This window comes from Alosa alosa, chromosome 20, assembly GCF_017589495.1.
Source record: "Alosa alosa isolate M-15738 ecotype Scorff River chromosome 20, AALO_Geno_1.1, whole genome shotgun sequence".
NCBI classification, from domain to species: domain Eukaryota; kingdom Metazoa; phylum Chordata; class Actinopteri; order Clupeiformes; family Clupeidae; genus Alosa; species Alosa alosa.
The window spans coordinates 8,131,132-8,203,220 of record NC_063208.1 but is presented as its reverse complement, the minus strand read 5'-3'; the positions used below and the strand labels follow the sequence as shown (position 1 = coordinate 8,203,220).

General features: G+C 44.2%; 4 protein-coding genes across 4 annotated transcripts in view; 2 read left to right on the top strand and 2 right to left on the bottom strand.

The window, feature by feature from the left end:
• Nucleotides 1-8,267, top strand: part of chrna11 (cholinergic receptor, nicotinic, alpha 11) — a 43,407-nt gene extending 35,140 nt beyond the window's left edge. Inside the window, exons 9-11 of the mRNA XM_048229508.1 lie at nucleotides 1,681-1,790; nucleotides 6,159-6,581; nucleotides 6,657-8,267. Coding sequence (XP_048085465.1) covers nucleotides 1,681-1,790; nucleotides 6,159-6,581; nucleotides 6,657-7,082 — 959 coding nt within the window. The 3' untranslated portion in view covers nucleotides 7,083-8,267. The remainder of the gene's footprint in view (nucleotides 1-1,680; nucleotides 1,791-6,158; nucleotides 6,582-6,656) is intronic.
• A 15,497-nt stretch (nucleotides 8,268-23,764) lies between these two features.
• On the bottom strand, nucleotides 23,765-58,846 carry snx27a (sorting nexin 27a). The gene is made up of 13 exons (XM_048229624.1): nucleotides 58,424-58,846; nucleotides 47,841-48,072; nucleotides 43,012-43,204; nucleotides 42,059-42,123; nucleotides 41,421-41,525; nucleotides 41,157-41,235; nucleotides 35,185-35,348; nucleotides 31,767-31,856; nucleotides 28,992-29,141; nucleotides 27,429-27,557; nucleotides 27,240-27,299; nucleotides 26,882-26,930; nucleotides 23,765-24,193 (listed from the first exon to the last, which is right to left on the bottom strand). Exons 1-13 carry the CDS (start codon nucleotides 58,741-58,743, stop codon nucleotides 24,126-24,128), a joined length of 1,704 nt encoding a protein of 567 aa, XP_048085581.1. The 5' UTR covers nucleotides 58,744-58,846; the 3' UTR covers nucleotides 23,765-24,125.
• Nucleotides 58,847-64,608: 5,762 nt separating this feature from the next.
• Nucleotides 64,609-66,878, bottom strand: s100a10a (S100 calcium binding protein A10a). The gene is made up of 3 exons (XM_048229550.1): nucleotides 66,772-66,878; nucleotides 65,259-65,421; nucleotides 64,609-64,895 (listed from the first exon to the last, which is right to left on the bottom strand). The coding sequence occupies exons 2-3, from the start codon at nucleotides 65,397-65,399 to the stop codon at nucleotides 64,731-64,733; spliced, it is 306 nt and encodes a 101-aa protein (XP_048085507.1). The 5' UTR covers nucleotides 65,400-65,421; nucleotides 66,772-66,878; the 3' UTR covers nucleotides 64,609-64,730.
• Nucleotides 66,879-69,210: 2,332 nt separating this feature from the next.
• The window catches only part of trim46b (tripartite motif containing 46b), a 25,578-nt gene continuing 22,699 nt past the window's right edge, over nucleotides 69,211-72,089 (top strand). The window contains exons 1-2 of the mRNA XM_048230163.1: nucleotides 69,211-69,341; nucleotides 69,659-69,719. Of these exons, the coding sequence (XP_048086120.1) occupies nucleotides 69,211-69,341; nucleotides 69,659-69,719 (192 nt within the window). The remainder of the gene's footprint in view (nucleotides 69,342-69,658; nucleotides 69,720-72,089) is intronic.

Below are 72,089 nucleotides of genomic sequence, written 5' to 3'. Positions count from 1 at the left end.
TGTGTGTGTGTGTGTGTGTGTGTGTGTGTGTGTGTGTGTGTGTGTGTGTGCGTGCACGCGCATGTGAGAGAGAGGGGGTTGATTGTATTGTGTGAGTGTATTTTTGAATAGCTGGGACCCCAGAACAGGCAGGTTGTGTGTGTGTGTTTGTGTGTGTGTTTGTGTGTGTTTGTGTGTGTGTGAGTTTGTGTGTGTGTGTGTTTGTGTGTGTATATGTGTGTGAGAGAGAGAGGTCATTAGCCCTCGGAATAAATTGTCCCCCATTTTGCGTCGGCTCCACATTTTTGGTCAGGCTCTGGCGACCAGAACCATCTGCTCTGCTCGAGTTTAAATGTAATTGGGCTGAATAAATCCTGAATGCTGCTAGCTGGAGACAAGACATGGTGGGAAGGAGAGAGTGAAATATATATATATATAATTTTTTTTTCACTCTATCACACACTTTCTCTCTCTCTTTCACTCTTTCTCCTTCCCACCATGTCTTGTCTCCATATATATATATAGAGAGAGAGAGAGAGAGAGAGACAGACAGCCTATTTGAGACAAAGAGATTGAAACAGGGCGAGAGAATGAGGCATTTGTCAGATTTGTGTGTGTGTGTGTGTGTGTGTGTGTGTGTGTGTGTGTGTGTGTGTGGAAAAGAGAGCAGGGGGTGGGGTAGGCATGGACAGGGAGAGAATAAAGCTCTTTAAGTGCGTCGTGTCATCGTAAATGTGTACAGGTGTAGATGAGATGGGAAGAAACAGGACAGAGGCAAAGAGAGCCAAGGCATGAATTTGATAATCAACAATTCAGGCACCGTCTTGGCCACCTCGGCTGTCTCGGGTCCTTGGGCAGAAGGATGTGGAGTCACGGCACGGGGCAGGCCGGGGCCATCTGGTGTTGAGTTTTAATGAATCACCTTTTGCCCTGTTGGTTTTTATCTGAACATCTGCACCGCCCAACAGCGCAGCGCAGAACCACCCACACCCACACCACCACCCACACCCACACCACCACACACCACCACCCACACCCACACCCACACCACCACCCACACCCACACCCACACCACCACCCACACCCACACCACCACCCACACCCACACCACCCACATCACCACCCACACCCTACACCACCACCCACACCCACACCCACACCACCACCAACATCACCACCACCACCCACATCACCACCCACACCCTACACCACCACCCACACCCTACACTTGGGCAGAATTCTTTTCGCTTGACTGGATGCACAGAAGCATCTCTCTCTCTCTCTCCCCCTCTCTCTCTTTCTCTATCTCTCCCTGTGTGTCTCTCTCTCTCTCCCTGTCACTCTCCCTTTCTCTCCTCCTCTTTCTCTCTATCTGTTTCCAGAGCTGTCAATGTGATTTCAGTCAATCAGCCTTACTGCCTCTAACTGGCAATATAGGTTTACTGAGTGGAGGATGAAGTGATAAAGACTCACATCCATCTCTCTCTCTTTTTCCCTCCTTTTATCCCTTCACCCCCCTCTCTAACTCTTTCCCCACCCTTTCTCCCCTTTCTCCCCCCTCTCTCTCTCTCTCTTCCCCCTCTCTCTCTTTCTCTCCCTCTCTCTTTCTCTCTCTCTGTTTTCCCCCCTCTCTCCCCCCCCCTCTTTTTTCTCTCTCTCTCCCTCTCTCTCTCTCTCTCTCTCTCTCTCTCTCTCCCTCAGGGCAGTACTTTGCCAGTATAATGATCATTGTGGGGATGTCAGTCATCGCTACCACGGTGGTTCTGCAGTATCACCATCATGACCCGACTGGAGGCACCATGCCCAAGTGGGTAAGGCCCCTCTCTCCTTCACTCGCTACACGTCTCTCTATCACTCCCAGTTTGGTGACATTTCTCATTTGTGTTACAGTGAAATATGAGATTATTTAAGTTTTGATATACTATTGGTATTGCTGCATCGCAGTCACTGCTGGTTTAGGACAACTGGTGAAAACAAGTGCAAGGACAACTGAAGCTAAGTAAAAAATGCCAGCGGATATTCGGCCATTTAGTTGGGTCATTTTTCTACGACCCAGCTGGTAGTTTCTAGGGGCTCTTGGGGCTGTCGCTTTTGCCATTCTATCCAGCTCATCAAAATAGTTCTGTGACATTTTCAGTGAGCAAATACAAGCACTTGGTTTTGTTCTCACAGCACAGTGCAGCCCATAGTCTGCTCTTTATGTCACAAGGAAAGGACGAGGCCTTGATGTCGATACTTGAACAACTATGGCCTCTTTAGTATTGCAGTCATGTGAAGTCCCATTGTATCACGTATTTTCCTCTCAAACTGAGCACCTCTACCAGATGTCTCCCATCTTTTGAAGGTCAGGCCCTCAACTATCCCTCCCTTACAGGAAGGAATATCAAATCTGATTCTGTCTTAGGTTGGTTAGAGACCTGGATTATTGTTTCTTCCTTACACCTTACTTAAAGCTTACACCGCACTTACACATTGGTGTTGTTTGCCTTACTCATTACACATTAACTGTGTCTCAGTCATAACTCCCACATGTTACTGCTTGGTCAGGACCACCTATTGTCATGTGTCAATGTACTTTAGCATCAGTTTTCTGTGGCACATGAACATTACAGCCTACACCGATAAATTAATTTTGGGAAAACAGCATACAGCCTGTTATAAGAAAAGCAAGAAAGCTGGGCTTTCTTTAAGGTGTCTTTACAACCTGTTCACAGATAGGCAATAAAACTGTGATTAATAATGAATATAAATTCTCTCCACCTCAGTGCCCTCTTAAGACGTGTTTACTCACCTCTGCCTGGGGTTGAGTTGTGTGTACACTGGAGCCTGGGGGGATGTACATCGAATGCAATCTCAGCTGATTAGGCCAGCCAATTTGCTGTGTAATCAGCACTTACACTCTGAAAGTTTGAGGGCAGCGTGCCTTCCGGAGTGAGGACATGATTTACCAGCAGCCTAGTCACACGGGAAACGAAAAGGAGGGATATAAACACATGCATGAGTTGCTTGCTAACTGTGCTAAGTGTGACGAGCGTTTGGGGAGAATTGAGGAGGCCCTGGAGCTTGTCTGGCTGAAAAAGCACTGATGATGTTCTGAACTTCTGCGATCTTTCATATTTTTTAAAGGAACGTTTAAGCTTAGCACACACAGTGAGAGTAGTTGTCTCACATTTCAGCTCAAAGTTTCTTTTTTCCTCTATTTATCTATTTATTGTGAGCGCTCTCTCTCTCTCTCTCTCTCACAAACGCACACACACACACACGCGCACACACACATACACACACACACAGAGGCATACCAGAGAAACACGGTTGTCACCCACCTGCTGTGTCCTAAAAGGTCTCATTTAATTGCAATGTTTCATCACCACAGCATGTCAGTATACCTATGAGGGCTTGTGTGAAGGATTAGACATAGGCTTTTACCTGAGTCAGGTCCATATTCCCAGCTGCTGAGCCGTTCCAGCGAGACCCAGCTCAGCCTCAGAACCCTTCCCCTGCTCACTTTAACAGACCAGCGAGACCCAGCTTAACCTCAGAACCCTTCCCCTGCTCACTTTAACAGACCAGCGAGACCCAGCTCAGAGGGTTAGGATGATTCTAAGGGCCCAGCACTGACAGGGGCCCCAGAAAGCCCCCTCAATAATACTATATATTATATATCAAATATACTATATTATCAGGGCCCCCAGAGAGCCCCCTCAATAATACTATATATTATATATCAAATATACTATATTATCAGGGGGCCCAGAGAGCCCCCTCAATAATACTATATATTATATATCAAATATACTATATTATCAGGGCCCCCAGAGAGCCCCTCAATAATACTATATATTATATATCAGGGCCCCCAGAGAGCCCCCTCAATAATACTATATATTATATATCAAATATACTATATTATCAGGGGGCCCAGAGTTATTGTCTGTCATAGGGCCCAAATGATCTAGCATTACCCCTGCTACCAACACTTGCTGTGTCGTATCATATTTGGAACAACTACTGTCTGTGTGCCAAATTAGATCATATGGTGAAAAAGTGCTTCGTCAGAGACACAGTAATGAGATGATGTAACATTTGTTTGGGAGAAAATGCACTCTTTCTGGTGATTTCTGGTTTCATTCATTATTTTATTGTGTTTAAGGATGTTGCAACAGGACATAATCCACCACCCATCCTCTGGCAAAAGTCCAATAAATCACTGTTACATATTTTCTTGAAGACTCAGAGAAGACTAAGTTTGTAAGGTTTTAGGTTTAAACTAGACTAAGGTTACTGTTGATCATAAAAGGCTGTTTTGTATGTTTCCAACAGACCACACATGACAGACATCATATTTAACCCTGGTGGTGTGGTCCTTTGATAGGCCCCCAGCTGTGTCTTTCCTGCTGCCGCTGTCCATGGTGCTGAAGTGCCTGTAGAGTGGAGAGCCTGCATACTGGCTCATCTCATCATTACACTGGCCACTGACACTTGGCGAGCAGCAGGGAGAACTGTTATTCATTACTGCCCTGTTAAATAACCTTGAAATGAACCCTTTCCTCTCTGGGGTGGCATACAACTGTTAAGAACCAAATACAACAACCTACTATACATTATATTTATATATATATATATATATTTTATATTTATAAATTTTTAATATTGTATAGCCTGCCCATAAACCTGTGCAATATACTGTACGTATATATTACATATATTTATCTCTGTAGACATGTCATTTGGAAAACCTGTATTTATCCAACTGTACACTGTACATTATTAATCTCTATTGTATACACAGCCATATTCTACCTGCAATGTCAACTGCATTTCATTGGCTATAACAGCTAGCCTGGTTAAAACCAAACTCATTCACTTTGTGAATAGAGTCTGGGAACTTACTATTTCCAACACTAGCATGGTGACAGGCGAAGATATAGCATTTACAGCCTAACCAATCACATCAGGGATTCGTAATGTTACTCCTACTTTGCCTTAACTTTACAAATGGACAATAAACAGCATCGGCAGTCAGGAAACAACGTATGTAGGCGTACCTTTGCTGTAAATACATTTACACATTGTTAATTCAGTTTATCACGGCCACTTTCAATTTCAAAACTAGCGTCATCCCCTCTCGTCGCTGAATGGCTTGACCTTTTTGGGGTCCAATGGAAACGTTAGTTAATTATGGCTAGTAGTATAATAAAGTATAACCAGTGATTTTACTAATTAGCTTGTGTACCTGGCTGAAGAGTTGTGCCAATTAGGAAAAGCTGGTTAAGTGAATGGAGGCAACAGACTTGATAGCAGACTTGATTACTATCTGAAGCCAGGTTTTCTCATCTCTGTCACCAAGAGAAGACTAGGTTTGCAAAAACTGATCTGAGCCCATCTTCCAAATTCGCCCTTAAGTAATGTTTCACACCATCATGTTGTTGTATTGTTGGTTTATGGCACATCAAACTGTCATTACGCCACAAGGTGCAAACTAGGAAGCACATTTCCCATATCTCTCTCAGCAGACGTTATTACAGTACAACAACATTGTAACCAATTAGCTGCTAAGAGTGGTGTCTGACCTCAGAGCAGCAGGGGGTGTGATAACACAGTAGTTCAGTGATGACGCCTCCTCCCCCATGGTTGGGGGCTTAATTTCATAATGCCTTTCTGGCATGCCAGCCTAATCAGTGAAATAGTCTCAAACATATTAAACATGTGCTGGTGTGTGCCGTGTAAACTAAATAAACAGTAATGGATGATCAATGACAGTGGCAGCCAAATGAGAATGTATGTAACTCACATTAGTCATGAGGTAAAATGAGCCAGTTAATTATGGGAAGGACAAAGTGCTGAAATGAAATGTGGCGTGTATGCTAATAATCTAACTACATTTACAATGGCTCACACCTTTCACATTAAACTTTATATAGCCGTCTGTCTCACCGTGTCTTGGTTTCTCTCTGTCTTTCATCCTGTCATCATTCTTTCATTTGTCTCTAATCGTCTCTATTGCTGTCTCTTGTTCAAGCTGGGCCTGTAAAGCGCCCTGAGACATATTCATGTTGTGGCGCTTAAGAAATAATATGTAATTGATATGTCTTTCTTCCTTTCTTTCTTTCTTTCTTCTTTCTTTCTTTCTTCCTTTCTTTTTTATTTCCTCTCTCTCCCCCTCTCCCTCTCTCTCTCAGGTGCAGCTGGTGCTGCTGCAGTGGGTGGCGTGGTTCCTGCGTATGAAGCGTCCGGGCGAGGGCGACGACATCGAGCGCCCGCCGTGTGCCCCCCACCTCCGCCGCTGCTCCTCGGGCTCCCAGAGCGGCAGCCTGCCCAACGCGGCGGCGCCCAGCCTCTCGGCCACCGCCGCCGACCTACACCACCACCAGCACAACCACAACCACACGCTCCACCACCACCACCACCACTCCCCGCACCCGCTCCTGCCGCTGCACCCCCAGAACCTCCTAGTGGGGGCGCCGTCGCACATGCATGCCCAGAACAGCACCAACAACAACGCCGGCCTGCTCTACATCGGCTTCCCCAGCCTGGACGACCCAGCCTCCTCCCCCCCGCTCACTGAGCCCCTCGCCAGGGGCGGGGTCCCCACCGGGCCGCGGGTCGGAGGTGGTGGGGGGAGCGCTGGGACCACCGTGGGTGGCGGCGGCGGTGGCGGAGGAGGGGGGGTCCCCCAGAGCGCCGCCCCGGGGGGCAACAACAACAACACGGCGGCCAGCCCACCTCCGCATCTCCCCTCGCAGTTCTGTGGCCCCCCGGCGGCCGCGCCGAGCCTGGAGACCCCCGGCTGCGCTAGCAGTGCGTCCAGCAGCGGGGTGGGCGGAGGCGGGGGGGCAGGGGGAGGGGGCTGCTCGTGCTCGGGGGCCAGCGGCGCCGGCGGCGACCCCCAGCTGCAGGCCATCCTGGACGAGGTGCGCTACATGGCCGACCACTTCCGCACGCAGGACGAGAACGAGAGCGTGGCAGACCAGTGGAAGTTCGCCGGCGCGGTCATCGACCGCCTCTGCCTGGTGGCCTTCAGCGTCTTCAACATCATCTGCACCATCTCCATCCTCATGTCCGCGCCCAACTTCGTGGAGGCCGTTTCCAAGGACTTCATCTGAAGACAGACGACGGACAAACAGGAAGAGGCAAGTGGGGAACGAGACGCAGGGGGAGGGGGAGGAAGAGGAGGAAGAGGAGGAGTAGAACAAGAGGAAGGACAAAGGGGCAAATACAAAGGAGTACGGGGGCTACAGGCTGTAATGGTACACGACAGACACGGAGGCTAGCATAGTGCAAAAGCCATCTTCTGAAACCACAGGAGGAGAAGGGCTTGAGGAGGTCCTGCTGTAGGTCAGTCCATGCGGAGCTCTGCTATGATGAACTCTAACGCTCTGATGTCCGCCAACAGACGAGGAGAGAGGAGCAGAGCAGAGCGTGGAGCACTTGTGAGTGGTTCTCACTGTCTGTGCTCTGTGACATTAGCCATTCGGTTTTTACAGTAACACAACACACACACACACACACACACACACACACACCACACACACACACACATATAATGACTACAGACACTCTTCTACTGACCAGCCTTTGTTTGCACTCAGACGGATGGATGTGTTCAATGACTCAAGAATTATCATTCTATTAAGCCTTGCGAAATGGAGTGGGAAACCCCAGGGCCATTATTACCATCATCATCATCATCATCATCACCATCATCACCATCATCATCTTAAGATCACTATCATCATCATCTTCATTGTCATCATCATTAAAGTTAGAAACCACAAATCATGCGGCTGCTTTTGCTAAAGCAGAGAGGGAGCAGTGTTTAGCTTGGGCTGAAGAAAGCAGAAGTCAGAGAGAGACGCACAAACAAGAGTAGGACAGAGAGAGAGAGAGAAAGATAGAGGGAAGAAAGAGAGGAATAGAAAAACAGAGAGAGAGAGAGAGAGAGCAGAACAGAAAGACAGACAGAGAGACAGAGAGAGAAAGAGAGAGGGTACAATGGCTGGATGAATGGGAGCATTGGGGCTAACAGAGATGTCCATACGACATGTACGACAGTGGGTGGTATCGATTGGGGACACACACACACACACACGCACGCACGCACGCACGCACGCACGCGCACACACACACACACACACACAGAGCAGACAGAGGAAAGAGGGCAAATGAGGCTGAGCATGTCTCCCACCTGGACAACGATAAGGATGGATGGAGAGATAACAGAAGAAAGAGAGGGGAGAGATGAATGAGAACGGAGAGATGAATGAGATGGGAACAGAGATGGAGAAGAGATAGAGGGAGGCCAGGGCTGTGGGGGCACGGAGAGAGGCTTTTGGAGGAGCAGGGGCTGGACAGAGACAGATAAATACGTGAAAGCAGGAGGCAAAAGTCAGCAACATTTACTGGCGTGGGGGAGATTGGGCCACGCTGGGAGATGGATAAGAAAGCAGGACCCATCCAAATACAGAGTGATGGTGGCATCCATCACAGAACATCAGAGAGAGGGAGAGAGAGAGAGGGAGAGAGAGGGCAGAGAGAGAGAGAGGGAGAGAGAGAGAGAGAGGGAGTGAGAGAGGGCAGAGAGAGAGAGAGAGAGAGAGAGAGGCAGAGAGAGAGAGAGAGAGAGAGGAGGCGGGGGCTAGAGGAACAGCAGACATAGCGCACCAAAACATCCTTTTGATGATGTCACACATTCTCCCCCCATCCGTAGCACAGAATGGCTGAAGGAGGCCAGCTCATGTCCATTATGATGTCACTTCCCTTTCCCTAGACATGCTCAAAGCTGTGTGAACACAATTACAATGAGTTCTGGAGCCATTTGGTAATTGCCTGTGATGGCTTTAAAATCCGTGGTGGTCTCAGTGTTGGACAACACCCCACTCTCCCCTCCCTCGCTCCCTCACTCTCTCCCTCCCTCTCTGGCTCTCTCTATCCTGTCTTTCCTGTCTCCTGTCTCTCTCTGTGCGGTGAAAGCAGGACAAGTATGGGACTCCCGTCCATGACTAATTAGAGAAGGAAGGGGCCGAATCCACAAACACTGACTGACCACTGCCTCTTCTCCACCCCCACCCCACCCCAGACGCTGCACAGAAGAGTGGGCCAATTAGTTCGTCTTACAACCAAACGACGAAAAGCGGATCTCAGTAAATCGATCTCCTTGATTCCTGTCGCCTGTCATCCGCCTCTTACCCTACCACCCCGCCTTCGACCGGCGGTCAATATACTGATCCTTTTCATCTGTTCTGGCTGCACGGGCCAGTCCACTGATTGGTATGGAGCTCCACTTGAATGGGAACAATAACACACACACACACACACACACACTGATGAACCCACTCCACTCCCGCGTGACCTATTGAATGCCAATTGCCCCCCCCCCTCAAAACACTTCCTTTTTGGTCATGGGATGATTTTTGATGGGCTTGGTCGATGGAGCCTGATTGGCTGTCATCTGTCTGTAGACGTGTCTTCTTGTCCCATCTCTGGGGAGGGCGTGGCCCCGCATCAGAGTTCACGTGCTGGATGTGCTCTCCTCACACTGTGTCTAATTACCCACGAGCATCACCAAATGAACTGGGAGGGCTGCGCTGGGATATGCATTAATGCAACATCAATATTGCTCTGTCTTTCAGTAAGGCATGTGTGTGTGAGTGTGTGTGTGTGTGTGTGTGTGTGATGAACAGTCCTCAGTGTGTCAGTGTATATATGTGTGTGTGAGTGTGTGTGTGTGTGTGTGTGTGTGTGATGAACAGTCCTCAGTGTGTCTGTGTATATATGTGTGTGTGTGTGTGTGTTTGTGTGATGAACAGTCCTCAGTGTGTCAGTGTATATATGTGTGTGTGTGTGTGTGATGAACAGTCCTCAGTGTGTCAGTGTATATATGTGTGTGTGTGTGTGTGTGTATGTGTGTGATGAACAGTCCTCAGTGTGTCAGTGTATATATGTGTGTGTGTGTGTGTGTGTGTGTGTGTGATGAACAGTCCTCAGTGTGTCAGTGTATATATGTGTGTGTGTGTCTCACAGGAAATATGGCACCGTGTGTGTACATGTCAAACTGCTCATGTGAACCGTGTTCTGAGGCCAATGTTGCTATGTTACGGCCCCCTCTCTTTGATCTCTCTCTCTCTCTCTCTCTCTCTCTCTCTCTCTGTTCTGCTGGTAGAACTCTACTCTCTCTCTCTCTTTATCCTTTTCTCTTGTTTTTCTCTCGTTTCTGTTTCCCTCCCAGGAGCTGTTCCATATTGTTGGAACTTGGATGTCAATATTTGTGTGCGAGAATGTTTCTTTATCATCTGCTGTTGGACAGAGCCGCGCTGCTAACAGACACAGCGGAGACGCTAAGCAAAACACAACGCAGACCTGAGACTGATTTGAGTGACAACAGGGCCAAATGACTCCTGTCTCCCTAGTTTCCCTTTTGCACACACACACACACACACACACACACACACACACACACACACACACACACACACACACACACACACACAGACAGACACACACACACACACACACACACACACACACACACACACACACACACACACACACACACACACACAGACAGACATACTGAAAGACACACGCGTTCAACAGTTGATGTCATCTGAGTCTTAAATAAAATATTCTTTTATACTGTTTCAACGCTCTCTTCATTCGCAAGTCATTAATCAGCTGCTCTTTGTGAGAAAAAAAGACAGAGGCAGAGAGTGAAAAAAAGAGAGAGAGAACGACAGATCCGGAGAGAGCGAGCGATAAAGGCTGATTGAGAGAGAGAGAGAGAGAGAGAGGGAGAGAGAGAGAGGGAGAGAGAGAGAGAGAGAGAGAGAGAGAGAGAGAGCGAGCGATAAAGGCTGATTGAGAGAGAGAGAGAGAGAGAGAAGAGAGAGAGAGAGAGAGAGGGAGGGAGAGAGCGATAAAAGGCTGATTGAGAGAGAGAGAGAGAGAGAGAGAGAGAGAGAGAGAGCGCGGGGTAAAAAGAAAATAGGAAGTGAGAAGGGAATAGGGAGAGACTGATGGGGAAACTGCTGACGTGCCTTTAATTGATCCCACATTTAGGGAAAGAGGAGTGCATGATGAGGACAGAGGGATGAGAGAGAGAGAGGAGGAGGGAGAGACAGGGAGGAGGAGAAAGGGAAAAGGGATGAGAGAGGAGGAGAGAGGGAAAGGGATGAGAGAGAGGAGGAGGGAGAGAGAGAGAGAAATGGAGGAGAGAGAGGAGGAGGGAGAGAGAGAGGGAAAGGGATGAGAGAAAGGAGGAGGGAGAGAGAGAGTTAATGGTGGAGAGAGGGGGCAGTGTCTCTGACTGGGGCGATTTATGGCTGCAGCCAGCCAGCAGTGTGCGTACAGTAAAGCGCAGCGGCTCCAGCTAGCCTCCATCATCAACGAGCTCACACACACACACACACACCACTAACACACATACAGCAGCTCCAGCTAGCCTCCATCATCAACGAGCTCACACACACACACACACACACACCACTAACACACATACAGCAGCTCCAGCTAGCCTCCATCATCAACGAGCTCACACACACACACACACACACACCACTAACACACATACAGCAGCTCCAGCTAGCCTCCATCATCAACGAGCTCACACACACACACACACACCACTAACACACATACAGCAGCTCCAGCTAGCCTCCATCATCAACGAGCTCACAGCACACAGTCATACTGCACAGCCGCACAATCACCACACACACACACACACACACACACACACACACACACACACAACAGCTCCACCTAGCACTGCACTGCCACACATTCACCAACCACACACACACACCACTAATACACATAACCCCACTGATACCTCCTGCTGGCCAACACACAAACACACACAAAAAAAAAACACTTTTTGTGTTCATTACCCACAGTTACCAAACACATCACCGAGCACAGTCCCCCAGCACAAACAAAAAATGTATCACATGTATTCCCGCCAGACTATTACCAACCCAATTACCCCATAGCACTCACTGGCAAATACACATAGCCACACTACTAAAATGGACCAACAGATACCAGGCGGACACTTAACACAGTAGCATACAATGACCAAATGTTAAGCATAATCCATGCAACCACCAGGAAGGCGACGTTATAGAATGCTATAGAATGCAAGTTATAGAATGCTTTAGAATACTAGTTATAGAATGCTATAGAATGCTATAGAATGCACGTTATAGAATGCTATAGAATACTAGTTATAGAATTCTATAGAATGCTAGTTGGCATTTGGCACAACACTTTGCATTGTGCACTTAAGATGCTAGTGATGGTGCCTTCTACAAAGTTCAGAAATAGAGGAACTGGACATGACAAATGCAAAAACAAATGCAAAACAAAATTAACTAGCTTAGAATATATTATGCCATCAAATATAGCTGAGCAATCAATAAACAGAAGGAATGTGTGGAGAGTAGGCCTTACCAAAATGACAGGTATAAATATAAGTATAACATATACTCTTTTGATCCCCTGAGGGAAATTTGGTCTCTGCATTTATCCCAATCCGTGAATTAGTGAAACACACACAGCACACAGTGAACACACAGTGAGGTGAAGCACAAACTAATCCCGACGCAGTGAGCTGCCTGCTACAGCGGTGCTCGGGAGCAGTGAGGGGTTAGGTGCCTAGGATGTGGGCATATAGGAGAGCAGTGCTCAACCACTTCCCCCGCCCACATTTTTCCTACTGGTCGGGGATCGAACCGGCAACCCTTCGGTTACAAGCCCAAAGCCCTAACCAGTAGGCCACGGCTGCGCCAGGTGACAGATAATCAGCCTAAGCATGGCTGGCCAACACCTAAACACATACACGGATGCACGCACACACACATACAAACAAACACACACACTGTAGTTGAGTTGTGTGCACATATAAACACATAAACACACACACACACACACACACACACACACACACACAGTAGTTGAGCTGTGTGCACACATAAATACACACACACTATAGCTGCATCACACATACACACATAACTGCACAGTTGTGCACGCACACACACACAATCATAACCACCATCTGTCAGTGTGTGTGTGTTCAGCTGTGGATTTAGCTTGCTGAGCCATGTCAATCAGACCCTCTGGCATCCAGGTCTTTGCTGTAGGTTCACTGTGCCAATCAGTCACTGTGTCAATGGAGTACCTGTGTGCGTGTGTGTGTGTGTGTGTGTGTGTGTGTGTGTGCCAACCGTCCACTCGTCCGATGGTGTAATTCTCTCTCTCTCTCTCTCCCTCCCCCTCTCCTCTCTCTCTCTCTCTCTCTCTCTTGCCTGCATTTTAAATGTGCAGCGTTGGCACTCTCCTCTCAGATTTACTGTGTTCACTCAGATGGAAGAAAGAAGAGAGTGAAGATGAGCTACAAGAGCAAGGGAGAGAGAGAGATAAAGGGAGGGAGAGGGAGAGAGAGAGAGAGAGGAAGAGAGATGGAGAGAGAGAGAAAAGAAGAGGAAAGGGAGGGGGAGGGTACAGTTGGTCAGTGTGCATGAATGTGCTATGGTCACCACAGCTTAGGAGTCTACATGGGATGGGGTGTCTATAATTACAGGTGTGTGCATGCGTCTCTAAAATAAACAGGTGTTTGTTATTGTGTGTGTGCACGCACTTCCATACACACACACACACACACATATGTGGACAGAGGAGGACTCAAACAAGCACTTCCATACACACACACACACACACACACACACACTTTTAACCTGCGTTGCTCCAGATTCATGGCGTGCAGCCGGCAGCAGATCGATGCCTTTTAATTACCAGCCTAAGATTTGCCCGGTCGATGGATCTGACATGAACTAGAGAGGGCTGCTAGAATGAGAGAAAGGGATGGAGGAAGAGAGAGAGAGAGAGAGAGAGAGAGAGAGAGAGAGAGAGAGAGAGAGAGAGAGAGAGAGAGAGAAAAAGGCAGGAGATAAACAGAGATTCTGAGTGAAATATGTCACTTGACTGAAAGCGAAAGACAGGGAAGGAGTGAGGGGGCATTTCAGGGAAAGAATAGAGAGAGAGAATAGACAGAATACAGTCAGTGGTGGAGGACAGCTGAGTGGGAGGACACGGAAAAGAGAAAAGGATAAAGAGGGGGAGAGAGAGAGAAAGAGAGGGAGAGCGAGAAAGAGAGAGAGTGCTCCAGACTGATTGATGTCCAAGTCATTAGGGCTGATTAGGTTCACAGAAGCCACTCTACTCTCACCACACAACCCTTTCTGATTGGCCGTTTTGCCGCTAAGGGAGGGTCGGAGGTCAAACAGGAAATGCGCCCCCCCCTGCCCTACACCGAGTTCCATTCCTGCTGCTCTCTGACCTCTGTCCAGTTCATTCGGCGGCTTCCTGTCCTGTCTGTAGCACTCTATGAGGCTCTCCACATGGCCCTGGTGGGTTCACAGTGACAGAGTGGGCAGCATGACATTAATAGGCCATGACTACATGAGACTCATAACAAAGTGGAAAATGACAGGAGAATGAGACCTATTTAATGCTGTGGAAGGGTCATGCTAAGCCAAGCTACTCTAAGCTTGCTTTAAAAAACCTTACTAATAGCTGTTATTATCAGGCTTTTATGACACCTGCTCTTGATGTGACACAATTCATTCTTGGCACATTCCGCTGTTAAAGTATTTACCGGTAATCCCCAACTGTTTCATGGCAGGAAATAATTGCAATCCTTAACTAGACTGCATTTACTGCGGAAACTGCGAAAGTGTGCTTGCCCTGGTCCGGTCAGCAACGTGAGCAGACAGTGGCATACGCTATGCTGAACCTGGCTTGATCCAAGCATTCTAACAGTGCCTTTCAGTGTTGGAGCAGTGGCAATACCTCAAAAGCTCTAGGAGAGGGCTATTCAACTATTGGCTTGGCTTGCGGGGTGAATGCGGTTCGTTGGATTTTACCTGTGGCCTGCCTTCGAATTTAGCTTCTATGACTAAGATCAAATCAATAAAATAAAACAACAGCAGTGATTGGCTGCAAAAATAAATAATGTCACGCGTCTTGCACCTCTCAAACTGGGCTATCAGGTAACCTAGAGCAGTGTTTCTCAAAGTGTGGTCCGGGGACCACTGGTGGTCCGCAAGCTAGCCCAAGTGGTCCGTGAGCAGACGTGGTAAAATATAATATAGATGAGTTGTTTGCAATATTGAACCAAGTTGTATGTAAATCCAAACATTTCTGCAACACTGCCTATGCAAGGCATGCCAGTTTAAATCATATAAATTCTCTGACACAATAAGCAAGGTGCAAAGACAATCAGTGAGTAGGCCTGTTGTGTAATTTACTGTTGAAGTAGGTCTACTTTTTTTTTTTTAGCTAGGTGGTCCGTGAGGCTATTTTTATTGATTAAGTGGTCCTTGGTCTGAAAAAGTTTGAGAAACACTGACCTAGAGAATAATTGAAATTATGAAATATGACCAAGGCATTAAAATGCTGCTTGTTTGTAAGGATACTTTTTTACTGATTTATTTTAAAAATATGAGCTATGAGTGTGAATGTTATATATTCCATCCCCTAATTCTGTTTTACTGGTTTATTTGACAAATAATCTATATGGATTTGCTCTATAAAGACCTTATGTCTGTTTGGGATTGTTTTGAGAGCCTATTGATGTATATCAGAATAAAGGAATGTCCACAACATTAGTGATGTTTTTTTTGTGTGTGTGAATGTATTTTACTTAACTCATTAAATGTAGCTGGATACTCATGAACGCATGTCTCTAATAGCCACAATAGGAGTAATTTTAGCAACACCGTATTTTGTGTGGCCCATAACGACCCAGTGGATCATGAAAACGTTCCAAAATTCACATTCCTTGCTTGTTGTTGGTACATTAATCCCATTCAGATTACCACTTACCTGTGATGTAAGAGTTCAGTATAGGTTTAAGGTCTGGGGCAGGGATTTGACATTCTGTGACTTCTTAATTGAGGGCTTGCTTAGCAGCACTGTCCGCTTTCTCATTTCCCCTCAGACCAACATGGCCTGGGACCCAGCAAAAAACTACACTCAAGTTCTGGTTCTTTAGACGTTCTAGTTGATCAAGCTCAGCTTTGGTTGTACTTTTATGCACTCCATAGTTTTTCTATTTATTTACAAATGTACATAGGCCTACTGTAATTACTACATAGTTATTCTACTGATCTTCATACTATTCATCCTGCACATAGACTTATTCTTACTACTCTTATAATGTTGTTTCTGCACTACAATGACACTGTTTCCACACTGCACATAGCTGTATGTTATGTACATATCTGTTATATATTTGTCATATTGAATATCCATATTTATTCTGTTTTATTATATTCCGTTAATACACTGCATATATCTATATTATTATTTCTACTATACATCTACATACATTACTCTACTTATTGTATGAGGTAACTGCTAATACACTGCACATATTTATATTTAATTCATATTACTCTAAACCACCTTCTGTAAATCAACTGTATACTACTGTCTACAATGCACTATATTTCTTGACCTGTCCCTGTATATTTCATCACCTTTCTATACTTCACATCACATTGCATGCATACTGTACATGAATCGCAGCTAAGATCTTTGGTTGCTATGAAGGCCAGTCATTCTAAATGGATGGTTGCTATGGCCAAAGGTCAGTTCTATCTCTGCCGTTGTCAAGCGGGCATATCCTAACCTTATCTTATTTGAAACATCTCTATTTTACTTAGCCTACTTCCATACAGTGAGTCATGGCCGTCAATGTAAAAATAACTGTACTACGTCAGCAATAAATAGCTAATGTTCTCCTTACCATTTCAGTTTTTAAGTCCATAAACACCCATGGCAGAGCAAGGATTTGATGATTGGGCAAGGCTGGCCAGAGACATTGTGTATACTTGGAAGGCATTGTGATAACTGCAAAGGTGAAAGGTGATAATTACCAAATACCTGTGGGTGGTTTGCCAAATGCTGAAAACTTTTGGAATGTTTTCTTTTTTTTTGGAGTCCCGAGTTCATATACAAAATTTGGCATCGATATGTGACAGTGTTCCTGAGATATGGACAACTTCCTGTTTTGGAGCTTCGCCGCCGATTTCGTTTGGCTGTGACGGGCAAACACTTCCGGAAATCAAAAATCCTTCTAGTAACTTTTGTGAGGCTTGGTCCAAGGATAATGTACGTCAAGTTTCGTGGCGTTCGGACCAAATTTGTGACCTGTGAAAATGTAGTTTTGCTTTCTGTTCAATCCAATATGGCGGACGACACGCCCACTTGACGTCATCTTCGCGTGCAACTTACACCGGTACTGACCGGACGTTTTAAAGTTGAAATGGTGTCTTTGTCTCAAAGGGCCTAGGCGCAGGAGCTGGCCAAAAATTAGGGAGACGGGAATAATAATAAAACTTAAGAAGAACAATAAGTGTGCTGCTTTGCAAGCACACTTAATTATCAAGCAAAAATTATGTTTGCATTATCTGACAGGGTATCTGGAATAATGATGAATGAAATAATTTGTGTTTATATTATACTATTTTGATGACTCATTAATGGTTGAAACTGGAGAGAGTTGTATTAGATAGATTTAAAGCAACATGAACAGGAATGGGGTCGGGAAATGACTGCAGGTCAGATTCTGACCAGAATCCTCAGATATGGACCAAGATATGTTACTGACGCTCCATGTACTTGGACCCAGATATGCTACTGATCCTGCAGCCACTCATGCACTTCTAAAGAAGAGCCAGTCATTGGCATTGAACATTGGAATAAAGATTACATTTCTGTTGGCCTTTTAGACTTTAAAGAAAAAACTATATTTGGCAAATATGACAACTTAAATATACAAAATCTATGACTGAAATATATTTACATCGTCCAAGTATATGGATATGGATAAAATATGGATTTATTAACCAAATTAACCAAATAATAACCAAACAAAGGGTATGAGATGGGACCAAGTCAGTCGTCAGTAATGCATGGATGTTGTATGTTTGCAATGTGTCTGAGTGCAGTGTTACATGTCTGAGCTCGAAGTCTCTTGGTGTTTTAAGCCCCCAACATCATCTTCCAGGCAATGCTGCATGAAAGGCACTAGGGTTAGGCAAGGGTTAAGGTTAGGATTAAGGTTAAGATTAGGTGCCTTGAAGTCGCAGGTGGGGCCTTAAAACACAATCTAGCGGAAAATCCAAAGTAAGAATGGCCTTCCCAAGGGGAGAGGAAACAGCCCTTTTATCTGGACACCTGCACACAGGTTCTGCTCATCAGCTCGTTAGCTTCCCAACACACCTGAAAACAAGTTTGTTAGCTTCCTGACACACCTGAAAACAAGCTCGTTAGGATGCGTTGGCTTCCTGACACACCTGAAATCAAGCTTGTTAGCTTCCTGACACCTGAAAACAAGCTCGTTAGCATCCTGACACACCTGAAAACAAGCTCGTTAGCATCCTGACACACCTGAAAACAAGTAGACAAACTGGCAAACGAGTCAAGGGCCTAGTGGCCCGTCACATCATTTCATCTAGATGAACGGACACTTTTATTACAATTAATGCAAAATGATGAACGATTATTCTCAAATAATTGCAATAAGATACGACAGTATTGCCTACAGACCTGCCAGCACACCAGAGTAAGCGCTGGTCGGACCAGGCGACCAACAGAGCCTTTATTAACAGTCCTCCAGAGAGTAGGGCTAGAGACTGCTGCTCGGGCATGGCTTTAAAAGATGCTGATGCGACAAAGGTGGAAGTGCCGGGGACAGAAGAGATGATGAGATGATGACCCTGTTTTTTACTGCGCTCCCCCCAGAGGAAGAGTTTTACTGATGAGGAGCTGATGGATAGGCCGCTGGGGAGGTGTGTGTGGTGGTGGTGGAGCGGGAGTGTATGTGTGGATGGTGTCTGGTGGAGGGGTGATCCTGGCAGCTGACTGACCTGGCAGAGCAGGCTGCAGCTTAGGGAACCTCTGAATACTGGCTGCCATCATCGATACATCTGATGACGTCTTATTTATTATTCATTTTAATGAATTTTCATCATTTTTTGGACATTGTGAATGTATGGCAATGTCAATCAAACTGAAATTGTGTAATTTTGATTAGATTTATTTTTATTCAATCAAAACCCAAAAGCAGTTTGACTGATTATCTAAGGCTGTAACACACAAGAAAAGAGCTAGAGAACATAATACAACATATATAGAAAATTTGTCTTGTTTGAAAATAACACCACACTAGACACAAATAATCACAAACAGCCACAGTCAAGTCCCCAAACATCCGACTCTCTTTGGCTCTCGCTGGACTCCAGCAGCGGCAGGCTACAGTGGAGTGACTAACTTGCTACTTCAGCCAGGGTCAGTTTCCCCACATGACTCTTTTCAAAAGACCTGAATGTTCTGTTTCCCCACAGGACGCTTTTCAAAAGACCTGAATGCTCTGTTTTCCCACAGGACGCTTTTCAGAAGGCCTGAATGTTCAATCTGCTGTGGCTGTCCTGCAGCGGCCCTTCTGTCTAGGAAGTAAATGAGTGGTGATAATTACCCATGTAGAACAGCAGGGGGGGCTTTTCCCAGCCAGTCCCCAGCCAACAGCCAGCCTCTCCTCACTGCTAACCAAACAGCACTGATGATCCCACGGGGCGCAGTCACACTACACTACAAAACGCTACGCTAATGGCCAGTCAGACTAATGGGCATCCTCTGAGATTTCACACAATTCTATCTAGTATTCTAAGGGTAAAAATATCCACATAATAATCTGAGACTATACAATGACAAAAATAATCAATCATCATCATAATCATCATCCAAAGTGCCATTTCATTGTGCAGTTTTACCTCGAACTGTGATGAATCCTGGTTGACACTATTGTCTGTGGGGATTCTCTTTTCATTATACATTTGTCTTAACTACAAAAATCTCACATTACAGATTATTATTATGTCTAAGCATGCAGAGAAAGAGGAAGAAAGAATATGGATTCTAGAAAAGCAATGACCAGGAACAAATAAATAAATAAATAAATAATAATAATAATAAAAACAGACTCGGATAACTTTGAATCAATATATCATTTTATTTAAAATATGTTACAATGTAATACTCTACATGACTTGTTTTATTGGTTAGTTCAACCATCACACGTTTTAGATATAAAACTATCCGTTTGCTCCTCATTATCATTTTTGTTAATTCATGTCAGAAGCTGGATGAAAAAAATTGCACCAATGGCAGGCCTTCATTTGACATGTGCTGTTAGCTCGTGGCTCCACCCTCCCCCCCCACACACACACACACACAAAACGAACAGAAGAGAACAGAACCAACATGTCAGACCCCCAAACCCACACTCAACACAGAACAAACTAGGCCTAACGTTACACTACTATAGAATTTTCCTGTTACTTCTTCCGTCATTTATGCCAAAATAATAAAAACAAAAAAGAGAAACAAACAAACAAAACAAAACAAAAATAAAATAAATTAAAGTTTTTTTTTCAGTCAGTTTTGCCTACAGAGTGTTTAGTTGAAAACGACACTTGGGCAATAATTTACACGTTTAATGCAGAACACAGAGAAATGCGTGTTTTTTTTTTTTTTTTTTTTTTTTAGGCTTCAATTCCCTCACGGTTAGAACAAAAAGGACCTTGCTCGCCCTAAGGAATGCCACAAATTTCCCTAAAACACCCTGGCTAACACTCATCAACAGTGATTCAGAAAGAGCTGTAAACCTCAGCATGGGGACTTTCTTAACACAACACAGCAAGAGGTTCGGTCGGTCACCCACGTCTTGCCCTTGGATTGCCAAGAAGCGTTTTGACATTTTGACATTTCTTAGGCGAGAATCTGAATCAGAGTGGACTGGGGAGGAGACTGCTCTCGCTGTCGAGCAAAAACACTCGTCTCAAGCTCCCGGCTTCGAAATACATTCTGGTACATTCGTCCCCACACACTCTTACACAGCAGACAGGCAGCCCACGGAAGAGACAAACAGACAGAGAGAGAGAGGGGGGATAGAGAGAAATAAAGAAGAGAGAGGGGGGGCAGTGAGACACTCAGAATGGGATAGAGAGACAAGTAGGGGGCGAGAGAGGGCGAGAGTGAAAGGCACTCAGAGGGAGAGAAACTGACAGAATGACGGAGTGAGAGAAAGAGAGAGGGGGAGGGAGAGAGAGAGAAAGAAACAGGGGGAGGGAGAGAAAGAGAGGGAGAGAGAGAAAGAGTGACTGCACAGGGGACATGGAGCGCTCAGAGGGAGACTGCAGGAGCTCTGCTCCCATTTAGAGTTAGGACCGAAAAACATCAAAGCAACCACCAGCTTCAGCCAAACACAGGATTGGACAGACCTGCCAGAGTGTGTGTGTGTAACTAAGAGGATGGACATACTATGTGTGTGTGTGTGTGTGTGTGTGTCTTAAATGTGTCTAAGCGAATGGGCATGATTTGAGAGTGTGTGTGCGCGCGCTTTTGAATGAATTGGCAAGGTGGTGTGTGTGTGTATGCGAAAGAGAAGGAGAGAGAGAGAGAGAGAGAGAGATTTTGACTAAAAACTGATGGGCAAAGCTAAATCTTTGTGTGTGTGTGTTTGTGTGGTTGTTTGTTTACCAAAGGCATGAGCATCTTAAAGTAGCAGCCACTTAAAAGTCTCCAGAGCGCCAACAGACTGGGACAGCATTTAACGGCAACTTTGACTAAGACAAACACCCAGCTGTCAACGTGATGTCGTCACAGCAACGACAGGATCCATCAAACCAGACATTAAGCTGATGAAAAACGGCACATGGCAAGCCCACGGAAACAGGACTCGCCTGTTCTCACACACACAGGAAAGTGAGCGGGAGAGAGTGAGAAAGAGAGAGAGAGAGAGAGAAAAGAAACAGGGGGGAGGGAGAAAGAGGGGAGAGAGAGAAAGAGTGACTGCACAGGGGACATGGAGCTCAGGGGAGACTGCAGGAGCTCTGCTCCCATTTAGAGTTAGGACCGAAAAAAATCAAAGCAACCACCAGCTTCAAGCCAAACACAGGATTGGACAGACCTGCCAGAGTGTGTGTGTGTAACTAAGAGGATGGACATACTATGTGTGTGTGTGTGTGTGTGTGTGTCTTAAATGTGTCCTAAGAATGGGCATGATTTGAGAGTGTGTGTCTTGTAGCGCTTTTGATGAATTGGCAAGGTGGTGTGTGTGTGTATCGAAAGAGAAGGAGAGAGAGAGAGAGAGAGAGATTTTGACTAAAAACTGATGGGCAAAGCTAAATCTTTGTGTGTGTGTGTTTGTGTGGTTGTTTGTTTACCAAAGGCATGAGCATCTTAAAGTAGCAGCCACTTAAAAGTCTCCAGAGCGCCAACAGACTGGGACAGCATTTAACGGCAACTTTGACTAAGACAAACACCCAGCTGTCAACGTGATGTCGTCACAGCAACGACAGGATCCATCAAACCAGACATTAAGCTGATGAAAAACGGCACATGGCAAGCCCACGGAAACAGGACTCGCCTGTTCTCACACACACAGGAAAGTGAGCGGGAGAGAGTGAGAAAGAGAGAGAGAGAGAGAATGAGCGTGAGTGTGTGTGTGAGCATGTGTGTGAGTGTGAGCTGGCATATAGATGGTGGCTCCACATGCAGGTCTGCTCTGCTCTGCGCTGCGCGCCACAGAGGTAATAATCCAGCCTGATCCCTCCGCTCCTGAGTGCAGCCCCGTGGGGAGGCTCACCACCCAGCGGAGGTCTCAGCTAATGGCAGAGGGGGAGCTCTGTCTGGCCATGCACACACGCACACACGCACACACACACACACACACACACACACACTGTCTCACTCTCACACAAACATGCATGTGTGCACACACACACACACACACACACTCACAAAGAGTGCACAAGCAAACACACATGCTATTAAAACCCACCTTCTCCGCTCTCACTTTCACCAAGGCTATTCTGACACTGCACGCTACTGACCTCTGTTGGAAACACAAGGTACTGCACTCCCACCAGAAAATACACCTGCGCTCTCTTCCCTCTCTCTACACACCTCTGGAGCGCATTGTGGAGTGGTGACCACACACACACACACACACACACACTTAAGACTTATGTTATTCGATTCCTTAGATTCTCAAATCCATCTCCATAATATACTGAGCACATACAGGGGTTCCCCCTTGGCTGCAGCCAGAGCTCTCCCCCCTTGGTAAGTGTAGGATAACACCTCTTCATGTAAGGCTTCACTGACTGGGAGTCATAGATAGTTTGACGAGTGCCTGCTTAACTGGTGTCCTTTAGACTGGGATTAGTTTTCAGAGATAAAATTCTCTCAAGATACATTATTTAATAATATAACTTTTCCTTTTTTTAATTTATTTATTTCAATCCCCTTCACCAAATCTGTTTTTTTGTTGTCAGACTGGCGCTCTGAGTTTTAGTTGCCATTGGAGACCATTACTGGCTGGAAGTATGTCTGTCTGTCTGTCTGCCCGATAAGCACTCTCCAAAATAAAAAATACTCTTCTAGTTTCACCTTAGACAGAAGTTAGTAGATAAGATCTCCATTTGAAATCCAGCCCCTGTTCTCTGCTGTCAGCCAATCAAACTAGCAACATGTGATATACTTGGGTTCTGACCAATCATACTGTAACACTGGCCCCTTTCAGCCAATCGGTTGGCATGTTGCTGCCTTTACCATTTTGCCAAATGCAACACTGAGCATAGTCCACAAACCCTCACCTGTTTTTAACCAATACTCATTCAGACCAGGGCAACACTGACCAATCACAGTCCTGCTGTTCTTCCTTTTCAACCAATGGCGTGGCATAATAGCAGCCAAAGTCCCGCCCCTGGTGATGCGTCGAGAGTATCATCAAGTGTCATCTACGAATGGCATGAGCATCTATTCTGGACGATCATCTTCCTCCTCTTCCTCCTCCTCGTCTTCTTCTTCGTCAACCACCATCAACAACATAGACTTAGTCTTCTGGGTCCTTGCTGTAATAGCCCTGCGGTGAAGTGGGATGCGTGTGTTTTCATGTATGTTTGTGTGAGACACTGGAGTAGGAGAGGTGTGGGATGGCTGATGGGGGCGTTGTGTGTGTGTGTGTGTGTGTGTGTGTGTGTGTGTGTGCGTGGGTCTCCTGCTCACTTGGGGAGCCCTTAAGAAGTGGCGATCTCCCCCCCAACATGCCTCCAGCCCTGGGGCTGCTCCAGTGGAGACAGATACTCTGAGGAACAGAAGGACACACAGTGTTTACAGCTTATTTACACTATTGTACTGTATTTGCTTAGAGACACTTTTACATTGAGATTCATTCATTTAGCAGACATTTTTATCCTCTGGAGGAACAGGACAGACAGTGTTTATTTACACGACTGTACTGTATTTGCTTAGAGACACGGAGTTCATGTTTACATTTGGATGTATTCATTTAGCAGATGCTTTTATCCAAAGTGACTTACATATGTCAAGTACATTACAAGGGCCATAAGTGCCTTGCTCAGGGGCACAACGGTGGAAGCTGGGAATTGAACCCACATTTTTTTTGTACTTTTTAGCACTTTTTTTGGCTAACCCTAAGTCCTTAGCCACTACGCTACCACCGCCCCACCACAGTATTGTACTTGCTGTAGTTATCTATTTATTCATTTCCTATAATTTCCTATCAAATCTATAGACGGTAGCATTGCGTTTAAATGTATAGACTTTTGCACTGTACCAAAACATATAGAATTAAAACATTGGTTAGTTTGTTATCTGTATGTCTTTGGCATATTGCAAATGAAGCATGACAGTCATAGTCCAAAGGCCACTGAACATTGCAAGGAGGGAGGGGGGACAGAGTGCAAAAAGTCAGAAAGGAGAGAGAGAATGAGACACAGAGAGAGAGAGAGAGAAAGAGAGAGAGAGAGAGAGAGAGAGAGAGAGAGAGAGCAGGGAGAAAGGATGAGAGAGAGAGAAAGAATGAGTGAGTGAACAAGTGAATGAGAGAGAGAAAGGAGGAGAGAGAGAAAGAGAGAAAGAAAGAGAGTGTTAGAGGTGTGCATGTCCAAACTGAAAGAGTGTGAAGTGGTCTTTCTGACCTCTGCTCATTGTTCTGCTGGATTTACACATCACATGTTCACACACATGATCTCACCATATACCACTGCTCAAGGCAAACACACACTTTTATGGGCTCTAGCCGACAAGCGCACACATACAGGCACGTACACACAGGCACGTGCACAACACTCACTCTCTCTTTTTTTCCCTCTCTCACACAGACACACAGTCACAGTCACAGGCTCTTCAGTAGTTAGATTGTTAAGATTTCGACCAGAAAACTCCTGACTGCTGCTAGTTCCAACTATTATCATTGCTGATTTTGGCAACCTTATAATACGTTTTATTTATATAGCGCCTTTCTCAGACTCAAGGTCGCTTGAGTTCTGCTCCACCACTGCACAAGTGTGGTCATGCCCCTGACGCTACGCTGAACAACACTGCACCAAACTGCACTGCGCTCAGCTCAACCTGGCAACCTTGAAACACTCTTTCCATTCGCCTGTTGTCTGAGCACGCCGTCTACAATAAGCAAATCCACTCAGACACACGCACCAGGGACAGATGAACAAAAAGTTACGCAACCGCCTGAGTCAACTTTGACCCTGGCTTCCTTTCAAAAAGGAAACCACATCAGCTTTGTTCTCTTATGGGAGAGAATGTTCCAGACATTATATATATATATTAGGGGTGTAAAGATTAACCGATACGTATCGGTATCCGTTTTTAACATGTAAGATCCGGCTACTGTACATCGGTACGTGAAGCCCCGTATCGGAATAAAACTGAAATGAACCGGTCGTTATATCGATTTACTTGTTACAAATCGGTTCACAACCTTTTCTGCTCGCTCAGACTCTCATTTACGTTCCACGGAATTGTGGGTAAAGCAGTTCGTTTTTGGCTACATTCATTGCCCAAAGTTGTCAAATGACCTCATTACCCATACATCTACTGCAACTTAAGCACGTGACAACTCGCACTCGGTCGTTTGTTTTACAGTTTTTACTCTTTTGTTTTTCAAAATCCAGCGCGAAATTAAACAGCAACGATAGTCTGTAGAGTATAGCCTTACGTTTGATGAAGAGATTTACTTAATGTTAAATAATAATTTGACCCTTGCTAAAATGATGCACAAATTATTAGCCAATTATTTTGTTCATATTCACTCAGACTTGTGGCATTATAGGTTTCTGCATTAGGTCTACCGTTGGAACAAAATAAACCCAGAGAGTTCAATGATATGTAGGCCTATTTTATTCTTGTAGGCTAAATGAGAAAAGGCCAAGAGCACCGTTTTATTTTATTTCGGTATTGTCTTACCTCAACAAGGCTACAGCTCCATGAAAACAATAAGATATAACTCTATAAAAATCTATAAAGTCTATAAAAAGTCTAATTGACAACCATGACCATGATAACTGATAATATAAAATTAATGTGCACCTTGAGCAAATGATAAAAAATCTTTCAGAATGCTTTCCATTCTTGAACTGCATCGGATTGCATCGAATCGCATCACATCGAATCGTACTGAATCGTTTTTTATGAACATGTATCTTTTCTTGTATCGAATCGAGATTCACACCCCATATATATATATATATATATATATATATATATATATATATATATATATATATAAAAATAACCAACAGCACCATACACACCATTTCATCATCCCCCCCCCTCACACACACACAAAATACACCTTCTTAATTACTTTTAATTTACTCTTGCTGGCTCTTGAGCTTAAGAATTTCATTACTTATAATTAATTTTATAAGTACATGACAATAAAACTACTTGAACTTGAACAGAAGCAACAGATGACACAGAGGTGGAGATGAGCGAGCCCATGAACACATACCATTATTACTGCAGTTCTTATTGTCCTGGTCTGATGCCTCCTCTTCAACCTGTCATGAACATCGGAGAGACAGACAGACAGAGAGAGAGAGAGAGAGAGAGAGAGAGAGAGAGAGAGAGAGAGAGAGAGAGAGAGAGAGAGAGAGAGAGAGAGAGAGAAAGAAAGAAAGAAAGAAAGAGGAGAGAGAGACAGTAAGAAAGTGAGAGAGATAGAGGCAGAGAGGGATGGAGGGAGAAAGAGAAAGAGGGAGAGAGAGGGGGAGGGAGAAAGAGAGAACATATTAAATGCAAATTGGATTCATGGAGGTGGCATGAGGCTACAGTATTTGGCCTTTAGTACTGATGAGGTCAAGTCTCACCTCTTTCCTCCACTTGAGCTCACAGAAGATCCTTTCAAAGCACTCGTGCATGTAGTTAAACTACGGAGACAAAACACACACACACACACATTAAAGGGATTTCATACATTCTTTATAACAGTATGTCATCTGTGTGTATATCTGCATATGAGCAAGTGTGTGTGTGTGTGTGTGAAAGAAGAGACTCACATAAGGTGTGAAGATCTTGACCCAGCGAGGCTTCTTCTCTCCTCTGGCGTACTCGAAGCAGAAGGCCATGCCCTCCTCATCGGTGTCCCAGCGCTGCATCTCACCCCACTCAAATGCAATCACCTGGTTCTGAGAGAGAGAGAGTGTTAAAACACACACACACAATCACCTGGTTCTGAGAGAGAGAGAGTGTTAAAACACACACACAAACGATCACCTGGTTCTGAGAGAGAGAGAGAGAGAGAGAGAGAGTGTGTGTTAAAACACACACACGCAAACTCCTGGTTCTGAGAGAGAGAGAGTGTGTTAAAACACACACACAATCTCCTGGTTCTGAGAGAGAGAGAGACACACACACACACGCTTGTTTCTGAGAGAGAGACAGGGACAGCATTGATACACATACACTCAAACGCAATCACCTGTTTCTGAGAGAGACAGGGACAGCATTGACACACACTACCACCTGGTTCTAAGAGAGACGGCATTAACACACACAAACACACGCACTATCACAGAGACAGCAGGAGAACAAGGTGTTAACACATACACACACACCCCATCAGCTGAATCTGAGAGAGAGACTGTTAATATACACGAGCACAAGCACACACACACACACACACACACAGACCCTCTGAACTCGCTTCCAATTTTTTTGTTCTGTGAGACAGAAATGCATCAGTATGTACACTCACAGTCTACAGTCCAACAGGGATTAGCAGCAGCACACACACACACACACACACACACACACACACACACACACACACACACACACACGCCCACTCCCCTCGAGCCTCATCATCTGATCTCAAGGGAGACCCACACACACCATCTCAGAAGAATGAAATCGGTGTAAGAGATTCCAAAAGAGAGAGAAAAAAAGACTTCATACAACTAAAATTCTTGCTCTTGTGTATGGTGTGGGGGAGCAAGTGAGTGAGAGAGAGACAGCATGTGTGTGTGTGAGACAGAGAATGAGAAAATATTTGTGAGAGAAAAGAGAGTCTGATTTGGATGGCCACACACACACACAAGTGTCTTGAGACTCACACACACACACACACACACACACACACACACACACGACTCATTGTGAATGCACAATGTAGGCGGTCACATGAGTGACACCTTCATGTGAATTCCGTGGAGCAACATCCTTCCTCTTTTGACTGAAATGTGTGAGTTTTAATTTGACAATATCAGAAAGTTCAAACTGACATACATAGTACATAGACACACACGGGCTAATCGTGCTTGCTGTACACACACACACACACACACACACACACACACACAAAAGGGCTAATCATGCTTGCTGTATTGACATGGCATCAAAAACAAAAAGCATTAGACATAACAGAAAAAGTAATTTTAAGTTTTAAAGTTCTGTGGGTCTGAATTGAAGTTGTGTGATCCTTCAGACTTTGCTCTCACTGTTATATAGAATTATGAAGAACAGCTGTTAGTTAGAATTCTGTTTTGAACATGGCTACATTACTCAGAAACCAATAAGTATTGCGACACAATACATACAATACTCCCCCCACTCACACACACCTCTAGGGTTCCATCCTCTGTGCAGGCATGGAGCTTGAAGTGCAGGGTGCTGATGGCTGCGATCACATGACCCTTCCTCCGTGAGTCACATGAGCAGTGCGGGAACGCCACCTCATTGTAGCCCTCACACGACCGCAACACACTCAAATACTGCAGGAGAGAAGGGGAAACAAAGAGAGAGATAGTTCAGTGGTATAACAAGATACAGGAGAAGCATTTTTTTCCTCTCACTCCTTTGATGATGCAGTCTGCGATTCCATCAAAGGCTTGTTGATATTGAGTTTAACTACAATCCAATCTACACCCCTCTCTTTCATGTTCCTGAAGTGCGGTGTTGGCAGGCATTATTTTGAATTCAGTCTGAGCCTCAATGTTTACCATTTACAGACACAGAAAACCCCTGTGGTGCTTTTTCAGAATGCACTCATTTGGAGTGGACAGCTTGAGGAACTTGAGGAAACACTTTGTTGAATTTGTGTGCGGTGTTGTGGGATGAAATTGTGGACTGCACCTTTGGTGGGACTCTCCTAGTGAATAAGGGGAAATACATAGACTGCAGCAATATCCATGCAAACCCCTCCTTAACTTCCCTCTTAAACTTCTCTAATATCTTATTTTCTTTATTAATTTTTGATGCATTATTATTATCCATGTCCTTTTAGCTGCTAATTTGGAAAGCACTTGGAATTAGCAATGCCCTGCCTTGCCTCTAGGGGTGACAAACACTGAACATGACAAAGCTGCACAGAGTTAGAGAGATCCCAGACAAAAAGCAGTGGCGCAAGCAGTAGTGGGAATTTGGGAGACGGATCCAATGGGACAGGGGTTTGGATCCCAAAACTGAAACAGTTAACACTTTATAATACAGACCCAGCAACTCACACACACACACACACACTCTAAACAAAGCTGGACTGGAGACTGCCCTACAGCTAAAAGCAGAGCTGTATATACCGGTAGTTTGGCCAACTAGGGAATGGAACGGTTTGAGCTATCCAGTTATGCGCTTGGTTCCGAGACGATCATGTGGTTCGTGGACGCCATGTTTCATACCAACATTCTTCAGATCCCCATTCACATAGTACAGTGAATAGTGGAAAAAATATCATAAATTATTATTCTTTTTATAAAAAAAAAGCCCAACTGCTGCGCGTATGGCTGCAGCGCAAGACCGGGAAGTGGAAAACGGTTGCACAATTTCCCCCGTGACCCAAAAAGAAGAAAATGGTGGGAGCAAAAGGTCAGAAGGAAAAACTGGAAGGCCAATAATGACTCCCTATTGTGTGAGTTAAATGTCAATGTCTCTCTTTGACTTATGTTAAGAATTCACATAGGAAAAATATATAGTAATACAATCATTGATGTATTAATGTATCTAAGAGCTTAGAAACTACCTTGTGATCTTGCCATAGTCATGACTTGAATTTAAGCTTGTGTAATTTCATTTGACATCTATAACTCAGATGAAATATACTGTGAAAAGCACATAACTTTGCCTCGGTTACTACTAAGTTATTATTGCCTCGGTTACTACTAAGTTATTATTGCGTCGGTTACTACTAAGTTATTATTGCGTCGGTTACTACTAAGTTATTATTGCGTCGGGAGACGGAATAAGAAAAGAAAGGTAAACACTGCTCCGAGGCCGATTAGGCGACGTGGTCACTACAATGGGCATTTTACAGGCCCGTTTAAGATATCAAAGGTCAATATACACTGGGATATTTCTGTAAGGGCCATTTACATATTGACAAATGTTGATAATAACATTTATAGGCCTGTTAATGGTGAAAATATGAGATTTATTTCAACATAGCATATTTGCCCCATAGGGTTACGCTGTAGAATCATTTGATGTTGGTCTTAAACATCGTGCCCATGAGGAGTTGTCCGAACTCTCTCTATACAACACTTAAACACTCAGTAACACAGACCCCCACACACACACACACAAAAGCTGGACTGGACACTGACCCCACAGCTAAAAGTAGCTGGCAGCAGCAGCACACTCCCTCCTTCCTCCATTCATACTCAGGAACCCAAACACACACCCGCGGGTCTCCTCCCAGCTCAAGGAAATGAGTTGGAGTTTAGGAATGACGGGGTTTCTGCAGTGAAGCCTGCAGACCGACGGCTGACCACACCGAGGTCACAGGTCTGACTCCCCACCCAGAGAACACTAATAGTATAATCCAAACGCACATCCTTCATCTATTAAACTCTTCCTTGCATAAAACCAGCTGCTGAATCACATCCTCATCAGTAGGGTAAAACTAACTTGTCTTGTGGTGGTCCAAACCCAGGCCACGTTTCCTATTAAGTGGCTCAACAGTCAGACACTTGAGTGAATTTGGCTTCACAATGAATGGGAAGGTTCAACATCAAAGGATTTAAATGCGACGTCGCTATGAACATGAAGTATGTGTCACCCAGCACGTAAGCCACTGTGGGCCCAGATATGTTTAAGACAGAGGTGGAAGTTGGGTCGTCACTGTGCCTAGTATATTTGAAAGAGTATTGGGATCTAGTCCAATAGATACACAGTATAGAAATGTGAACATAGACATAGTTGGATGAGGAAGAGGAGGATGAAGAGGCTGCAGATGGTGTCGAGCAAGGTTGTATGAAGTCTGATCCTTGCCTTGAGGCAAAGGCGAACTTCACTGCTTTTTTTAGCTACCTGACAAAATGGCCCTTTGATAGGGAGATTGAAAGAGGAAAGGGACAAAAATAGAGGGAGACAGGGCAGAGAGAGAGGGAGAGAGAGAGTCTTACCATAGCCATCTTGCGCTGTTCTGCGAGCTTCTGCAGCTGGTAGGATTTATCCTCAGCCTTTATGAAGCCCTTCTTCACGTCGTCTTGTGCCTGGAGAGAGAGAGAGAGAGAGAGAGAGAGAGAGAGAGAGAGAGAGAGAGAGAGAGAGAGAGAGAGAGATGATGCTGCTCCACCACACTGACACATCTTGGCACACACACACACCATCAGGATTTATGCCAACTGATGCCTAACTGGCCACTCCGGGGTAACAGCTCAGAGGCAAAGCTGAGCCAACCCAGACCCAGTTCTAGAGGGTCACCCTCTCTGACCCAAACCTAGTTCTAGAACATTGCCCTCTCTGACCCAAACCCAGTTCTAGAGCATTGCCCTCTTTGACCCAGATTCAGTTTTAGAACGTCACCCTCTCTGACCCACAGTTTTAGAACATCACCCTCTCCGACCCAAGCCCAGTTCTAGAACGTCACCCTCTCCGAACTGACCAAGACACAGTTCTAGAACATTACCCTCTCTGGCCCAGATCCAATTTGACTTGTGACCGCTGCTAACCCTAACCCGGCTCCCACACACTGGGCATGGGGGTCTGCCCGGCCAGCTGCTCACTGGGGTGATGGACATAAGAGAGATACGCGTGGTGGTGACGTAGCTAGGTACAGTGGGTGTGTGTAAAAGATGCCTGATTAACAGTCATATTGGGGGGGGGCGCTGTGGCGCAGGAGGCTACAGCGCCCGTACCATATAAGGGTCTGAGTGCCCATGGGAACCCAGGTTCGAATACGACCTGCGGTCATTTCCCGATCCCACCCCATCTCTCTCTCCCACTTCGTTCCTGTCACTCTCCACTGTCCTGTCCAAATAAAGGCAAAAAAAGGCCAAAAAATATACTTAAAAAAAACAAACAGTCATATTGGTCACATAAAAAAAAGATGATAAGTGCTATTGGCTTGATATAATTGGCACATAATAAGAGGAAGACTTGCTATTGGCTGAAGTGCTAATCACATAATAAGAGTAAGTGTGTGTTTATATGCGTGTGTGTATTTGTATAAAGTAATAATGGGGTGTATAGAACAATGTATACATGCGCGTATGCCTGGGCATGCATGTGTGTGTATACGCAAGACAGTACACGTTTGGCACATTGACAGCGTGTGACTTAAGAGTATATGTATGCAGAAAATTCTCACTGTTTGCACTCTGTGTGTACGGAGATGCTTGCAAATGAGATGAGTGTGTGTGTGAGTGTGACTTTATGCTCCCAGCGCAGGCAGCTGGAGACTCTGTGGGTTAAGTGTTTACGAGTACGTGCTTCTGCCTGCGTGTGTGTGTGTGTGTGTGTGTGTGTGTGTGTGTCAGTCTGACACTGTTCTATTCACGTCTTCTCTTGAAACTACCTCCTCGGTGATGGTAAACAGAGTAAAAAAAAAAACACTCTAAAGTGTTTACTCTTTCTTAATTTATGGGAAGCAAGTCGGTAGATGTCTCTTTAGTGTCTTGATGTCTCTGCATCACAGACACATCCATGCTGCCTTTTACTTAGCAAAGCAGGATCCCTCGATACGAAGCTCAGATTCTGGTCAGGTGCACAACTATACCTTGAGAGCCTTCTTCTAACACAGTCCAGCCGGATTCTGGGCACCGAGTTCACGCTATTTCCAGCTCTTCTCAGTAATGGATAAATTCTACTGAAGACCCCAAGGCCATCTGACCATGAGGCTTAGTATGTGTAATTGTCGTAGAAGTGTTAAGAAAACAGGAGGCTTGAACCTGCTTTTTGGCAAATACAGCACAGATCTATGAGAAGACTATCTGTCCAAACTTGTCATATTGAATTGCTAAGTGATTACAAATACTTCACGGGGATGTTGCACAATCACTATGTCATTATATAGACATCAAAGGACAGATAACAATACATGTTTGAAATTTGTTCTTCTTGCTCAGTCAGTAAATCAAAGTTGCTCACAACAGCAAGGTCACGTTCAGTGCTTCGATAGCATTCATACTGAGAACGCAAGTCACTTTGGTTAAAAGCCTCGGCCAAAAGTAGCCACATTGTTCACGAATGTGGGCATATTAGAGGAGCTATTTGCATTCCAGGCATCAGCAGCATAGCAACATTCATGGAAGACAGGAACATTGCACAATGTTGAACATCACACCATTTTAGTAGTGGTACGTGCTCGGCAGATAAGAACGTTGCACAAAGTTGAAGAATGTAACGACGTCACTTTGGCAGTGGGAGTGCGTCAAATGAAAATAAGAAAACCAAAAGCAAAAACGTGTGTGTGTGTGTGTGTGTGTAGCTCTGCTATTTTTAGCCTGCTGACAGTCACAGGTCTCTTTGTTCAGCTCAGCTGTAGACAAACAAAACAAAACAAAACCAGCCAAACCAGGCTCTCTCCTCTCCTCTTCTCCTCTCCTCTCCCTTCCCCTCTCCTCTCTTCTCCTCTTCTCTTTTCCTCTCCTCTCTTCTCCTCTATTCTCCTCTCCTCTCTCCCCCTCTCCCCTCCTCTCCTCTCCTCTCCTCTCTTCTCTTCTCTTCCCCTCTCCTCCCCTCTCCTGTCATCTCCCCCCCCTCCTCCACGTGTGCTGGCAGTATTTATGGTAACAACAGAAACACTCTGTGGTTCAGATCAAAGGCCCAGTTTGTAACCAGACCCATGGGAGCAGAGCGAAGGTGTTAAAACCTGGTTTCAGATACATCCGACTAACGCAAGTGTGGCAGCGAGCGGAAATGTAGATGTCGTGGTGTCACAGGGCTGTATGTTACCTTTTTTTCCCACATAGCACTGGTGCTACAGAGGTTAAAAGATTTGTAGCACCAGTCACAAAATCTGTAGCACCGGTATAAAACCTCTAAAATCAAATCACAAATAGGGCAGTTCATCACAGTTCATCTAGGCCTACTGCAACTGGATTGATAAAAGGTCATGTAGTTGCAAACATCTCACCTGGCTACATTGTGTTTGAGATGAACAAAAGCTATCAGCAATGTTATTTGGCTGTTGTATTTTGTAAAAAAAAAAACAAAAAAAAAAACAATCCCTGCCAGTTCCATGCAGTTTGACTTTCCAGCGGGTATCAGGAAGAGAAGTCATGCCATGGTAACCGAAGTGTTCCGATCGCGACGTGCAAAAATGGCAGAAGACTGGTCTGTTTTTTTTTTTTTTTAAACGTACAGTACGTGCCGCCATCACATCTGGTGTAGACAGGTGTAGCCTCCCTGTCAGTGTCACACGCAGGTATTGTATTGCCACACGCAAAACTGTACCGCACCAGTTCTACGTTGGGAAATCATCCATTGTGTGTGAGTGTGTGTGTGTGTGTGTGAGTGTGAGTGTGTGTGTGAGTGTGAGTGTGAGTGTGTAAGTGTGTGTGTGTGTGTGTGTGTGTGTGTGAGTAAGTGTGTGTGTACCTGGTGAAAGCAGTAGTGCAGGGCGAGTGGGTTGTCCTGCAGCAGTTCCTCCTCCTGGATGCTGAAGAGCCACTTGCGGAGGGCCAGGCACGTGCCGGGCACAGCGGACGTCAGGTTCTGCACATACAGCTTATGGGGAAACTCATTAGGGGCCAGCTTACGCACTACAGAGAGAGAGAGAGAGAGAGAGAGAGAGAGAGGGAGGGGGGGGGCAGAGGACAACAGAGAATACATAATGATAATGAGAGATAGAGTGGGAGAGAGAGAAAAAAAGAGGGAGATAGAGATGAAGAGAGAGCATAAGAGACAAAAGTAAATATGATAGACAAGCCTGATACATACAGGGACATGCCAATCTCCCCTACCTACAACACTATCTTGAATTTCCCCTTGGGGATCAATAAAGTATCTATCTATCTATCTATCTATCTATCTATCTCCATCTATTTATCCACAACCCTTTCAGACAAATGTTGTACTGCAATCTGCAGTGTTTCTGCTAGATTTTTTTTTAACAGTGGCAGGTTAGTGTGAAAAAACTGGTCGGGTGTCACTGCCGGGATGTCTTTTTTTATTCTAGTAGCAAATCACACCATTTAGCCTAACGTGACTTGAGAGGGACAGGATTCAGGAACTAAGACAGGCCCATCTTCTGTCTGACTCACGTCACGTTAACCCATGCATTAAACCACATTGTCACTTGAACGCTTGAACATACCGGTAGTTCACGTAGACAATGGAGAAACGCTTACCTTACTTCGTTTATGACAGAAATTAAGTTTTGTGCAAACACGTAAAAACACAACTCACAACACTGCCTTTATTTGGTGCAAATCTCCTTTGCTTTATAGTCCGCGATTCACATTAGGCCTACTAGGCCATCACCGCGAGTGCATACAAAATGGTTTGCAATTTACCTTCATTACTACCAGCAGTCGTTGCTTTTTTAACTGCGTCAATTCGCTATTGAGTGCGCATCTAATGTAACAGCGGTGTCTTCGCGGAGACATCCTCTCTCCAGTTTCATTTTTGCTGTTGTTGCGAGCGAGCTTAGGCCTATAGACTACGATATGGGAAATACTTTATACGATCAGCTTCAGAAATGAGGGTTTTCCTTGGCCTGTGCTACACCTTTCCAAGTTGTGTGAAAATTGTAGTTTTTGCGATGTTGACAAACACGCGTAGCACATGGAAGCTCTTGATAGCGCATGTTACTAACGTCTATAAAAACAATATATTTATGGAATAAAACTAGACAGGTACCTCGGATTAGCATTGCTGTTTATTCTTAAACTGCAATTTTCAGCAGCCAGCGGAGGGCATTTAGCCTACTATGCTTCTGGACAATATTTTGCGTCCCCCCTAATTCTGAAGCAGTGGCACCGCTAAATGAAGAGGAAACACTGAGAAGAAAGTTAATGCTTTAAATAGGCTACATCAATACAATATATAATATGTGAACTGAAACTGGACGGGCCATAATAACCTCTGACTAGTTTAGGCTACTTATTGTTAAATTGCAATGTGAGCAGCAGCCAGCAGGGGAGGATACGTCGCAGGATTATTTAAAATGCAAATGTGCGTCCGCCCTGATTCTGATACCGTGGCGGTATTAAAGGAACCGTATGTAAGATTGTGGTCAAAACTGGTACTACAATCACTTTCAAATTACTGTAGAAGGTGTATCCCCTTCCCCTCCACTCTGACTGGCAGAGCTGGCAACCCGGATGCCGAAACACTATTGACTTTGTGATTAGTAGATAGGTGGAGGATGGCGCATCAGGCCAAAACACAATATGACAACATCAACATCAGTTGAGGGCTGCAACTTCACTTTTTAAATGATAATATCCTGGCCGGACTACTGTTGTCAGTGATATAAGTATTTTAAATGAACATGATTTCTTAATGTCTAGTGACATATCAGGGCCATTTTATGATTAATTGAAATACATTTCTTACATATGGTTCCTTTAATTAAACCGTGGGGGTTGACGAGCTGACGAGTGACAGACAGACAGCCAGACTCACACCCTAGCCGCACCCCTCCCCAACTATTTATGAACAAATAGATAAGTTACACAGGAAGGCATGAAGAACTGTAATGAGTAACTGGGGAGCGAGGAAGAGCGAGACCGCGTGCGCGAGGGAAGTGCTCCCTTCGTAGAGCGTAAACATAGTTTAAGAAGGATGTACGAGCTGCAATCACGTCTGGTGTAGCTATGTTATGTGCCTGATGTAGCTAGTTCCATTGATTATAGTGGAAGCTGATTGTTGCAGCATACGCTCCAGTGATGTGCCTGACGTAGCCTCCCTGTTAAATCCCATTTTTTAAAGAGAGCATAAAGTGGATAAAGTGGAGAGAGAGAGAGATAGAGAGAGTAAGAGTGAGTGAGTGAGAGTGAGAGAGGAGTGACCACTGAGCAACGTGCGTAAATGTTTGTATATGTAGGTTTGTTTATTTTTTTGTAATTATTATTATTCCTGTGAACGCTTTGGCAATGCATCATATGATTTGTCGTGCTAATAAAGCATATTTGAGAGAGAGAGTGAGACAGAGCGAGAGAGAGAGAGAGAGAAAGAGAGTGAGAATGAGAGAGAGTGTGTGAGCGAGTGAGAGAGACAGAGACAGAGACAGAGAGAGAGAGAGATTTCTCCGCAGTATCTGACTGGCTGGCTGTCTATATAGTGTGTGCTGGGGCCGTGATGTTGGTTGGGCACTAGAGGGTGATTTAGTGTAGCGATGGCAGATGAAGAGGCTGACTGCAGCAGCGCTGCTGAGATGCTTCAGCACAGCTGGAGCCAGAGAGTCCACAGCAGTCATCAGCAGCAGCACCTGTAGCAGCCAGCTGCATCCCAGCATCTGCCAAATGAGTAATAGCCCAGACTACTGGGGGGTGGGGGGTGGGGACGGCACTGTTAAGAGATGTAAAGGAGGGTTTGGAAGTGGGGGCTGCACCCCACCCCTGAGGGGCCATCTTTGGGTTTGAGAAGAGCCAGTGGAGTGAGAGTAAGTACGACTGAGAAATGGCGACAGCAGAGCTGTGTTGTGTTGAGATTAGGCAAACAGCAAAAATCTGTTCCATTTTGGTTTAGTTTATTGTTAACAAACAAGCTTTCTTTGAACGTTCCTCTGAAATCATTTCATATTGCTGTCAAATTGTTAAAATGGCTACTCCTGAGTCCAGCGACCATGTTTGTTTGCAGGACTACCTTCTCAGACGGTTTGTGTGTGTATGTAAATGTTTGCAGGCAAACAAGTTTTTTTTTTTTTTAGAAGATTCTTCTGAACACATTGAAAAATGTTAAAATGCCAACTCCCACGTCCTGCGACCATGTTTGTTTGCAGAGAACTACCCTCTCAGATGGTTTGTTTGTGTGTATATGAAAATGTTCACAGTGAACTCAAAGCTGTCGAAATACATTTGCTTTTGCTTGTTATTTTGAACACACACCAGGGGGGTATTCCAAGTACGTGGTTTGGTGATAAACCTGGGTAAGTTAACTCAGAGTAAGTGGTAATCCTCCTAATAGAAGAGCTGTATGGCTTCATTCTCCTAACAAAACAATGCCATAGGGCTCTTGTTGTAGGAGGTTCACCACTTACTCTGAGTTAACTAACCCAGGTTTGTCACTAAACCATGTACTTGGAATACTCCCCAGGTATTTCAGGATTTGCAAACATTTGAAATATGACACTGAAAAACACCCTAAAGCAAACAATCAATAAGAATGTCATTTCCCCCTTAACAAATTCTCATGAAATAATCAGCTGAAACGTGGAGGGAGTCAGCTTTAATGTACTTGTACTATTTTGGTTTAATTTATTGTTATTGGTAGCCACCAGGACAGCTTAATATCAGGATATAAAACTAGACATGTGGTAAACTAACCACTAAAGAACAGATTAGCCTTTATTGTCTCCAAATTTGTTTTTGGCAATCGAGAGTCAGAGAATACAGTGCATTCACACTAGACTGCTGGGTCCAGACCAGAGTTCGTTTGGACCGATGGTTCGGTGATTTTTGCTAATTTGAACGCAGTAGGGCTGGGATAAACGATTATTTTTTAAAAGATTAATCTAGCGATTATTTTTTCGATGCATCGATTAATCTAACGATTCATTTTTTCAGTCCGATTCGATTTCGATTCGATTAACGATTATCTCCTCATTAATTGACTAATAGCAACTTATACCTGTTTATTTACATATCTGAATGAATTAAACATGAATTCTTTAACATTGCAATATATGTTTATTGCCCTTAAGATTCCAAAATAAAAGACTATACAAGTGCAAAGTAGCCTAATGCATTTTTAGTCAGAGGTAGCATTCAATAAAGTTCAGTAGTGTATAGGTCTAATTGAGTGCCCGTCACTTTAAGACGTTTGTGAGGGTATCCTTGCAATTAACTAGCCTGGCTAGCGCCACCACTTCTCAATGAGACGTGGTCTGGGAACCAAACGTTCATTTTCTCGTATTTGAAAAAAATGCCCAGATCCGTTTATTGGGTGCCACGGATGTCTATCAAATGCGTCTGTGCATAGCTCATCATCGTCTTGCTTTCCCCCTGTTCTGTGATTGGTTCCCTATCTCAGGCGAAAATTTGCTCCATGGTCTCCAGGCTGCCTTAGCAGCGTGAATCAAATCGCGCGCAAGGCAGCATGGGAACACCCAGGCTAGCAATTAACATTAACACAGTTAAAAGGCTGCTGATGTGTGGATGCAATTCATAACGTAGTTAGTTCAAATAACGGTTCGTACTTCTCCTTGGGACAAGCACTTTTGAGTCTTGGAAAACACCTTTCCATTTACATCGGGATTTTGCAAACATTCAGAGTCAATAAAATGAGCCCTGCATGAGTAACGAAATACAAGCAGCTGTAAGTAAGCATGCTAAACTTGACATCCAAACAGTATTCTAACGTTAGCTTTGAGATACTGCTTGATTGCATACTGTAACTTAACTTAGTACATTGAGGAGACTAAACTATGTTTTGATAAGACCTTAGCAGAGTTTCCTTTAACTTTAATGCAGCAGTTTTGAACAAATTTGCGCAGCATGGTCACGATGCTAAGTGGATTTAATAGCAATTTAGCCCACTGTGTTCTATGCAGGGCTTCTATGTGTCAACAACAATCCTTCAACAATCGTGAATATTTTGTTAAATGCACATGCAGAGGAGGAGCAGCGGGCTCGTTACGAGAGAGAGCGGGCGGGGCGAGGAAGGGGTTCCGAAAGGCTGCGTGAGTAAAAAGTGCAGCTCAATAAAATTATTTTATCTTATCTTTAATTTAAATAGTACAACATAGAACATCAATGTGTGCTGGCCGGTTTTGATTTTGTGGCGCCCAGCCACAGATTAGTCAACGTATGGAAAACACTGAAGGTGTAAAATTAAAAATATTAAGCAGCACACGTTATGCTTGACGAATCGACGCGCATATTTTGCGTCAACGTATTTTTTGCGTCGACATCATCGATTACGTCGACGCGTTGTCCCAGCCCTAGAACGCAGTCTACCGAACTCCGGTGCGGACCAGAGTCCGCTAGAAAACAGGGGTACTGTTCATTAGAACTCCGGTGCAGTTTGAATGCCATGTTCCAAAACCAGGAAATAAACTGCCGTTTTTGCGACGTTGCCAAGCAATGTTGGTAAAAAGAAGCTAGTGTTAATGACATAAACGGACCCAGCTCCGCACACAAATATGTAATGTGAACAGAGACCAGCTGAGTCAGGGCTAGGGGGGAGTAATCACACTCGGGTACGGTCCAGTTAAACGGACCCAGTGTGAATACGCCCTTAGAGACTACATTTACACATATAGAGACTACATTTACACATATAGAGACTACATTTACACATATAGGGTCATATATACACACACACTAAAGGAGCACTATTCTGACAACAGGTACAATGATTTTCTGAACCGTATCTTTGAATGTGCTACTGATCTACCCACTCACCAAAAGTATGGTTGATGACCTCAAAGAGGGCAAAGTAGCTGGCCATGATGCTGTCCATGCCCACCTTCATCACCAGTGCCTGCGGAAGAGGAGGAGTGCTATTGGCCGATATGATTCTCACATAATAAAGACGGTAAGTACTATTGGCCGATATGATTCTCACATAATAAAGACCATTAGTACTATTGGCCGATATGATGTGCTGGTCACATAATAAGTGTCAGCGTGTGATTAGACGATGTGTGTGTGTTCTGTACTCTTTACCTGGTACACCTGGTCAGTTGTGCTGTTCTTGCGCACCCGAACGGAGATGGTTGTCTTATCTGGCAAGGCAATACGCAACTCCACATCTGCCACGCCGTTGTAGTTCTACAGCAAACATGCACACACACACACACACACACACACACACACACACACACACACACACACACACACACACACAAACACACAGGGAAGATGTAGGCTTTTTCAATATCAGGCAAATATCAGGTGTTCCTTTATCATGAGCTGTTGATAAGTTGCTAGCCCTTTGTGACATAACAATGCTGAGAGATAAATTGAAGAAGTTGAGCAAAACAAAAACAGGTTTCATAGACCTGAAACAGATCAAACTGACAACATGCCCACTGTTTAATGGTGGTAGAACTCATGACTGTGACATGACTCTCTCTGACACTGATGATGCCTTAGGCCGAAACGCGTCTATGGACATGGCAAAGTAAAGAGAAAAAAACTTGAGTGCGGTTTTTCTACTCCAACTTGTGTGTGTGTCTCTCTCTCTCTCTGCCATACACACATTTGATGAGTGTGGCAGATAATTGAGCTAGCGCTAGCCGCACAGCACGGGGAGACGCCGCAGGGCGGCATCAAGTCCCGACTGTGGCTTGGCCACATCTTACCTCATCCGATTCAGTCAGGAACTCCTGCATGATATCGCACTCGCCGATCACCCGCACGGAACACACTACAGAGAGGAAGAGAAAGAGAGGGAGGGAGAGAAAGAGAGAGAGAGAGAGAGAGAGAAAGAGAGACAGATGTCAGGTGTCTATCTGAGGCACTTAATCTGGCATCTTTTCTGGTTTTCTGATAGCACATGTCACTGTGTGTGCAGGACAGGCCAGCTGGAAATGTTACTGTGTTCATAGCCATTTTATGTTAATTCACACCCTGGGTTCCTCTTTCACACCCTGGGTTCCTCTTTCACACCATGGGTTCCTCTCCTCTTTTTGATTTCTTTCATTTATTCACACTCTTCTTTCACATTTAGTGTTTTTTTTTGCCATCATTAATTTATTCTTTATTTCTGTCTGCTTTCATTCATTCTTTTTCATTTTCATCCTTGTTTCTTTTCCCCCTTTCATTCCTTTCCTCCCTCTCTCCTTCATTCCTTTCCTCCCTCTCTCCTTCATTCCTTTCCTCCCTCTCTCTCCCTCTCTCTCACTCACTCCTTCATCTAGCCACCTTCATTTTTCTTTTTGCGGTCATTCATCATTTCCTTCTGCTTTCTTTCATTCCTGCATTCCTACATTCATTCCATCTTTCTCTTTCTTCCGTTCCCACCATCCGGTCATTTCTTTCTTTCATTATCTCCTCATTCATCCCTCCATCTCACCCTCCCCCGGCCTCTCTCCCTGTACTCTTCCAGGCCCTCTCCTCGCTGTGTGTTCAGCTGATGATTGAGACATGCACGCACGCACACAAATGCGCAAACACACACCGTGATGTTTGAGACACGCACGCAAACGCACAGACACGCACGCAAACAACCGCAAAAAACCTCGCTCATACACACGTGTGCACACACACGCAAACAACCACAAAAACCTGCAAACACACGCAAACACACACACACCTCTCTCCAGGTACTCCTCCAGACCTCTCCTGCGTGCGTCGAGCTGCTGCTCGGACAGGGAGAAGGGCCACTTGCCGGGCAGCTTGGGGAAGTTGAAGTTGCTGAACTCCCTCTTGAGGTTCTGGTGCAGGATGGCAAACTCACGGTAGCGCTTCGAGCACAGCTGCCTGCCTGACATGCACACATTATACACCTGTACAGCACGACAGGAGACGGAGAAAGAGAACGGGAATTAGTTAGTAAGAGAGAAAGATATCTTGTGTCATAATTATATGCAGATTACCAAATACAGAGTACAGGTACAGAATACAAAACACCAATGACTGAAAGGGCCTGCTTGGTATCCTTAGTGAAATGCTCGAGAGCTGCTCTGTTGCCGAGGTTTTTTGCCCACAAAGGTTGTTTTGTTGGTGATTTTGTTTTTGATGGTAAATAGGCTTGGTTGCTGATTGACCACCGTGGGAAATCCCCTACCTATAGCACTTTAGAAATGTAACGTCTCTCCTGTGTATATCTGAAATAAATACCAGCATTGAGTACACTCTGCAGTTCAAATGTAAAACGGCAATGTGTAGGATTACAATGTTTAGATATGATTAACGGCATAGTGTATTATATTAGCAATATGTATAATATTACTTATTATTATTATTTTGTGCAATGTTGATGGACACTTTTGTTCCTCTTAAAATACTAAATATCATTTCTGCTTTTTAGCAGTCTTTGGAATTCACCTTATGGCAAGTTCTGAAGTCAAAGGTAGATTTGAGGTTGACCTGTCTAGTAATATATCTTTGCAATGTTTACTTCATACAAAGGTATTAAACTAATAAACTAATAAAAACAAGTTGCAACACTAAATTAATAATCAACTATGTACTTTATGGCTTCTGCATAGAAAAAGACAGGGAGAGACGCAGAGGTAGTAAGACACACACACACATATATATATATATATAAAAACAAGAAAGAGAGAGAGAGAGAATGGGGATAAGGCACAAAGAGAGACAGAGAGAGAGAGAACGAGAGGGAAAGAGAGAGAGAGAGAGAGAGAGAGAGAGAACGAGAGAGAGAGAGAGAGAGAGAGAGAGAGAGAGAGAGAGAGAGAGAGGATAAGGCACAAAGAGAGACAGAGAGAGAGAGAACAGAGAGAGAGAGAGAGAGAGAAAGAGAGAGAGAGAGAGAGAGAGAGAGAGAGAGAACGAGAGAGAGAGAACGAGAGAGAGAGAGAGAGAGAGAACGAGAGAGAGAGAACGAGAGAGAGAGAGAGAGAGAGAGAGAGAGAGAGAGAGAGAGAGAGAGAGAGAGAGAGAGAGGATAAGACACAAAGAGAGAAAGAAAAAGAAAAAAGAAGAAGAGGAAACGAGAGACGCTAGCGGTGACACACGCTGATCTGAGAGGTGACTCATCCACAGAGGTGGGTCACTGCTGCAGGTGTTGCTCTTTAGCAGAACCCCGCCGTCCAGCTTCAGCTGCAAAGCTCTCTCACAATTTAAATCCACAGAAATGGCACATCGAGGAGGCCAGCTAAGCTGCATGGACTTCACAAAAAAAGGTTGCCTTGTAAACCTTGCCTTGTAAAGGTTGCAGCCTATGCATATGACTCAAGCTTCTTAATTAAACCAGGGGAAATTATGCTAAAAAGTTCAAAAAGAGCTACATATCTGCAATTAGCCTTCTTCAAGCGTGAATCAGTGAAGGTAAATGAAACTCATTAGTGGATGTAAAGCTGGGGAATGGAAAGAACCTCAACTGAGGTGGAGCTTTAAGGGCAGAGTGCTTCGGTGAGTCATAAGCACATTTTTGTCCTACGGACTTTATGTTATACCACTTTAATGAGGTTCGCCGTAACACCGTAAGTAATCTGATATACGTGAGTCCAGCTAGGGGATTTCACAGCATAGAAGCAAACACAGAGGGAAGTAGTAGTCTAATGTTGCAGAACTGAAAGCTGGGGGGGAGGTGTTAATGATGGGCTACACTGTACATCTAATGCCTCTGATCCCTCTGAATTAAATACATGGGGACTTATTATGACGACAGTGACGTCATGAGACTGCTGAACTCAAAAACTCAAAAAAGGCACTGTTAACCAATTTAAAGTCACTTTCACTCACTGCAATTATCTTTGTAAAACATTGAATAAATAAAAAATACATGATAAGTAAGTCCCCCTCACCAAAGGAAGTGATACTGTACGATATCTCGATTTTACTTAATTTATTTGCAACTCGGAATACATGACCACAACATGGGTGCAAATTGTCCATATGACCAACACAGGGATAGCCAAATTGTCCATATGACCAAATCCCTAGGAGGAGACGCAGAGCCAAAAATGATAAAGCCCTGACGACAATAAAGCCCTGACCCACTTACCGCGAACAGAGAATGCAGCGCTTCCACCACACAAAGAATAACTCTGGTATTACCATAGAATTAAAGAGCTCCACAAGAGCACCCTGAAAGCTGACCCTTGCTTTGATGAAATGGTGACGCCTCAACAAGTGTGTCAAGTGACAATGCGAGCTGATGACGGAGGAGCTTGAGTGTCGTGCCGAGCGCAAGTGCTCAGAGTGAACACTTCAGGTCTTGATTATACTCGCTTGTTGACGTGCACACAGAAAGCTGGGGACAGCATGGACCTGTGGTTGTTCTTATTATAGTTTCTAGTCCACTTGGAGTCCATCCATGTGCAGTTGGTGGCCTTGTGGCGTTGTGGAGTATGACTCTGCAAGGTCACAAAACATTGGAAAGCGCACAAATGTTTGCACAGTCATGTGCCTGCGATGATGAAATTGTTCTCACTCGGATCCTTGCAATACATATTCGCAATAGGGGTATAAGGGTGCAGGTATTTGTACTGAGCGTGAGAGTTCAAGAGTGCAGCCCGCACATCCAAGTAGTTGAGTACTGGGTGCTGGACAGGAAGGCACAAGCAAGTAGAAGAATGTTGAGTCCGAATGTTGAGAATGTTTGTAGGCTATATCACCACATGTGACGTTTCAGGCCCCAGCCCTTCATCAGACAGACATTTGTACTGAGCCACTCACAGGAACGTTCAACACAGATGTGTACCGAATGTACCGAATGCAGTCTTAAAGGTTGCATCAGCGATAGCGGGGATACGTCACTTCTGTTGATGTTTAAACAAAACAGAAAGCTAGCTCGCTACTCCCTCCCCCTCCCTCCCGGGCAACTGAAACTCTCCTAAACGCACATCTCGTCGGTTATTGGTTGAAACACTTTATTTTGCTTTTGAGTGGTTGCCAACCCCTGTTGGTAGCTATTGTTTTTGTGTACAGATCTCGGAGCCTAGGCTGCCTACAGAGACACGTTTTTTTGACGGCCTGCTTATGGGGCAGGCAGCTAGCGGATCGTTAGATGAATGAAGCGGAAGATTAGATGAATGTGATCATTTATGTTTGAGTCTTTTTTGGGCCTGAAATTGCTGATACAACCTTTAAACAGTAATCAACAGTAGGCTTTTTTTGTGTGTGGACCATGTTTCAAAATTGAGTTTCCACACAAACATGTTAAGTGCCGGACCATATGTCAGTTTAGCTAATTATGGCAAAAAACATTTGACATCTTTTCAAAATAATATTCCAGCTTATATCTGTTGAGCATAAGCAAGATTTACTGTACCGAAAATGAACCAAACTGATTTCAAGACCAAGGTACGTACTAGATCATGATTTTTGTGTACCATTACACACCTAATCTGCACTATACTGTAGCTCACTTTGAATGTAACATAACATAACCTAAATGCACGTATGCAGGTGCAGCTTTGGATAGAAGAGTCAGCTTAATGATAATTGCTCGTTTGTGTGTGTGTGTGTGTGTGTGTGTGTGTGTGTGTGTGTGTGTGTGTGTGTGTGTGTAAATCCCCTTCCTACCACATCTGGACACTGTGAATCTATTGTCGATGTTAAAACTCTACATCTCTTCAGTCTGTTCAATGTCTTTTCACTGCTCATTTAGTTCTTTTCCCTCTCCGTAAATTGGATCTGTAAATCATATGCAAAGTACCCTTGGGTGTCCTGAAAGGTGCTTTGAATAAAGAGTCTCAATTCGGCTACTGTTTCAAGATAGTGGAATTTGGGCCTTTGGTCTGGACGGAGGTCTACTCTTTGTCCACACCATTCTTTTTTTGTTGTTGTTTTGTTACATCTGCGTCTCTCATCTACACTACTTGAGCTCCTGAAACAGAATCATTTGAATAAAGTTGAAACGCTGTCGGCCCCATTTTCAAAAAAACACTACTAGCCTGCCAGCGATGAATGCACAATGGAGAACGAAGTACACGCTTTTCTAGGCTTATTTGCTGTATTTGTTAGCATCTGTATTGCAGTCAAATTCTGAATAAATTTGTTAAATTAAAATAAATGCATGAACGGTCACATGATTTGTGTAAATCTGGGTTTCAAGGGTCCAGCGTGGACAAAAGACGGTCTCAGTTCCGGAATCGTAAACGCACATCTGGACAGAGATCGTATTAGTTTTAAAACAAAAACAGAACAGTGTGCATGTTAGAGAGTTGTAAAGTTGTAATTACTAGTCATTACAACAAGTCCTAACTAGATGCGATGCGAGTGAACATTAGCGTTAACATTAAATCAGTTTGTTTTCAATTGGAATATCCTGACAGTACGTGACGCGAAGCAATGCAACACAATGTTTAAGCAGAAATTTTATCGGACACCCCGTTTATATTACCTTCTATTCTGTTACTTGCGTTGCTCTGCTATTGCTGTCGGGATACCATGCTAGTTACTATTATTATGAGCTGTAAATTCAGTGTTGTGGCTCTGTGCGACACTCACCACAAACCTCTCGGTGTGCTGCTCCACGTGTTTGTAGGAGGGAATGGAGATGGGCACGGCCTGCCGGTCGCTGTAGTCGTAGCTGGGGGGGGTGCCCCCCTCCTCGCCGGGCTCCAGGCCCTCGACCTCATGGGCAGGCACCGACAGCACGGCCAGAACCAGCTCGCGCTCACCCGCCCGGATCAGGTCCACCACCTGCTTGTGTGTCGCCCCCTCAACGCTCACGCCATTCCTGAGGGAGAGAGACAGAAAGAGAGAAAAATATGGTAGAGAGAGATATATGGTAGAGAGAGAGAGAGAGAGAGAGAGAGAGAGAGAGAGAGAGAGAGAGAGAGGGAGGAAGGAGGGAAACAGTACAAAAGCTGTTAAATTCTTGTGAAATGATGAGTGATTGAGAGAGAGAGAGAGAGAGGAAATTGTAGGTTTTTCCACGCGTACACAAAACTGGTAGTTGACACCTTCATACCATCAACACCACTGAGAAACATTCAGATTCTTCCCAACAGTTCCTCCAGCCTCAGATTTAAAGAAAACAAGCCCCTTTACTAGCCTGACGAGCCAGACCCACATTAAAATGTAGGGTCTGGACACTCACCATTCGCAGTTCTCAGTCCGAGGGGCGGGATAATCAGTTGTCTTTCAAATTCCCCCTGCACTCAATAGGACAGCGGCAGCGCTATGAGTCCCATGCGTTTCCCACCAGCGGAGCTAGTTGGCTAGTTCAAACGTTTGCCAACTTAATAAAAGCTTAACTCGTGTCACACTGTTCGCCAACAGCAACATCCATCTTATTTGTTTTCAAGTAGCAGGGAATTCAAGCCAAACCGTTGCAACTCTGCAATCAATCATTATGTTAAGCCCACCTAACGACTCCATACACGATTTCATTGGCCTGATTGAGTTTCGATTTCTGGAGCTCACAAGCCAACGGAGAGTTGCTAGACTAGCCCTGCCAGCAAATGTAATTTGCTGCCGCTAGGGGCACGTCTAGATTTCTAGGCTACCCCTTTACATTTTATTCAAGAAAAAAAGCATGTCCATCATCTTCAAACTCACAACCCCCAACTCCCCAAATGCCATAATGTGAGTTTATGTGATGGCACAGACACAGCACAGAGAGAGAAGTGGGGGTGGGGTGGGGAGGGGAGGGGTGGGGGGTGGGGTGGGGAGGGGGGCAGCAGGAATAAAAGCAGAAAAAGAAAGCGAGCCTCAAGAGGGAAAAGGACAGAGATGGAGGAACGCTGGAGAAGAGGCAAGGCAGAGATGGAGGAACGCTGGAGAAGAGGCAAGGACAGAGATGGAGGAACGCTGGAGAAGAGGCAAGGACAGAGATGGAGGAACGCTGGAGAAGAGGCAAGGCAGAGAAGTGACAACTGCAAAGAGCACGAAAAGGAGAGGGAGGCTTGTTTATTTTCAAAAAGCAACTTTGCTAATTATAGGTCTGCACTGGCAGGGATTACTATTAAGTCTTAAAAAGTAATAGCAAGATTAAAGCTCACTGTTGCTTGCCACATGGTTGTTGTTGGGTCATGTGTTTAGATATTGACACTATTACTTTCAATTGACCTTACCTAGATAGACAGAACATATCAAGAAAGAAGGACAGAGAGAGAGAGAGAGAGAGAGAGAGAGAAAGAAAGAAAGAAATATAATGAGAGAGAGAGAAAGGAGAGGGCCGTGGCATTGTTGGCCCTTTCCAAACTGAGGTGGGTTGGCGTGAGAGGAACGGCTGCCATATGCCACCGCCTCGCCATCATCACTTATTCATCGGACGAGACGAGTGGAAAATCATGATGTGTGTGGCCACTGTGACTGAGAGACAAGGGGTGCAAGCATCATGATATGGGGATGTTTCTCCTACTACGGTGTTGGTCCTATTTACCGCATACCAGGGATCATGGATCAGTTCGAGCACATCAGGATACTGGAAGAGGTCATGCTGCCATATGCTGAAGAGGAAATTTCTGATCCATGATCCCTGGTATGCGGTAAATAGGACCAACAACGTAGTAGGAGAAACATCCCCATATCATGATGCTTGCACCACCATGCTTAATTATCTTCACTGAGTACTGTGGCTTGAATTCGGTGTTTGCAGGGCGCCTGACATACTGGAAGAGGTCATGCTGAAGAGGAAATGCCTTTGAGGTGGACCTTTCAACAAGATAATGACCAAAACACACCAGCAAGCAAAGCGCAAAAAGCATGGTTCCATATGAACAGGATTCAACTGATGGAGTGGCCAGCACAATCCCTGGACCTTAATCCCATAGAAAACTTGTGGGCTGACATAAAAAGTGCAGTGCATGAGGCAAAACCAAGAAACAAAGAGGAATTGTGGAATACAGTACAATTAACCTGGGCTGCAATACCTGTTGAACGATGCCAGAAGTTGGTTGACTCCATGCACCACAGATGTGAAGCAGTTATCAGAAACCGTGGTTTTGCAACAAAATATTAGTTTAGGATACTTAGCCAAGTTCACTTATCAAGAATTTCTTCACACATTTTTGAGTTTCCAAGGAAAGATGGCAACGCTGCTATTTCTTTGAACATGGCATTTCTGACTTTCTATGAAATATCATTATTATTATGTAAGTTTTGATGACTTTGCCCAATTGTTTTGCTTTGGAATAGAATGTACTGTGTCCCCAATGCATCTGTGTTCATGAAAGTACAATTTGTTTGAAGAATTTTGACATTTACTCTTTTTTCTAAAGGAACTGCTATTTTTTTGAGCACAACTGTATAACTCATGAATGAACATGATGTGAGGGAGACAAACACAGCTAGGTACACCCACACACTGTACACAAACCGTTCACAAACACACACACACACACACACTGTACACTACCCCACACACACACACACATACCCTCAAAACAGCTAGGTACACCCATATACTGTACGCTACCCACACACATACATAATGTACACTACCCACAGTGTGCGAGTCCATCACACTGCAAGATGGACATGCCACATACACCCTCAGCACAGCCAGGCACCCCCACATACTGTAAACTAACCCCACCTAACACTGCAGGGTGGACTGACTGCTGTGAGTGTCCATTACTATATCCACCTATTATACAAGAAAGATAAGAAGTAAACTACTTAAAGCGATGGTTCGGAGTAATTTCACCCTAGGGTCCTTTGCACCATGACCCGAGCCAAACACCCTCCCAGAACCTGTTTTCCCTTGGTCGAACCCTGGTCGAGTAGCGCTGTCAGAAACTAATGAGTTTCTGCAGCCGTAATGGTACCAACTTTTATCTCGCAAATTACCCCACTAATAATGCCAGTCCAAAAGCATGACTAGTGGTCTCCCAACTTTGTGCTTTTTGGAAACAGACTTTTTGACATCCTGGTCCTGGTAAAGTCTTTTATTTTTAAGTTCCTGTTGGGGGAGTGGACAGAAAGTACACTGGCTGAAAGTCAGCCCTGGCACGGATTGCAACACTCACGAGAAGAGCAGGGAGAGAAAGAGAGAGAGAAGAGACATACAGAAAGAGAAAGAGAGAGACATAGAGAGAGAGACGGAGTCTCTAAGTCAGGGAAGGGGAGATAGGGAGAGAAAGATGGACTGAAAGAGAGATGGACGGACTGAATGAATAAGAGCGAAAGACAAGAAAAAAAAAACTAGAACGAAAGGGAAAGACAAAGAGAGAGAGACCGAGGTGTAACTGCTGAAGGGCAGTGGAATGAGATCACACATGTTTACCAACTTGCCTCATCAAGCCTTAGAGCCTCAGTTCCTCTTTCACTCAGCAGATGAGCTGGTTAATGTGTCACACTCATACCCCCTCTCACCACCACCACAACCACCACCACCATCTCCACCGCCACACATGTCATATGAGGCTCTGTGGAATTGACGGAGAGAAACAGGGTCAACAAGTGTAGAGGAGAAAGAGAGAGAACAAGTATACTGATCAGCAGAAAAGAGAGTATGGTCACAGAGTTAAGAGTTAATGAATCGGGGGGGGGGGGTGTAAGAAAAACAGAATGGAAGAGAGAAATCTTGCAGTCCAGATGACTGGGAGGAGGAGAAGGAGGAGTGAATAAGATAGATTAAAAGAAAGAAAGAAAGAAAGAAAGAAAGAAAAACAGCAGAGAAAGAGAGACCTTGCACTCTAAAGGTGTGTGGTGAGCAAAAGTGAGCAGTAAGCAAAGCAACGGAACACCACTGCTGCAACATCAGCACATTTCACACACACACACACACACACACACACACACACACACACACACACGGCCTTCACTCTCACTTCACTTCCTGCTCTGAGCTGGATGCCTGTGACAGGAGGCCCAGGCTCTGGGCTAGTAACCTGCCAATCACCTGAGCCAAAAGCAGCTACCTTCCAGCACACTTTGCTCAACTGGGGAGGCAAGGAGGAAGTATGCTCAATATTGACAAAGTCACATGGAAACTAATATGCGCGCGTGTGTGTATGTGGGAGTGCTAGAGCGTGTGTTTCATATAGAGAGTTTGAGTGTCTGTGTTGTGAAATGCCATCTAATGTGTGTGTGTGTGTGTGTTTGTGTGTGAGAGAGAGAGAGAGAGAGAGTGTGAGAGAATGTTTGATGTGTGCAAGCTAGAGAGTGTGTTTAGAATGTGAGTGTGTGTGAGAGGGAGAGTGTATGTGTGCAAGAGTGTGTGTTTTGTATGTGAGCGTGTGTTTCATGTGTGTGTGCTAGACTGTGTGTTAAAGCGATGGTTCGGAGTAATTTCACCCTAGGGTCCTTTGCACCATGACCCCGGGCCAAACACCCTCCCAACACTTGTTTTCCCTTGGTCGAACCCTGGTGGAGTAGCGCTGTCAGAAACTAATGACTTTCTGCAGTCGTAATGGTACCAACTTTTTTCTCTTAGATTTACCCCACTAATAATGCCCTGAATGGTACGAAACTTCTACAGTATGTTCTTTACTCAAAAACGAGGCATTGAAAAGTTTGTAGGTACACCAGGAGTTTATTTAAATAACACTTGCCTGATGTATGCTACTATCTGCTACTATACCGCAGCGTCGACGTTACTTTCGCGATTTGGGAAAAGCCCGTAAAAGTCCTGGCAGGGTTCTACCAAGGGAAAACAGGTTCTGGGAGGGTGTTTGGCTTGGGGTCATGGTCAGGGGCGTTTCTAGACTTTAAGGACAACCTGGGCTTATCCCGGCTGGACCGGCTGTTTTTATATATATACAGTACATAAAAGGTGTTATTATAGTAGACAACAGACTACATTAGACTGCCCAAATTATTTATTATTGAATTACTAGGCACATACACATTAAAGTGTGAGGTTGCATGTAATGTATCATTAAGCAAATGTTCTGCACCTCCTTCTGTTGATCTCCCTTCTCTCTCCATCACCTGACTGCTCTTTTGTTGTTTGATCTATGCCAGAGATCTACCAAAAAGACAGTAAAATGTTTGAGGTTGAAGTTCTGTCTCAGTCTGTTTCTCTGTCTGTTCTTATCACTTAGTCTCTTCTTTCATCACTTACTGCTGTCCTTCTCATCATTTGCTACTTTTGCTTCTCATCACTTACACCTCTCTCTTCTCCTTCTCTGAATAATGGTTACCAATGTCCATGCCTGATCCTGACATATGCCTATCTGCTCTTGCTGCTGGCTTCTCCTCTGTTTGTAGCCCATCTTTGCTGCTACCCTCTACAAAATCATGGAATCAGATCAGTGTGTGGCAAACCAACAAAAACATACTACATTGCAGGATACAAAGAACTTGAGATTGCAATGTTCAGCTCTAATTACAAATGCTTTGCTTATGCATAGGGCATTTGCATACATTTCAGTGGACATTTAAACACATTCCCATGGAACATGTTCATCCCCATGAAACTTGGGTTTTTTAATGCTGTTTTATGTTTATGTCATCAGCTTTGTAATCACTTTGATGGTTAAATGGCTCATTACAGGGTGAATGAAAGCGGTCTCAGCCCCCTCTAGATATTTAATGTTTTATAATTTGCCACTGTTAAAACATCTCCCTACAAATGTTCAACAACGAGGGAAAGCATTAGCCCTTCTGGCTAAATTTAGTTATTTAGAGCTGAGTAAATATTGAAGTTGGCTAGTAGATTTCAGACAGAAAATACGGATTGCCTATTGAATGGCGGGTGAATTTCGCCACTTCATTTGTCAGTGACTGGTAGACATTCACATTTCAAAAAGTTAATTTTTACTCCTGCTTAGTGTTTACTAATGATAGCTTGCTAGCCAGCTAGCGATAGGATAGGTAAACAACACTAATAGCTGGCCTTCATGGAGTCGGTCGGACAGGCTTATATTTCAGTTTACAAACATGAATTCTTACCCTTTGCCTTTCGTTTGAAAAAGCCAAACAGTTTCTTTGCTGGCCATGTCACGTCTGCTTTCTCAACGTACTGCAACCTATGACACTGAACCACCCAGTGAGTTGACAGCAGTAACGTTAGTTGAGAGCACAGATCCACTGATCTCTGACCAGACCGCGAAGCGACCCTCTGGCGCTCTCCACCCACCCCAGCCCAGCCCAGCCCAGCCCAGCCACGCCCGCCCGCCCAGCCCGTTCTGCTTCTCCTTGTCAGAGTTTAGTGTTCGGGATTCCTTGTTCTAATAGGCTACGAGGGATAGAACGCACAATGAAATAAAAAAGTTAAATAACAATTTTGGCTACCCGGGCTGAGATCAATTTACCCCGGGCTGAAGCCCCGGTAAAATCGGCTGGCGACGCCCCTGGTCATGGTGCAAAGGACCCTAGGGTGAAATTACTCCGAACCATCGCTTTAAGTGTGTGTGTGTGTGTGTGTGTGTGTGTGTGTGTTGTGAGGAGGGGGAGAGAGAGTAGAGTGGAGAGTGTACCTGAGGGCATAACTAACCAAGATTAGAAACAAATAGCTCAGCACACACAGCGTCTCAGGACCATAGAGTCACTGCAGAGAAGAGTCATTTCCTGCGGCGGAATGCGAACTGTGGGGGGGAGTTGGAGGGGTTAAAAACTTCTGGCTGTGCCGACTCTCCCATGGGCGGGGGATGGCGTGTGTGCGTGTGTGCGTAGGATGTTCACTTTGTTTAGAACTCGAGCTGGAGTGGACTCTTCCTGGAGCGAGGTAGCCCGGCCTCTCCTTAGCCTGGTCTCCCGAGACCGCCCAGCCCGCGCTCACAAACACACACTTTTTCATTTTTCTACTCTGTCGAATAGACAGCAAAAATAGCACAGGAGTCAAGCCACTCTTTCCAGTGCCTCACTTTCCAGCCATCAAAACACAGTTGGAACATACCAAAAAAGTGTGTGTGTGTGTCTTTGTCAACACTCCAGAGGTTGAATGGGCACAGAATGAGGGAAGATTTAAAGGTAGTGAAGAGGGTGAGGTGACATGAACCGGTTGCAGCAGCGTGATTTACACCCTGTATGTCACAGCAATGTCTGCAGGCTGAGAGAGAGAGAGAGTGCGAGAGAGAGAGAGAGAGAGAGACAGAGACAGAGACAGGCTTATGTAAGAGACAGTCAGCCTAGCAGCCCCCGTCTGTCTGGGTTCCGTCGGCCCTCCGCCCCAAACACAGACAGCGGCAGACAGTAGCGCGAGCTGGGTCATGAATAAAAAGGAGCCAAGTGCTGTTAACACAACACGACAAGAGCTGTTCCGACTAGAGAAACAGCAACGCTACAAAGGGATAGCCTGATGGCTCTGATACTGGCACAGGGAAAACTAGCTCTACTGATTTTACCCTCACACCCTCAAACACACACACAGTCAAGTTTAAATGGTCATTAATATTCTGACTATTGGCCTTATTCAGAATATGACAATATTGCGATTATGGGGTTGACATGAGTTGTTGATGGAATATTCCAGTCATATTCTTGACAGACAGATCCACTGGTAGCGCTGGTGGAACTGCAGTCTATCTGGAGAAGGGAATAGCTAAGGCTAAAGAGACAGTCACACAGGTTCTGCCCACTCGATGGTGTTTTATGCCCCCAACGTCGTCTTCCAGGCAGCGTTGGCACTGTCGACTTAACTCTAACCTCAACCCACGCCTAACCATAGCGCCTTCCAGGCAGCGCTACCTTGAAGACAACGTTGGGGGCATAAAACACCAAGAAACGTTCTGCCCTGATGAAGGCCATTTTGGCTGCAAATATGATGGAAGATCTTATCTAATCTATTATGAATTAGCCTACTAATAAAGCTTCTTTCTTTATATGAAGGAGTGCCTTGGTTCAGTCCTTTTATTATGAACTCGCCTACTAATAAAGCTTTGTATATGAGTAAGAGTGCCTTGGTTCAGTCCTTTTGTACGACAGGATGGACAACTCAGAGAAGCAGAGCGGTAACTGTACTGTGCTGTGAGTTGGAGGTATAAACAGGAGCACTCCAGAGAAGCAGGTGCAGTGCAACCTAGTGCTTGTTTTTTTACTTGTTGTTGTTGATGTTTTTTTAAACCAAAGTATATTTTTAGGGCTTTTTGCTCTCATGCAGATACAACTGAGATGGACAGGGCACAGATACAGAGTGAGAGAGATACAGGGGTGGGGTCGGAATCGAACACTAGGTAGCCGTAGGCACTTGGACCGGTTTGTGGTTGGGATGCTGCCGTCTATGCCACACACACACACACACACAGCTCCCCGCAGTGCTTGTTTTTACTGCATGATGGGTGAAAGCGTGAGCTGATGTTGACAGGGGGGACCCCAAAGGAGATGCTAAGTATACACAAATGTACACATGGCTAGGGACTCTGAAAAGTTCATGGAATAACTCAGGAGATTAACAGGGATTTGCCTTTAGCAACACGTAAGCATATGCAAACACCCAGCATCTTAAGAGAGAAAGAGAGGGTGGGGGGGCTTGGCAATGATGACGCAGAGATGTCGATGATGAGACATGTTCATTTGTGTTGTGTGTGTGTGTGGGAACGGGTCACCTGACGGACCCTCCAACGGCGTGAATCAGAGCAGCTGGTCGTCTCAGTTGGTCACACACACAAACACACACACCATGGCACCGTGCTGGTACAAGCTGTGGTTTAATGGTGGGTCTCTAACGGCCTGTAATTTTCGACCGTTTGAACCTGGAAGCGTATAAATGTAGAGCATCCCCTTCAAAGGGACTTTGTGTGGTTAAGTTGGTGCTTTTCTTCAGCATAATGATGAGCAAAGTGCATCCCCTTTTCTGGGAGTCTTTGTACCTCTTCCCAGCATGACACTGCACACATACACGTACACCATCGATTTGCATCGAATATCTAATCATCCTACAAAATGATTAACCTCGTCTAATGGTGATTATGCAAACAAGCTGACACTTGTTGCATAGTGTGACAGTGCGCTACAGTCTTAGGGTGTGAATAGATCTCAATCATCCAATGAACTCGTCTTAACCTGATGTGTTGACTAATTGCGGTAAAATTAGGATGTGTGTGTGTGTCTACGTCATTACTTTTGCAGTTGGCTCCGCGGGAGAACAGTTCCTTCGGGTGAAAAGCGGACTCGAAGCGTGTGTGCAAAAAAAGGGGGGTGGGGGTTAGAGTATGTGAGTAGCATTTAATATCCTAGCTCGGTAAGTGGTTGGGTTGGCTGACATTGACGGTGGACGGACGTTTTCACATAACACAATACTTGACGCAATCAGGTGCCGTTTGAAAACCATGAGCTCGCTAGAAGCTTTCGTTGAATCTCGAAATACACAGTGGTTGTAAAAGCGTGTGTTTATTACCGAAAGAATCCAATTAATTTCATGAATTAGCATATGAGAAACAGACAGCGGCTGCAGCTGGGATGCATCACAGACCATGTTAATGTTATTCCCGTAGCACAACCTAACGTTAGCTACCAGAACAGCATAGCATAGACCAGTGCTTAATTTCTAGGCACATTCCGACACACGTTCAATACACCAAAAACTACCCACCACTAATCCACTGACACTGGGTGATTTGCCAACGAGCTTAAGATAGCTACTTAATACGTAACGTTGACTAGAATTAGAAGCTAAGTATGGCGTTAGGTTCAGGATAACTGAATGACCACTAGCGTTAAGGCTTGCTAGCCACCATAGCAAATGCACGTCCCATAAACATGCTTACCCATAACAGCACTTTAATAGGGAAACAACGTAAATGGTCAATGACAACAGCTAGGTCGTGTCAAATGTATAACATCATACTGTAAATTGAACTAATCAGCAAGATTTTTTCCACTGGTTAGCTATAGCTAGTTAGGGTCTGCAAATAGTGGGGAATGGTAACGTTAGTCTGCATGTGTCAAAATGTTTTGATGGTCAAGCCGGGGTGAAAACAAATAAATATCATTCCTTGGGGTTGTACATAAACCTTTTGCTTGAACGTGTTAACCCGTTAGTAACTTGGTTATATTAGCGTTATGGCTAGGTAGGTGCTGCATTGATTTGTTTTGACTTAGCTAGCGATAATGTTAGATAACAGGTTAGCCAACCAATGGTATGGCTAGTAGTAGTCAGCTACTTATCTTGCTAGCCAGCTAGCAGTAGCTCGTGTTAACGTTAATCGTTTAAAACTTTTTAGACGTAGACGTAATTGACAAGTAAACAGACTTACACTTCCAATATTCTGTCACCCTTCAATATGCCAGCTCGGTCTGCAGCCCCTCCAGGTAACACGGCGCTGACATGTTGCAGTGGAGCATACAGTTCCCCGTTGATACTTCGCAGTTGTCCACCTTCACTTACTTGCCCACGAACATTGAACCCATAGCCCGATTCCGATTTTACAATCCGTACCATTCGTGGGCCTGACGTCACCATTGTTATGTTCTGGCCTCTGGTACCACTCACCGAACCTACACCGGTTCCGTTTCGCGGCCCCGCGGGGTGCAGAGAAGAGGGTTCAGACCGTATCTCATCTTCTACGTCCGCCATCTTTAGTTCAAGTTCTGCCCCCCTCCTGTCGGTGCGTCGCACATTCAAAACAACTCAAGTACACTGGGCTGAGCGCTGGGAACACAGCGGCGCTGTCGGTGACCCGCCCAACCATCACAAGACCCCCTTTCGTTTTCCTTGAGGCCTTTTCGCAGTCACCGGAGCATTGCCCTTCGACTATCACAGGTGTAGCAGTATTAGGCCTACCTAATGTAGTCTAACTTTGTAAAGTAGGTAATTAGCCAAACCTATTTTTTTTTGTTTTAAGCACATACCAAGTATAAAGCCACATAATACACCTTACACGGTTGCCATCTTGAAAACCCCTCCAAACCTATTTTTATATCATGCTCTTTGGGAAACATTGAGTGTGTGTGAATCTAGTTCCATCAGTAGGCTAGCTTAGGCTAGGTGTGAAGAGTGTGTTAATAGGAGATTTCTAAACGAGAGTTCTCTTTCTTCATAATCCTCGTCCAAGCAGAGCTATTTTCTCTCTATTTTCATAAGTGCCCAGTGGAACAGTAGGCTATGTAAATCAAGACGGTCAGCATTTAATATGCAAATGATGGCTGTTTGCCTAGGTCTTGCTTTCTGCTACTGGACAATTCACGAACTGACACAAAGCCTTCCAATGCAGACAGACAATGGCTGAATCTAATTTTGATAAAACTATCCAACATTATGTGTTAGGTACCTTGTTGGCCTATATAGATCTACAGCACAACCATTATGTAATCAAAACATGGCTAGCAAAAAAACAGAGCAGACAGAAAGAAAACTAGCAGAATACATCTATTGTAACATATAGGAACACAATTTGTTACAAGTGTACAGGTCTGTGGTTACAAGCTAGTGAAGGTCTGATTAACGGTGTTTGAACTTGTCAGTTGCACTTTCCTGCCATCTTGTGGTAAGATAGAGAGCTGCATGTGTGGGGGAAAAATCATTTTGCTTTCAAGGCATGGTCTCAGCTTCTAGAGCTAATGTAGATGTTGATTGGAGAATGAACAGTTGACTCTTTATAATTCAGTTTGTTTAGCAGGTAATGGTTCAACATTAGACTTAGGTGCAGTTGTACAAGGTTTAAACTAACCACCTGATGGCATGTAATAGGCTACTGTAGGCCTATCCACAGTGCATGCATAGAATGAAGGTAAGTATAATAAATAGATAATAGAAATAGAAGACACAAATTACTACACTGCCAACAGAACTCCCACAAAGATATTCCCACTCAGCATTTAAGGAGGTTGAGTTACCCAAAATATTTGGTGAGATATCACAAGACTTCTGTCTCAAGTGTAGGCTATAAATGAATAACGTAGTGTCAACATGAAATATGACAGCTGTAAGGATGTGTGAGACAAAAGCCCTGTCTCATGCATTTAAAATACTGTGTGTGTTTAAAAAGTGCAATGATTTCAACACTCGTAGTTGCCTACACAGCATTCTGTCTGTATACTTGCTAAATCTAAAGCGACTTTTTACCACTTAAGCACACAGCTGTTTTTCTTGGAACAGTGCAGATCGTTATATTTTATATATATTTATTTAGCAGACACTTTTATCCAAAGTCACTTAGAAACATTCTGGCAGCAATGCAGAAGAGACCTTAGGTGGGAATTAATATACATCAATCAATACTACTAGACGATGAGAGATGAGGCAGATAAGACAGCATCAGACAAGAGTTAATGAAGCAACTCACAATTCTGCTGCACTGCAAAAACTGCTTATCTAATCAAATCTAACCAAGATTATTAATCTTATATCAAGATAAAAAAAAAATAGTTTGTATTGTTTTCAGTATAAAGAGACCTAGCGCTTTCTCGTGAAATCATTTGACTTAATTTAAGAAAAGTTTGACTTTTTTTAAGACATCTCATCCTGAAAACAATCAATTTTTTCTGCCAGTGTGTTAAGCAAATTTGTCCTAAAAACAAGCAAATTTGTCTTCCAGTGCGTTAAGTAAATTTGTCTTCATAAGACTCTTTAAAATAAATCAAAGTCAAAATTATCTTTCGAGAGCGTGCTAGGTAGTCTTTTCATACTAAAATCAATGGCAAATATATTTTTTGACCTTATTATAAGATTATTAACACTTGGTGAGATTTCATTTTTTGCAGTGTGAAATGTTGTTGAAATTAGAGCTAAACAGCCAATCAAATGATACCAATCCCTTTCTTGTATCTGACATAAAGTGTTGATTGGCAAGGTTGGGTAGTAATGGATTACATGTAATCAGGTTTACGTAATCAGATTACAAAAATCGTTTGTCCACTATCATTATCATCCAATTGCCTGTGTAGTTTCTTGACAAGAAAAAGGTTCAAATCAATGTCAACATCGACCAATAAAAATGTGTTCAGTACTTGGCCAATATCACCACACTTTGAATTAAAGACAGTGGAAAATAAGTGGAAAACAAGGATGTTGTGTGCAAGTTGTGTAAAAAGTAATCCGAAAGTAATCAGATTATGTTACATGTTTTGGGTAATCCAATCACCCGACCGGTAGCGCGACACCGTGACGTCAAAATGACGTAGATCTTGCTGGCGCGCCAGGATTTTAGCCAGGTAGCGCGAGGTAGCGCCATAGGGTAGCGCACCACTCATCTTTTTTCAGACGAGCGCGACAAAGCGGAAACAGGAAGATGGACTAGTTCGAGGGCAAGCGAGAGTTGCAGTGTTTTGTTACAGACGTGAATTTGTAATAGTTTGCTGGATAAGTTAATAAAGTTACCAGCGAGAGTTGCAACACATGGAATTAAGAGGAAAGAATAGAAATGATTTATTTTCAAACAAAGGATATCTATTAAAGGAACCATATGTAAGATTGTGGCCAAAACTGGTACTGCAATCACTTTCAAATTACTGTAGAGCGGTGTATCCCCTCCGCCTCCCCCCTGACTCGAGGTTGCCAACCCGGATGGACGAAACACTTCTGACTTCGTGATTAGTAGATAGGTGGAGGGTGGCGCATCAGGCCAAAACACAACATGACATGACAAAACACAACATCAACATCATTTGAGGGCTGCAACTTCACTTTTTAAATGACAATATCCTGGCCGGACTACTGTTGTCAGTGATATAAGTATTTGAAATGAACATGATTTCTTAATGTCTAGTGACATAGCAGGGCCATTTTATGATTAATTGAAATACATTTCTTACATACGGTTCCTTTAAGGCCTGAACAAAATCTCTTTCCACTTCAGGAAATTACACAAACTCAGCCAGCTGCTAGCTAGCTAGCCAGCTAACTAAACTGTTTAAATTATTAAAATTTCCCTCGGGATGACTAAAGTATCTATCTATCTATCTATCTATCTATCTACCTGTGAGCACACCTTGGAAACTAGATGATAATGATGGTGGTAGTTGTGAATAGTAGCAACCAAAGTCTGAAGTACCATCACAGAGGCTAGCTAATAGCAGAGCCCGTTTACATTCTCTCATAGACAGTAAAAGAAAAACATTATTCAGTGGAAATGCATGGATTCCAGTTTCTTCCAGTAGCAGCAACTGGAATCCATGCATTTCCACTGAATTATTTTTGGAATCTGATCCCTTATCATACCTGTTCATTCTTACTCGTTGCTCGACTTATCGTGACTAAATTCAGGATGGCTGCAAACGCTAAACTTCGTGAAGATAATGTCTGTATAAATCGTCTTGTAAGTAAACTACCAGTGCTTTTTCAAAGTTCTCGATGTCTCGTTTTAAATGTCAGGGCCCTCGGAAGTCTACCAATGAAGTGTGGAGATACATTGAGCCTCGTAAATGGGTGTAAAACAGTGATTTATTTGCATGGCTAGCCCGATGCCGAAGCACCACTATTGAAAAAGCTGTTGGTAGCATCGGCTAACTAGCGCCAGATTTTGGAGTGCAGGGGACAAGCCGAGATGGGCTATGAGACATACGTTCACACTCGGTATCATGTTTCAATACACTTGAGGTCAATATCACACCGGAATTCTCCTTTAATGCAGCTTCTTCTGCTGTGTAACGTAGTTAGCGTTAATCTTTTCACAACAGCGACACCTCTGTTCAGGAGAATATTGCAACTAGTGTCGTGACCACGATGCGCGAGTATAAATGGTTACGGCGCTTCTGTGACGTCACATTGTCGCGCTACAGGTCGGGTGCGTCGAGTATGTGGCGCACTTAAGTCTGAGCCACTATGTCTCCCATTGACAGATCCAGGACTATTTATAGACACTAGTTAGAAGATAGTTCTCTGAATTTGACAAAAAGTGTATTGGATTACAGTCACAGACTGCACCTCTAAGCTACAGCTCCAAGCGTTAAGACAATGAACTGCTGTTTTTCTTTGGAATGTGAAGATGAGGCAACAGATGTGAGTTCTAGGCGTGACGTCAGAATGATGACTCTTAGGCACTTGACCCCTCTTGCCTGTAGGGGATTAAAAGGTCTCAGCTGATACAACAAATGTGATGTGCATGTGATGTTTTCAGTACCCATGAGGGTTTCATGACCGAGCCATTGCCTAGCCCTAGGGCCATGCCACATGGGGTAACAGAAGTGTGTCTTCAGTGGTGTGACAATGGAAGAGAACACACACACACACACACACACACACATGGCTTGAGAGTGTCAGTGTTGTGGATAATTGAAGAGCCTGACATGTGCTTTGTCCGTCACCTCATGACTTCTCAACCAACATGGGCGAAACAAAGAAGTCATGACAAATCAAAACAAAGAAATCATAATACCTTTAGCCTATTGTGTTGTGTATGGGAATTAGTGAGGGACAGTAAAATGTGACTTTATTTGAGAGGGGAATCCCTAACATAAAAATGCTTGCGTATGGTTATCTTAGCGGGTGTGGTAATCATAGGCCTCCTTCTAGTTACTCAACTTCTCCAAGCCACTGCAGCGTAGCAACGGGTGTGTGTTTGCCTTGAAACCAATAACATTCATTGGCCGTGGCATGCTGTAAGCCCAACCCAGGTTCACAGGGCAAAAATGTAGAGATAGAGGACTGCAGAGATTTGAAGGGATGCCGGGGAAATGAGTATATATCCTGTCCATCCCTCCCTCCCTGGCAACTCCCTGCTGTCTCACTGTAAATTGAGGTTTTGCTCCGAGGTTATAAACTGCACAATTCTACTAGTGTGGACTGCTTTGACTGGACTGGGCTGCTTATTAAAAAATCACACTGAAGTATTGTTAAAGGAGAAATCCGACGAGCCAGGCAGCTACAGCGCTACAATCTGGGGGCATGAACATGGTGGCTCATGACAATGCCTCCATAGTAGCGCTGGGGCTGCCAGGCAGCTTTAGCTGCTGGCTGCAACAACTTGAGCTAGGTGAAACTGATTGTTTTAGTTTTTTCATGACCAACAGTACTCTGTGACCTCGTGAAACGGATTTTTTCTATGTGAAAAATCGCCGGACTTCTCCTTTAAGTGCTGCGAGGCTTGTTAGACACCGGAAAATGGAATGGCCTATTTTAAGTCTCCAGCATTCATGGACAATGGATAAGAGTAACGAACATTACTCAGTGTCCACCTGGGCATACATGCTCTGGGAATGGCAATGCTATGACTGTTGGAGCAAGATGAGATGGGAGCATTATAGGCCTCTGTAGACTTAACACTGCAACTCTATTCTTATGGAGTGCATGCTAATTACAACACTGCTACTTGGAGAATTCCTATACACACGGTCAGCACTTTGTCTCTCTCTTTGTCTTTCTGTCACACACACACACACACCCTCTCTTTCTCCCTCTCTTCTCTCTCTCACACATACACATACACATACACACACACACACACACGCACACACAAACACACACACACACAGGCACCTTAGTAAAGACACTGTTTCTCAAAAGTCTGTAAACAACAAGGACATTTTATTAGACAGCATAATTACAAAAAAACAGACAATTTTCTTCATCCCTATATTCTCTGAGCATCCATTCTTTCCTCATCTTCCTCTTCCTTTTTTATTCCTTCACTTTCTGGCCCCCGTTTTCTTGAGATGCATCTGATAGCACTGTTCACAGGCGATGGATAGGCCAACCACCAGAGACACAAACTCCTCAAAGCTCACTTGGCCGTCGCCGTTAGTGTCCAGATCCTTCATGATCTTGTCCACTGTGGCAGGGTCTTTCTGAGACTGAGAAAAAGAGAATAAAAATGACATTGCGATCTCCTGCACTTGCACCATCATCACCACCACCACAACCACCATCCTTATCACCACCACCATATTCTCAACGGCCTTTGTGTCTTTCAGACACGTTTTCACATCCTTCTCTCTTTGTGTGAGACCATAGCTTTAAAAAAGATACAGATTAGCACACTACTCCTTAACACTCCAGTGAATGTAAGATGCGGAGAGGTCACATCTAAGCTGTGATCCAGCCAAGGAGGGGGCCGTTTAGGACTGACACAGATATGGGCTGACAATGCATCCAGAGTGTGACGAGTGACAAGAATAGCAGACAGCCAGATGAAAAGAAAAAAAAGGAGAGCACACCATGAGGAAGCCAGATAGCTCGTTCTCCATGAGGTCTTTGAGCTCCCTGCGGCTCAGAGAGTTGTTGTCGCCCTCCTTGGAAGCGTATTTGTGGAACACCATGATCATGGACTCCATCGCTTTCTCTAGGTCAGATGGCATGGCTGCAGTTTAAAGCTAAACACTGAAGAGAGAAAAGAAGAGAGATTTAATTATGGTGATACCATTTCTCCATTTAATAATAAATATGTAATAATCAATATTATAATCAAACAATAAAAAAAAAAAACAGACAATCAATACTAAACTAAAAGGGGACATTTGTTATAGTATGTTCACTATATTTGGTCTGCATGATGCGTTGGATTATGACCTCATATTTCATTACTGATGTATGTTATTGTTTTATTTCCTCCATTGTAGTCAAAAGAAGGTACTGAGTAAAGCAAGAGTTTGTGCTACGTGACAGAAGTCAATTTAAGTGATTCAGAGCAAAAAACAACCACGTGATTACTGAATGAATAATGCCCAGAATATAACCTTCTTCACAAAATTACGTCAAACGCCTCACACAATACCACAAATCCACAAATCAACATCCACTCACTGCAAGATGCAGAGATGGGATTAAGGGACACTTGGAAAACACACACAAAAGAGTGTGTCAGTGGCAAACCGGGAGGGGAGTCTGAGACAACTTCATCACTTTTATTAGGAAAGACTGCAATAGTTATGAAGGAATGTTAGCAATCAGCTCTGATTTACAGAGAGAGAGAGTAACACATGAAGATAAGAAGAGCAAAGATGACAAGTTTACACATTCCCTAGAGAGTGCCTGAGACATTGCACCACTGCAATCATGTGTACACAGGCCCCGGATCATTCCCATGAGCCACACCCTTTGGCTAACTCTACAGTAGAACTTTGCTGAGCCACATGCTGGGATCTGTTGGGATTTCTCAACTAGGCTACTGCACACACAGAGGCACGGGGGGGCTGGGTGGACATACGGAGAGAATGAGTCAGAGAAAGTCAGACCAGGAGGGGTGGCAAAAGCATAATGAGGAAACGAGGGGAACAGGCAAAAAAAGAGCAGTTGCTAAGAAAACTTTTTTTTATTTTATTTTTTAAAAAGGTGTTTGTATCCATGCAAAAGCCAGGGACAGATCATGAACATGATTTGGCTGACCAATGAGTTACACTGTGACGGAGAGAGACAACACAGTAGAGCATTTATGTAGCTTGGCCTAGACGATGCAAATTGTCAAAACCACACAAACGGTGTGAAGTGCGTGAACTTGCCCTTCGTAAGATTCGTGCTGCCTAAACACGTGTTAAGACTCTTCTAATCCACATGTCAAATGTGATAATGACAGCATGTTTCCAACAGAGCTGTCGTTTTTTTTTGTTTTTTTGAGACGTGGAAAGTATTCCACAATGTGTTGTACAGACAGAAACAAAAGCGCATAGATATATTAAACAGCAGGATATTATTAAACTGCAGACAGATAGTCAGTATTCACTGAAGTCTTACCGGTCCGGAGGCAGAAAGCAGTTGTGGAGAAGAGGTTCCTGAAATGGGAAGCTGGACTTGAGAAATTTTCACCCACCGATTTATATCAGCAGGCGCCGCCCCAGTGGCTGGTGCGTCAACGGTGGTGTGTAAAAAGTATGAGTGTGGGTGTGTATGCGCGCGTACGAGTGTCTATAGACTGTGTGCGTGCGGGTAGCCTACTGATGTGTTATCTCTCTGCAACTTAAGCAATAATGTCTGTCAGTCGTCCAGAATAGTCAAATGGATCAGAAATGAGAAGTCAAAGAACTTTACTCGCTTAACTCACTTAAGACGGCAGACGACAGTTGTGGTAGGTACTAGGAGCTGAAGCGTCATGGAACGTATGGGCTTTGTTGGCAGTAAGTCGTTTGTCTAAAATAGCCTACTTACAAAGGGACCTATACAAATGATAGTAAATCAATAGCCAAACCGATAACATGTGGGAGTGGACAGTCTCTCATAACATTTTAAGCGACTTTTGGTCGGGATTAGGACCACTGCGAGGGGGATTTTATATGGTAGCCTACAAATGTTTGCATCATTGTGCTGATGAGTGTGCGTGTGTGTGTGTGTGTGTGTATGAGTGAGAGAGTTGTTGCCATGGCAATTTATAAACAGTGATAAAACACTGGTATAAAGCAGAGCTAATTAGTTTGTGTGAAAATTACAAATTATCTCAATTGTTTTAATGTTTTACATATTCATTCCACCAAGGTCTAACCCTTCAGCAAAACGTTTAACAAAAAGTCAAGCGTTTTAACGTCCCCCTCCACAAGTTGCGCAGCTCCTTGGCAGAGTGCAATGGGTGGGGTGAGATGGAATGTAAATCTGATGAGGGAGTTTGTGGTGAGGGTCCTGTTCTGTACACTGGGTGATAACAGATAACACTGATGTTTGTTAAGAGAATCACAAACATTTGTATCACAATCAAACATGTAGGTTGCCATAGCTGACAATGCACTCATGATTGATGATGATAGCCCTATCAGTTGCATGTAGACTCAGAACATCTCTTGTAGTTTGTGTGTTGCAGGCTATAAAAATATATTTAGTTATTCGTTATTAATTAGGGGAAAATTATTATTCTATTTAATTTATAACACCTTATCTAATAATCTAGGTTTAATGATACCTAATACCTTGTTAAGGAGGTATGAAACTGTATCCGTGCAACCATTAACCCTGCTACATCTACAAAGGTTTAATGGGTTTCTATTCCCTAGTCAGTAACAAAGCAGGTATATGAATTGAAAGTAATTGCAGGATTTTCATATTATTGATTGCATTAAATGCACCTATTTGAAGTAGAGATTTGATAGCAAAACATTTTATATTAGGGATGCGTGTCATCTGTTGCCTGCTGAAACTATGTATTTATTATTTATTCCATCACTATAGCCTACGTGAACAATCAAATCGCGCGTGGCTTAAGGCAGATCAGGTGGTAGGCTGCTCTCCTCCAACTCATTCGTGTCCACGGACCGGAATCGGCTGTTGGAGAAGCACCTTCCATTTGGATCTGCAGGCGCGTATGCTACCCCAGTTAAGCTTTAACTAGCATTTCAGCTGAACGACGGCGTTCTTATTAGGTTAAATGGTGGAGAGAATTCTGAAGACAGAAGTGCCAGATTAGTCACTGTAATGGACGCATTGGTTCGCATAAGTGTGAGTAGGCTAGCCTATTTCTGATAAAATATGTTGACACAGTTTTGTTTGAAATTTATACCAATTTACCTACCCATTTAATTTGTGCAATTGTTTGTTTCAGTGACATGATATTTATGAAACATTCAGAATTCATTTGATAATGCCTTTATTTGGAAATCTATTCAGGTCCTCCATTATATGTATGGCTGTTTTTCATAGCCATTTTTCTTGCATCATTAGCATTAAGCACATAACAAGAAACGTGACGTTTAGGATGATAATCTTTTGGGGTGTTACTTGCTCTGATGTAGGTTAGGCTACTCTAAAATATGACAGTCCTGTTTTGCTACTTTGCATGCTGTAATGGGTTTGCTAGTGTCATTTTGTGAGTAGAAGAAAGCCATGTGGTATCCGCCAACATCTGTTTTGCCAGTCATTCCACAGCTCTCTACCACATAAGCATAAGCGTTTGAATTTTAAACAGCAACTTCATTTGTTTGTCCCTAGCAAGGCATTGCTGCTGTCTATCTTTTGAGTGAATGCACTATTGAAGAACTGCTTAGCTGACGCATTGGGCTAGCTGTCAGATTTAGGCTACAGAGCTGCAGGCCTTGTTGAATAGGCTACGAGGGTGTGGGACAAATTTGAATTCATATTTGGAATTATGAAATATGTACAACAACACCTTTTCCTGGTGACAGTAAAGGATTTTTCTCGAAATAAAATATGTTGCCAATCCAAAGCCGGTCGGGCAGGAAGGCTGATGTCCTAATGGAGGAGCGGAGCGGATGTGAGTTTAAAGGTGCTGATGTAAGGGGATGCTCGTTACCACGGCAACGGGATGCAGACACGGGAGGCCTGGCGCTGCAGATGGGGGAGTACTGCTCTCCAGCGAGTCTGCGGTGCAGCAATATCCTACTAACCCAGATTAGCCCACGAAAGGAACAAAAGCCGAGCCCGCCATTGCTTTTTAAATTATAACTGAACAAGGCTTAATATAGGCCTACGAGGTAAAAACGGGGGCGAATTAAGGAGACGTCGTTGAGGTTGCAATAACCATGTAGCCTTGTCTAAAACTCTGTGTTGAAGCCGATCTGAAATGGCGTGCGTAAGAGTTTTTATTGGAAATATAAAACGTGGCCAGTCTCCTACATAGTCAAACCGGTCTCGGTTGCAGCATATCTCGTGCTTCGTGAAGAATACGCTCCGTTGGGAACAGCGGTCCTTTTCGAGGGGAGGACAGCAGCATCTCTGTCATGGCGCCCGTGTACCAGGTGAAGGTAAGACCGGCTCTCCGCTGTACAGTGTCGATACCCGGGTCCTATTTCTACTCTGCTCATCAGAAACAGAACGAGAACCATGCACACTAACAGGATAGAAGTAATGCACATCTACAAACGTGCTGTGGAAAGAGACAAGAAGTGGTTTATCACAAGGATAAAAAATGCCAAATGACGCTATTGGCGAACTTGACATTGGAGAAAGACAGGCTCCGGATAGGGCAATGTCGAAAGTCCAGTATATACCATCAGCCAGATTGGTTTTGGATTTAAGTTACCATAAACCACGCGCGTTTTCATGGAGGTGTTTTGTGTTTTGGTATTTATAAGCTAACTGTTGAACTTGTGGGTTTTATAGGTTAGCGTGTCGTCTGTCTGACCTGTTTGTTTATTTGGGCTTAGGTGTTAAAAACAAACCTTTGCTCTTTAAATCAGGCTAATGAGTTAGGCCTAAGCGATATGCGATGTGGAGAACGGGAACGGAGGAGATTACATTAATTCAATCAGTAAGGGAAGGTCTGAGTGGTTTTAACATTAATCTGATTTGTGTGTTAGAGTGAAAGGTTCAGGGACAGGGAGGTGGGATGTGTAAGATGTGTGCACCATGCATGTCATGGGGATCGCAACTAAGCCTAAATTAAATTACTAGTTAAATCTTTGATGGATTCTTTGAGAATGTTTATGAAATCAAGGTTGAATTGGACATTGAATATAACAGAATTCAGTGATCTTTCATAAAGCTGAAGTAGGCTAATCAATATTTTTACAAAGCAAACATGGGGTGAAAGGTTAGAAGAGATTATATGTAAACAGTTGAATTGGATATTAACAACTGTAATTCAGATGAAACCAACCAAGTTCTGTAAAGTTCAATACAGCTGCTTTCTGTTGAATGCAGAAGCAGTCATTGTTTTAACAGTCTAGCAGTCATTACATTTTCATGTTCATTTAGCAGACCCTTTTATCCAAAACAATTTATGAAATGAGAAATAACATTCAAGCTACAGTACATTGCCAAGGAGACCTTAGGTAGCAATAATACTACTGCAATAAATACTACTACCAGAGGATGCGAGTGCATAAGTTTAAGGAAGGAGCTAGCGGTTGAATGAAAAATGAGGTAGAAAGGAGAGAAGAATGGAAGTGCATGGTAAGTGTATAGGATGTGCCTGGTAAGTGTATAGGATGTGCCTGGTAAGTGCATGTTAAGTGCATAGGAAGTGTCTGTTAAGTGCATGTTATGTGTGTTGGGTTGGTACATGTGTCATTATATACAGACCTCTGAAGCTGCAACACTTCATGACTGGGAATATCGCTCTGTAACATCTCTCTCCTGCACGTATATATGTATTTATATATACTCATGACTGGGAATATCGCTCAATATCCCTCTCCTGCACGTATATATACTCATGACTGGGAATATAGCTTTGTAACATCCCTGTCCTGCACGTAGCAAGTTCAGCAGCAGAATGCTGACCAGCTCCCCCTGTAGTTGTTTGATGCACGTCGGTTTCAAGGACATTTGATGCAGCAGTGGCCCTCTCAGACTCAGATAGATAGTCCTGTCAATATCGGCTCTCACTGAGAGCAGGTAGCGCCCCCTGTCTTCTGCTGAAGGTATGGTGGGTAACTGCTCTTCTCTCTGCCCCTTTCCAAACTGCACCCTATGACCAACAGACAGCATTGTTACCTACTTTAATGGGCTCAGACTGCGTTTTTGTTTCTAAGGTGTTGCCTTAGTTCTTCAGCTGTGTCCTACGTGCTGGTGCTTCATTTTGGCATATTAGTCTTTTATAAAGCACAGTGCAGTACGTGGGACTACGAGGAATGGCACATCTTTCTTGTGTGCAAATTTTCGTAAAGACATGTATATTGTCTGTATAATTTGCTTGATTATGTTGCAAAGTGAAGGTTTTCTCTTGCTCTGCTAGATTTAGATAAAACACACCACATGTATGCATCTCATTTTGGAATATTTCTAAGAAAATATGAACAGAAAATGCATATAGCAACCACACAGCCATGCAATGTTTCAGACTGAAGAGAATAAAAGCTCCTTGTGAGTTTTATCTTTATGCTGTATTTTTGACCTTCACTGGAGTACGGATGCTGTTCTTTCTTCTGTCTGCATCCCATGGGCTATGGAGTAAACTGTATATCCCCCCCTCTGATTTACTGAACATCCCTGACCTAAGCATTGCAAGCAAGGGTTTGTTTTGTAAAAACTGCTTTAGTCAATAGTTCAGTGCCCTACATCTCTCCCAGTGATTCCACAAAAGTTACACTCCATTCCTGTTTGCTACCTTTGGGGATAGAATGTTGCTGGATGTTTTGCTTTGACTGGTGCTCACTGCGGAGCTCAGCATA

What these genes read in the sequence shown, in the direction of transcription:
- snx27a (XM_048229624.1), bottom strand. Translation starts at nt 58,743, where the DNA reads ATGGCGGACGTAGAAGATGAGATACGGTCTGAACCCTCTTCTCTGCAC. An exon ending in GGTGACAGAATATTGGAAGT is followed by an intron (nt 48,073 to 58,423) that starts GTAAGTCTGTTT and finishes TCTCTCCCTCAG; the next exon opens with GAATGGCGTGAGCGTTGAGG. An exon ending in TAAGAACTGCAGTAATAATG is followed by an intron (nt 24,194 to 26,881) that starts GTATGTGTTCAT and finishes TCTGTTCCTCAG; the next exon opens with AGTATCTGTCTCCACTGGAG.
- s100a10a (XM_048229550.1), bottom strand. Translation starts at nt 65,399, where the DNA reads ATGCCATCTGACCTAGAGAAAGCGATGGAGTCCATGATCATGGTGTTC. An exon ending in AGCTATCTGGCTTCCTCATG is followed by an intron (nt 64,896 to 65,258) that starts GTGTGCTCTCCT and finishes TCTTTTTCTCAG; the next exon opens with TCTCAGAAAGACCCTGCCAC.